Consider the following 72,089-nt stretch of genomic DNA (forward strand, 5'->3'; position numbering starts at 1 on the left):
GAATTTCATAAAGTCATTGTTTTTGATAGCTGAGTAGTATTCCATTGTATAGATGTACCACATTTTCTGTATCCATTCCTCTGTTGAAGGGTTCTTTCCAGCTTCTGGCTCTTATAAATAAGGCTGCTATGAACATATTGGAGTATGTGTCTTTGTTGTCTGTTGGAGCATCTTTTGGGTATAGGCCCAAGAAGAGTATAGCTAGGTCCTCGGGTAATGGAATGTCCAATTTTCTGAGGAACCTCCAGACTGATTTCCAGAGTGGTTGTACCAGGTTGCAATCCCATCAACAAGGGAGGAGTGTTCCTCTTTCTCCACATCCTCACCAGCATCTGCTGTTACCTGAGTTTTTATCTGAGCCATTCTGACTGGTCTGACTGATGTGAGGTGGAATCTCAGGGTTGTTTTGATTTGCATTTCCCTGAGGACTAAGGATGTTGAAAATTTCTTTAGGTGATTTTTGGTCATTTGAAAATCCTCAGCTGAGAATGTTTTGTTTAGCTCTGTACACCATTTTAAATAGGGTTATTTGGCTCTCTGGAGTCTAATTTCTTGAGTTCTTTGTATATTTTGGATATTATCAAAATGTCCTCTGTCAGATGTAGGATTGGTAAAGATATTTTCCCAATCTGTTGGTTGCCCTTTAGTCTTGATGACAGTGTCTTTTGCCTTACAGAAGCTTTGCAGTTATATGAGGTTCCATTTGTCCATTCTTGATCTTAGAGCATAAACCATTGGTGTTTTTTCAAGGAAATTTTCCCAAGTCCTATGTGTTCAAGGCTCTTCCCCATTTTTTCTTCTATTAGTTTGAGTGTATCTGGTTTGATGTGGAGGTCCTTTATCCACTTGGACTTAAGCTTTGTACACAGTGAAAAGAATGGATCGATTTGTATTCTTCTACATGCTGACCTCCAGTTGAACCAGCACCATTTGTTGAAAATGCTATCTTCCTTCCATTGGATGGTCGAATCTCAAGTGACCATAGGTGTGTGGGTTCATTTCTGGGTCTTCAATTCTGTTCCACTGATCTATCTGCCTATCTCTGTACTTGTAGCATACAGTTTTTATGATTATTGCTCTGTAATACTGCTTGAAGTTAGTAGGCAGCCAGTTTTGAGAAAGATTCTTCTAGGTGGAATGAATATCAACACACTTGAGGTAGGTTCAGAAGTGAAGACCAGCCAAGGCTGTAGATGAGAGTCCAGAAGGAAAGCATTGTATATGAAGAGGTGAATTGTTGGCTGATAGGTTCATTCTTGCAAAGGGTTAAGAGTACTGATGTCTTTATAGGCTTGAACCGTCTAGAGGTGAAATAATGCTGAAGCCATAATCCAAGTTCATGATGACTCCCCTGAGGCCACCTGATCAGGTGTCTCATACAACTGGATTTCTGCTGTTTCCTCTCCACATCTCTACAACTTTTCTAGAGTTCCTGATGTTTATACCTTCTCATCAACTGCATGATTCAATTGAATAAAGTGCTTTAAGAACTCATACATAGCAAAATGAACTTTTTGAAAAACAGAAAGATGAGATAAAAATACCTTTTAAGAGGGTGCCTTTGGCATTTATTTACATAATTAAAAAGGACCAATATAAAAGTGCCATTAAAATATCATGTTCTTGTCCAAGAAACACAATACATCTCTATGATTTTTGCATAGCTCTTAATCCTTAAATGAAATCATTCATGAACCAGAAAAAGAAACAGCAAAGAATAAGAATTTATTTTCACCAATCTGCTACTCTCTTTAGGTTTTACTTTTGTAAATTTTTTATGGCACATCAAGAGATTTAGGGAGCTAATTTTTAGAAAATTATTATAGGAAAGATTCAAAATGGGAATTTGATAATGGCTTATTAATGAACAGAGATTCAATGTTTGTGTTATAATAGTTATAGAAAAATGTTACCAGCTAACTAGGTTGATATTATGTGCTCATTTGAACTATTTTTATTGGAATGTATATGTAATGTTTCTGTTTCCTGATTTTCTCTATAATTATGAAGCTTTTCAAGACTATGTACCTAGCTCTGTTCGGTTTTTACATATATTTCTTAAAGGATAATTAGCCATTATCTTACATATTTGAGAGTCTATAATTTATTTTTATGCATCCAATTGAATACTGAATTCTTGTTTTGTTTTGAAGCTTTATTTTCTGATAATTTTTTACTATTACATTGTTTCAAGTTAGTAGTCATTCAAAAGTAAACTTTGAGTACTGGTAGGATTATTTTACCTTTGTCCAAAAATTTAAACCGTTATTTTTGTAACTTGTTTTACGGTGCATTAAAAAATTATCTATGCAGAATTTGATGTTTGCCTGTTCGAATAAGGTGTCACTAACTAATTACATCAAAATCTGCTGATTTCATTCATGCTGAGCTTATGACCAGAAAGTATGAAATTTGTTTTAGATAAGACTCAGTGGATTTAGTTCCTGTGAATGATGCCAGGTTGGCAACCTTTGAGTGGTGCCAGATGGAGAGGGGAGATGTTGGTTTTTATTTTAATGAACAGAATAGAGAAGCAGGTGCTCCACGAGTAGTGTCAGGTGTTGCAGGGATTTTTGACTTGCACTTCCTCTCCAGCGTTTAGTCCTGTTTTGAAATAAATAAGGGCTAGGAATGGAAGGAAAAGTAGGAAGCTTTTCCTCACTGAGAATTCCTGAGCTAAAACCATCACTGTGAGGCTCAGCAAAGTTAAAAATCAAGATTTCAATAGTCAGATGCTTTGTGTATTAGACCTACTAAAATATTTGCATAACTGTTAATGCTGAATTCACTTACCATCACCACATCTTGGAAATGAAAGATGTGACGACCTCCTAATGTAATATTCTTACAGGCAGAGAGAGTTATTACTGATCACATGGCTATTTAGGGCTATAACTTCAATCCAACTCATATCTCTGTCTATATATTTCATTTATTTTTGTTCTTTGTTGTCTGAGACAGGATCTTATTTAGCCCTGGGTGGCCTCCAACTCATTATATAGCTGAGGATGGTTTTGAACTTCTGATCTTCTTGCTTCTCCCTTTTGAGTTCTGTGAGCACAGGCCTGTGCAACCACACTGGTCATCATGGTACACCATCATGGTAGCCAAGCACTTCCCCTACTAGAGCACAGTTCGATTCCCAAATCTTACTCTCTATTCTTCACTTTGAATCTATCACTGTTAGCACTGGGTTGCTAAACAACTTAATTAAAAGGACAGTAAGACTATCCTGTTTTGGAACACTAGTTTTACTTAGTGAGTTGAAACAGGAATTTAGAAAATATATAAAACTGGGAGGGAAAAGTGGCGGGAAGTGATAGGAGAAGAATTAGAGGTGGGGGAAGTGGGGTGGATTGTTCAAAATGCACAAAAAGCTTTTAAGAATTTCTTGAACAACAACAAGAAAAAAAAAAAACATCTACTCGGATGGTGACGGTCACTTTTATTTCCCAACTTGATAAAATGTAACATTACCTGGGAAGAGAATCTGAATGAAAGATAATCTAGATCAGGATGGCCAGTGAATGTATATATGAGTTTTTTGTTTTTGTTTTTTAAACTTACATTAACTAATAATGGGATGATTTATCCCACCATGGGCAGCAATATTCCCTAGTCAGGGAAATTTCTGGACTGTATAATAGTAAAAAAATGAGCTGAGTACTATCCGTGCCTGCATTTAGTTCTCTTAACTCTTAACTGTAGATAGGATATGACTAGCTATTCCAAGTTCCTGTTGCTTTGACTATCCTAGAGTAATGGACTATATACCCTGAAATCATGAGCTGAAATAATCACTTTCTCTCCTAAAACAAACAAACAAACAAACAAACCCAAATACCTTGTTGACTGATTTCCTCCATAAAATGTATTTGTGAAGCAAACAAAGCAAGTTACTGCTGGTACTTTTTTTTCAAAGGCAATTTTAACATTTAAAAATGTATTATTATTATTATTGTTATTATTTATTACTACTATTATTACTGTTGTTGTGTGTATGTGTATGTGTGTATGTGTGTGTGTGTTTACATGTAGGGGCGTATTTGTCAGACATATATAAATATCAGAGGATAACTTTATAGGGTTGAGTCTTTCCTTCTATCAAGATTTCTGTAGATTCAAGTCAAGCCATCAATTGTTTTCTCATGGAGCCTTCTCTCTGTCCAGCAGTTCATACTTTTGAATTGAGACCGAACATTACAAGATCCTCTATTAGTATTTCCAGGTAGATTCCCCACCCCTTTTGGCAGCTAGTATATCAGAAATGAAAAAATATTTTCAGCCTAAATTAAATCTTTTAATTAACAGTCATTATTATTTTAATATAACCTGATTGCAGTACAAACTTTGAAGAGAACAATTAAATCATGCTGAGAAAGAGCTCATCACAATCACAACACATTAATCTCTTCTAGATTATTCCATATTTTTCTGTATTCAAAAAAAGCATTTTCTTAATATCTCTGTCCTGTAGTTGTAGGACTTATGGCTATGTTCATTTTAAATGAAAATAAAGTCTGTCATATAATATATCGGATTATAACTACAATCCTCCCTCATGACAGCATAGCAGAAAGATCAAGTTACAGGATGTAAAGTGAATAGAAACGAAGGCACATGCAGGTATGAAATGTATCTTGGTTTGTTTTGCTGAATAAACATAGTCATGTCATGGTCTTTAATGTCTCTCAGTGCTTTCCTGTGTTAAAGGGTTGGTCACTAATGTAGGACTTTTTATAGATGGAAAATTGAAGCTATTAGATCATGAGGTCTTCTGTCACAGTGCTTCATTATTGGGAGAGATAGAAATTAAGAAGCAGAAAAAATAAATGTGGGAAGAAAAATACTTTGCCTGACACATGAACTGAACAGAACTGAATATTGAACCTATGTCCTCTTGTCTCCAGGAAGTAAGTCTATGGATATGCCTTTCGGGATGTAACCTGTCACATGCATAGCTCTGTCCTCTCTTCTTCCGTTCTGCAGCAGGGTGCACAAATTTGCACTGTCATGTGCTCCTTGACATGATGTTCTGTCTCACACAGTCCCAGAAAATACAGAACACGACAGCGTGGAAGCCAATCTCTGAAGTTGTGAGTCGTGATAATTATTCCTTCTTCAAGATGTTTGTTTGGTTCAGCAATTTTTTCATATCTCTGGAAAGTTGATTGATATAAGTAGTCAAGGTGATTTTTGCATGGCTTTTTCCACCTTCCTTCTTTCTCTAGCTCATTATTTGTATCAGGTGTCCCTCATTCTCAGTTTGCTATTTAACTTGCTTTGTTATCAATTATGCATTGCTGGAACCTTGTCAATCTCTGGACAGGTTAAGTCTAGTTTGACTACATCTGTCCTTCCTTTCCATCTTTCTATCCATCATCCAGGCACAGTGAGGTTCCAATAAGATCAGCCATAGCCAAAAAGGCCACAAAAAAAAAAAAAAAAAAAAAAAAAAAGCAAAGCAAAGCAAAACAACAACAAAACAAAAAAAAATCGGAGAAAGACTTCATCTCTTCTCTAGCTCAGTACATGGGGGACTGTGTCAACTTACACCTTTTGGTCATGCCTATCTATTTCTGGACCTCTCTTCTGGTGAAGATAAGTTCTACAAAGCAGGATAAGCAATAGAGGGTAAGAATTTTTGGAAAGAGGACGATTTAGGTTTAAAATTCAGCTTCAATTCTTATTTTCTATTTGACACTAGGCAAAACACTATTTTTTCCTCTAAGGATTCTATTTCTGAGAGTCATGGGGATGCCTAGGTAGATCATTCATGCAAAGACTCTGGCAGAGAGCAAGCTCTAGTACATGCTGTAGATTACATTGGGAGGCCGAGGTATACGGGAGCAAGAGGTTGGGTTTTCGAGGCAGGAAGATAGATATTTGGATCCTGGTAAAAATCATCACTAGCAAGCTATTTTCCTTCAGAGATTTAATTTTCTCATCTGTAATAGCACCTGTTCTACAGAGGTCTTAGTAAAATAGTAGATCAGCTGTCACTCTAGGTCATAATCTAGGGAAAGAATCAATATTCTTCCTTCTGTTTCTTTGGTGCTGTTTGCTTTCCTCTAGAAGACTTTGCAAGCTTTTCATGAACCTCCCAGGAACTGAGTACATTATCCAGGGATCTGGAAGGAATCTACACTCATTCATTCACCCACTTACTTATTCATGCGTGCCACAAATATCTATTAATAGCTGTGTGTGTCCTTTCTTTGGCCTCCGTGTATTGGACTTCCTCTCAGAATGGACAGGCAGGGCTGCCTCTGCAGAATCCTGTTCAACAACTTCCACTGACCCTTGTCCTGCTGTGGTTACTGGTTTGTCTTTCTCAGTTATACATAATCCATTCTAACTTCAACCTAGCACAGTTTGTTTTTACTCTGACAGTCCCCTAAAGGTTTATTTTATTTTTTCAGGTCTAGGTTCTTCTGCTGTTCAACATAAAAAAAAGCAAACTACTTTGGGAAACTATTCTGCAAAGAATAGACTATAGAAAAATAGAATAGAATAGAAGAATATAGAAGAATAGAATATAGAATATGAAAAGTTAGAGGATATTATTCATACTTCCTGTATCTTACAAGGACTTATTAGGTGCTGGGCATTGCAGTGGGCTTCCTGGATGTCATTAGTGAATCAGTATAAGCAATCTATGTCTACGTAAAACTTAATGTCTAGCATGGAGGAGAGTAAAATAAATGGACAATTAAAATGTTATGTGGTAATAATTTTTCTTTTACAGAGGAAAAATGGGCTTGATCCACACCTGACCAACTCAGGAACAATGTCTTAACTAAGAGAGAGAGGCCTCAACGAAAAATCAAAATCTCTGTCCAAAGAGGTGCAAGCAGTGGCAAGAGGGCATAATTTGATCATGGCGGCAGGCAACATGGTGTGTAGTTGGAGAGGAAACATCCAGTGAGAATATATCAGATGTTAGGGTGCATAGCGCCCTGGCTACAAGTGGATTTGTAAGCTACAACGGGGAAGTGATTTTATTCAAAGACTATTAGGTAGCCGCTACAGGGTTTTAAACAGGGCAGAGACATTGTCAAGTTTGGTTTTATAAGGCTGACTTTGGCAGGAGCCCATACAATGATGAGGAAGGAAGGCAATACTGGACACAGCTCATCCAGTTAGAAGGATTTTACAGTGATTTGGGCAAACAAGGAGACATCTCTAGCCAGAATCATGGAGAAAATTGGCAATGACTTGCACGGATCACTTTATGAATTTGGGCAATAAATACATATTGATGCTGTGCCAGGCACTGTACTAGGTGTTGGAGCTTAACTTATAATCAGAAAAGGACTTTTCTCACTCCCGATGGGAGTCTGACTGTTTGAAGGTAATGTTCAGAATGTACTAAGGTGTCTCAGGATAGGAATTTGGTGATAACATGGAGAGTTCAACTGAAAGGCAAGTGAAATACGTGAAAGTCAAATTCAGCATTTACTTGTGCCCCAAACTTTTCACAGTGTGGAAGAAGGGGCAACGGAAAAAGAGAAAAGTGCTTGAGTCACAGTGCTTCCTTTCATTCAATGGAAAGTGCCCTTCCACATCTCGACTACCAGCTGTGAACATGGGGCTAGGATCAGAGGTGGTAACAGAAAGATGCAATGGAGTAGTAGCCAGGCAACTTGGGGAGATCAGCAAGCTTGGGAAGAACTGATGAACTCAGATGTATAAAGGTTGGACAAGTTATCCTCAAAGATGTCTAGCAAGAATTCCTCAGTGAATAGTTCTGCATTGACCATACTCCTATACTCTGACTGGAGATTGCCTAGGTTGAAAGACTGGAATGTTGATCAAACCTGGAAAGAGCAGGCTGTGTCAGTCGATGTCCAGGATCTGTGGGACCATGTAGAGCTAGGACCACGCAGGGAGCATCAGAGTGGTTTGTAAGGCTGGACTGTATAGGGCTAGCGCCCTTGGAGCCGTCTAGGAAGCAGATTTCAAGGGAATCCCTGGAGCTAGTGAATTGTTGGAACACTCTGAAGTTTATCTGAAATCTTCTGGAACAGATAGGCTAGGGACAGCAGGTAACGGTAAGGAGATCGTGGGGGAAGCTTTTATCTTGGGTCTACATTTGAAACTTAAGGCCCATGGTCTAGGTGAGGGGAGTCCCAAGATCAAGGAAAGGCAGAGAGAAACAGGAAAAGTGGGAGAAATCCCAGCATCAGGAGTAGACAGGTGGGAAAAATTTAGTCCATTGGACCTGTGATAGGTGGATTCAAGTTGATTTTCTGAAACTTATAAGACTTGTGTAAGTTTACAAAAGAGATACAAGTTTTAGATATGTTAGTGTTATCATCCTTTGTGATCTGTACTGAAATTCATATTGTAGAAAGGGCAGTAGATTTATGTTTTTGAATGATAGTAAAATTTGGGGACCTAAGCAATAGCATAGAGAGAAGGAAACAAATCTGAAACAACTTTTTGTATACCTTAAATCACTTTTTTCAGCATTAAAGTTCTAATATGGCAAACTCATAATTTAACTATTTCTCCCAATGGTGACCACTATGGTAGAGCAGAAATTTCAGCCTCATTAAGAGGAGATAAAATACATTTGGGAAGACTTTGGCGGCCCTCCCAGCGTTTAGGTGTAAATGATCATCCACTCTTTGTATGTTGAGCCATAGCTGACTCTTGACTCTTGCAAGCTGTCTCCTTCATTGCAACGGTGCTGTCTGGTGGGCTGGACTGTGCACTGAGAATGCTATGCTGTAATACAGATATGGGATTGTGAGCTTTAAGTACATTATTAAATCCTGCCATCCTTCTGTTCTTATAACCATAAATAAAATAATGTCACCAAAAGAATGAAATCCAGGTACATTACTGATAATGAGCTGCTTCAGTCACTAGCTTCTTAAAAATAACAACATGATAACATTCACAGTCTTTCCACATCAAAAATGTAACATCACAGCATGCGTGATTTTAGGACATATGGATATGTGTCCATGTGTGTTTAACCTCTGTTAAGTTCCTTTCCATAAACTGAGGACTTGCTGTGCAAGGTAGATTCCTTATATGCATTTAAAATCTCCAACATGTCTTTCAAGCCATTGGGCACCACTTACGAAAGCAGAATGTATTTTGATCATGAGCTCATCTTTCTTTAGTATAGTTAAAAGAACTAGCTATAAATAGAAGTGACAATTTCACCTTGATAGTTCTAGATAAAAATGCTAATTGAAACTCTGTTGTTTCACATATTTGTATCTATAAGCACTTAGAATGCTGAGGTAGGAGGATTGTGAGTTCAAGGCCAGTCTGAATTGTAGTTAGATCCTGAGAAAAAGAAAGGCAAGACAAGAACGTTTTAACTGAAATGTACGTCAGTCTATTATGAGTATTTTGGAAACCTTTGCTTTAATATTAAAAGTGAGGCAGATCAAGACTAGGTGACATTTGCTGGTTCACCTAAGGTTAGCAGCATCAGAATTAAAATACTATGATGCATAAAAAGACATCTTTTTAAAGTATGTTACTATAATCTATTTAAAAGTGAAAACATAAAATACGAACATGTGCTAGATATTATGATGCCTATTAGCAGACTAAATTCGTCCTGAAGTTTCCTCTAAGCAAACTGAAGTGACTTATATCCGTTGGTAATGTCTGAGGATTGGAGGAGTCTTTCAGAATGGCCCAAAAGCTTTCTTGCTTCCTTGACGTTTCACTCTAACCAATGACTTTGCAGTTCTTTTATTTTTCCTGAAACAATGTGATGTGCTATAATAAGAATTCAATCTGCTCTGATATTACTGCGTAGGAATATTCATTAGATGCATAAGCTTAGACACGATTAGGTCTATTCTCTTCAGAGCCTTTCACGGTGCTCTTTCCTATGAACTCGTCCCTGGTATGGCTTTGTCCCCTAGAACAGTCTTTTTAGTTCTATAGACTTAAAACAGCTGCTACTTTATTCATCTATTCATTTTATCCACAGGCACCATGCTCTCTGTTTTATTGTCTCTCCCATTACTTTGAGTGATATGAGACCTTGTTATTTAGCTCCTGGGGCACTGGGGAGTAGATAACTATGGTTTGTGGCCATAATCTCTCCTTTGGAGGTACCTATGATCTGGGAATCTAGTTAAATTCCTTACAAGAACATAGCATAGCCAACTGAGGTGGACAAGACTGTAATCCCATCAATCAGGAGGCTAAAGCAGGAGGATTGCTTCAAATTCAAGACCACCATGAACTATTCAGTGGTTATCAGAATAGCTGCGGTTGACTAGCAAGACCCAATTGAAAGAGTTAGTTTTGAAAATATGATTTTATGGTGTGTCCCTTATAAGTAAGAGGTCCCTTATAAGTAACGAGGTACCAAGCAGATTCAAGTCTCTGATGAGAAGGAAAGTGAAAGAGTAAGCTGCATTTTCTTTGGACTCTTTTGGAAATTAATGATTGGATCTGAACTCTAAAACTGAATGTCCACTAAAAATTCAAGGGCACCAATAGAAGTTCAAAGTGAAAACAATATAAATTTTGGCAAAATAGGAGCATCTTGGAAACAAAGTTGTTGTACAAGTGCTTGTATTTGCCAAGGCCATTCAAAATAATCTACCTCCTGATCCAAAAGAAAAGTCTAGTATTTTCGATATGCTTAGCATGAGCCAGATGGAGCTGGGCTAAACAGCCTTTAGCCACTTTATGAAAAGATGGTGAGTAAATTGTAGGATGAAGATCAAAGGCTAAGCGCAGAAAACAAACAAGAGTCTGCACATGGCTTCTGCTTTACTTCACCGCCATGTCAGTTGTGGTTCGTTGTGTTTCAAACATTAACCTAGGCATTAGCTAGGAGCAGCTCTATGAGATCTCTTCCAGTCTTTCTAGTCCCATAATGTGATGCCATGAAACAGAGTCCAGAAACTTGCCCAACCATCTACTCCAGTTGTATATCTGTCCCTCTCTCTTGCTTGTCCAACACTGCTTCTGTCCACGGAAGGGGGGAGGTGGTTCAGGATAGATATTTTTAAATGACAAAGGAAACTCATGCTGGACTTCAGTTTTAGGCACCTTTCCTTGTGATTTAAAAACCTTTGTCAACTACGCCAATAACAATTCAGTTGCTCCCTACTCGTAGAGAACGTGCCAACTCATGCAGCTTTGACCTGGGAATATGCTGCAGCAGCTTGACTGTCACGAGCACATCTGGGGAGCCGTCCGGGAGAACCTCTGAACTGAATCACTACAGAAGCCTATGCCCTCATCCTTCCTGTCAGAAACTGTTTACCTCAACCTATGAGTGAGTGCTCTCATCCCTCTAGATATGTCTGTCATCTGGGAAGTGAAGTTTCATGGTCCACTTGATCTACTCAAGTTAAGATGCCAAAATGCTTTTTTTTCTTTCTCCTTTTTTAAGGATGGAACATCTGCTTTCTTCTTGATTTAGGAAGCAACCATTTTCAAGTATGAGTCTATGGGATGATTTTCTTGTAAATTTTTTGATTACTAAAATATAAAATTGTTGGTAAGAATCTTACTAATAGCAATGCTTTTTAAATAACAAAGTTCCTCTTTGGAATTGATATATTCAGCTTCCGGATTAGTAAATTATGTAACAATGCATTTCCATGTTCATCAAAAAGCTCTACATGACTCAGATATTGTGTTTTATCTGCTATCATTTGTGCTGAACGAAATGAAATATTACTATCACATATATGTTGGCTTTACTTAAGTTTTGTATGAATACATAGAAAGAGATTTATATTAAACAATTTCCTTGGGGCTGGAGAAATTGTTAAGAGGATGTACTGCTCTTACAGAGGACCTCCGTACAGTCTTCAGTACACACATGAGATAGCTCAAAACCACTAGGAATTCCTGCACCAGAGGATCTCTCTGGCCTCTGCTGATATACACGTCTATATGCACATACTCACCCACAGACAGGTATACACACACACACACACACACACACACACACACACACACACACACACACAAAGAGAGGGGAGAGAGAGAGAGAGAGAGAGAGAGAGAGAGAGAGAGAGAGAGAGAGAGAGAGAGAGAACAGAGACAGAAACAGAAGGGCAGAGAAAAAGGGAGACAGAGAGACAGATAGGTATACAGACATACACACACATAAACACAGAGACACACACACATATACAAACATATGTACAGATAGGCAGATACCCACATACACACACACAAACTTACAAAAAGATTTAAAAAATTATGGTCTTTCTCTCAGGAACAAACCATAGCTAAGTTCAGCTTGTTGAATAAGATATTTCAATATTAATATATTAATAAAATTTTAAAAATCAATAGGTTGTTCTTGATGCTTAAAATTATTTAAGTCTCAAGAGATCCCTTGACTGACTGGCTTTGTGCAAAAATAAGTTTGAGCTGTAATATTAGGATTACACCTTCAAAATCTAAATTTTCCATTTTTAAAAATAATTTTGATGTTTACAAATCCCACTGCCCAGTTTTATTACCAATAAAACCTACTTATTTTTTCTGTGAAACTCAGTTTAAGAGTTATCATGCCTACTCAACTGACACTCCAATTGTCTCCATTAATTAGATGTATAATAACTAAATCCATGACCCACTTTTATTTCTTTTTAAAAAATATTATATTTTCCATATTTGAAAACAGTTTTCAATTTCCAACATATTTTAATTATACTCTCCCCACCCCCAAGTCCCTCTACATCCTCTTTCTTACCCACTCAACTTTAATTCTTTCTCAAAAATTAAACTCAGTACAAAAAAACCCTCAAAATCAAGAAAACAAAATAAGTCACATCCATAAAAGAAAACAACAACAGCAATAACAACAAATTCCCATCCAACTGTAACCCAATAAAAACACGTGTGCACACATGCACGTGCGTGTGCACACACACAGACATGCACACACACAGACATACACACACAGTGTGGAGTCTATTACATATTCTTCGACTACTCCTGAACATGAGGCCTGCCTTGAAGTGATTGATTTTTCTTCTTTTAGCAGGTATAAGTGACAATTCAGTTAACATTTACCCTGGTGGCAAGGTTTTCATTCATTCATTCATTCATTCATTCACTCATTCATGTTTTAAAAATATAACAAATAAATTATAAAAATATAAACAAAAACTATCACATTCAGGTTGGGCAAGACAAAGTAACAGAAGAAAAAGAGCCCAAGGGAAGGCACAAAAATCGGAGACCCAGTCATTAGCTGCTCAGGAATCTCATAAACACACTGAACTGGAAGGCACAGTATCCACACAGCGGGTGGGCGCAGACTCCTGCAGGCCCTGTGCTGCCTCAGTCTCTTTGAGTTTGTATGAGCTTTGATCATGTTGATTTAGCACGCCTTACTTTTTTGGTGCCTTCCATCCACTCTGGCTCTCATCTTTTTTGCCTCCTCTTCTGTGGAGTCCTTGAGACCTGAGGGAGACTGTCATTTAGGACTGACTATTGCAAGGTTTCTTACTCTCTGTGTACTATCTGGCCATGGTAGGCCTGATTTCATATGTTAGTCATTGTGGAAAATACAGTGACACATAGGCATCGCTTGCTTGTACTTAGTCTTGTTCTCAAACTCTAATAAATGACAGTGTAAATTTACAAAAACGGTGAGTATAGTTTAACTGGTTTCAAACATTTGAACCCATGATGAGGTACTGATTAAAATATAATGTATGATATAGGTCCTTATGGTAGTTTCAGTTCTTTTTTTTTTTTTTTTTTTTTTCGGAGCTGGGGACCAACCCAGGGCCTTGCGCTTCCTGGGCAAGCGCTCTAACCACTGAGCTAAATCCCCAACCCGATATAGGTCCTTATGGAAGCATAAGGAGCTATCCTTGATTGGTATAACGTGCCCATGTATGAATGTTGTCCCATGTAAATATACTAAAGGAAAATATACTGAAATAATGTTGTTCAGATGACTATATGAAAATTGTGGTTATTATAAATCATCACAAAACCTTTCTGACCATCTTGTTCCTTTGTCAAGACCACAAGGAAGAAAACCAGGTGTGAATTGTTCAAGCTTCACCACCTTTCGACTTTCAGCTGAAGACTGGGAAGATAACTCAGGCGATGGAGAGTCTGCAGTGAAGGCCTGTGGACTTGAGGTGAATTCTGAGCACCCTTGGTAAAGGCCGGGTGTGGCAGCATGCCCCTGTAGGCCAGTGCTGGCCTGGAGGTAGACAGAGGAGAATCCCAATGACTCATTGCTCAACCAGTTTAGCTTCAATATGGCAAACTCAGATCCAGTGCTAGACTCTGTCTCAAAAGTATGTTGGAAAGAGATACAGCAAGACGCCTAAATTTTTTCTTTGGCTTTCATGTTAGCCCATCCAGATAAGCAGACCTGCACACATATGTTTACACATATTCATAACACACACACACACACACACACACACACACACACACACACACACCCCCTATTTTGCAGATAATATTTGTGTCCCCATCTCAATTTTGATAAAAACCAAAGTGAGTGCTAATTTTTCAGAGCCAAAGAGTTGACTGATTCGGGGGTGGGGGGAGCATAGGATGAGTTTGCAGAGGCCTCAAGTTCCGTAGAGTAGAGTAGAATCTACGTTCAGCAGCTCACAAACATCTGTAAATACAGCTCCATGTGGTCTTGTGCTAATTTCTAGCCATGATGGACAACTGTACTCACCTATACAAATCTAGCGCATGTGCGCACAAACACACACACACACACACACACACACACACACACACACACACTACAAAAGAAAATGTGCATTTAAGAGAATAATAGGTAGACATAATTTCTAAAATACATATTTGCTTTTCTGTCCTAATACATAAACAATATTTCTGTTTGCTAATTTACTTATTGCCTAGTAGGAAACTAGATTTTTGTGGGATAGTTCTTAAGCTCAAGGTAAGGTGAACGAGCTTACAATTTTTCTCAATTTTCCTCTTCTAGAAACAAATTTAAATTTCACTTCTGTGGAAATCTGAATGAGTTGAAGAAGATCATCAGGTTATGTAAGATGACATACAGCCCCGTTGTTCGGAAAACTGAGAAATGTTATGTGGGTCAAAATGATGACAGCTAAACTCAGGGTGGGCCTGTGGACTGAGCTGGAGATCTCTGTGGGGAAGTATATGGCTGTATGCTACAGGAAGGAAGGAGCATGGTACAAAATGGGAAAATAATAAAGGAGCAAAGAATTTGAATAGATGAGAAGGCACCTATCTCACAAAAGCTTTTAGGAATGGATTTGATCCCATGCACAGACAGAAATAGAAGAAGATCCTTTTAAACAGTAGTCAGATTCTAAACTGTTTACAAAATTGTTTCAAACTTCCCTGCTAGTGAATACTTTTATTATTTTCATGACATTAGATACCACCACTGGAACAACCCTGCCATTTTACTTCTCATTTTTGGTGTCTTTTTCTTGGCTTAATTTTTAATAATAACAGTGGATATTTCTTATTTTCTGCCATGGATACGTATCTAAAACACCAAATTGAATATCTAATTTGCCTTATAATAAACCCTTTATAGTTGTTCATTGTTATTGATGGAAATGCAATTTTTGTTGGTTCTAAGTAGAATAATTCTTGGTTGAATACTTGAGAATGTATTTGTAAATATAATTTAAGCTGAACTTTTAAGGTTTTTGTACTTGTGGTGGTGATGGTTTTGTGTGAGGGGGAGCATATATGTGCACGTGTGTGTGTGTGTGTGTGTGTGTGTGATATTTTGCACATGCATATGCAGGTGACACAAGAGGGTATCAGTGATTTATCACTCTCCACTGCAGTCCTTTGATACAATGTCTCTTACTGAGCCTAGAGTGAGCCTGGAACTTTGAAAGCTCCAGTGATCAATCCCGTGTTTCCCTCTAACATTGCTAGGATTGCAGGCCCCTGTGCAGCTATGTCCAACTGCTGAGTGGTTGCTGGGATCTGATCTCAGGTCCCTATGACTGCACAGTCAGCAGCCTTATGAGCGAAGCCACCTCTCCAGTTTCCTCAGCTGGTAACACAGAGAAAAATTTCCTCAGCAAGACTCGATAAATAAAAGACGTCTCATTTTTTTTTGAACTTTCTGAAAATGACAGATTTTCATGCTCACAACAGAAATACAAAGCACTCAAATTCACCCAGTGCAGAAAACGCTCCAGACCTCCCAGGCATAACTAACAGCAGCACCAAGGAGAAGAACACAGCTTCTTTCTGCATCGAGAACTTGAATCGTGTCATGTCTGTAGGCATTGATGCAATCATTGTGAAGTTTCCAATGTACTCAAGTGTATGTTCCATGTAAAAATAGGAACATTGATTCTCTCGAATTATGACTCCTTGGCTGCATGAACATTTTCTCATTCAATCTCCCAAATTCATATCACTACCATGAAACAGCTGAAAACCCTTTCTACTTTATCTGCTTAAAAGTCAAAAACTCATAAGACTCAGCTACATAAAACTGCATTTATAATAATTAAATCATTTTGTTGCGCCAACTAAGAAGTGTAAGTTTAAAAATTCACCAACATTTCTAGGCATTTGGTCCAATCCTTGAAGCTGCTAACACCTTTGCACTTGGTTGCATCCAAAAGGCAAGGTCTTCACACAAATTGAACACAGCAAGCAAGGATTAAGAAAACAAAAACAAAAAAACAAAAAACCGAACAGGTCTATCTCTGTTCATTTTTACAAAACCGAAGACTAAAACCCAGCCAGAACCAGATTTAATGAAAGGATTTATTAAGCACTTGGTACAACTTTCAGTACACAGTAGGTGCTAATGAAGTATCTGTTCAAAGGTGGGTGGTTCTGAAATCACAAACTGTGGAAGTATTAAAATATCTTCCTAGATCTTATGCCTCATGTATTGGAATAGAAATTGAAACAGGTTTGGCTCCCTGTAAAAGAAATCCATGAATTATTTATAATTGAGGGCAGACCATAAAAAGGAATAACAGGGCACAAATATCCATAATTTGGTCATTTGCAATGGAAGCAGAGCATCGGGTCTGTCTGATTAAAATTAAAAGTGCTGTTATGAACTTAGCACATGAATAAGGCAAAGCCTAGTGAGTGGTTTAGTGTGCTATATATAGATATTAGCCAGTGTTGATATCAATAAGCTGGGATCGGCTTGGGCCTTCAGCTGCTTAGATAAGGGACCTAGTTAGTTAAAATATGGCACAAGAGAAGTGGCTCTCAGTGGACCTCTGCCAGTTGTGCGAAGCTCTGCTGGACAGGAATAACCATGACATTAATGTCCTGGAAACATCCGTGACCCAGATAGATCAACTATAGATTTTTCCAAGCCAGAGGAATTTCATTAGACAGTGAGAGAACTAAGAGGTCCAGAGAATTGATCATAGCTTATAGCTGACCAGCAGACCAGCTCCTAATATTCCAATGCTTCGTCTGACCCTTCCATTCTTCTACTCTGGATGATGGAATAATGGCAATGTTTCTAAGGCCACAGAGGTCACTGTATGAGAGCAAGGAGAAAACAGCACCTCTCACTTCAGAAGACGGCCTGGCCTTGACAATTACTGCCCAAGAGATCAAATCGAAAGAATGAAGAACAGCTGTTGTGGGGACAGAGAAAATGGCCAATCAACATATTAACGCAGGCAGACAATTGGCTGGCTGTGAGAGCTACTGTCCCTATGTCAGTATATGAAACTGTGTGATAGTTACCTGGCTGCATGAATACCATAGAAACAGTACTTACAAGGTAATTCTACTGTACTCTCTACGAATTATCCCCTTAATAAATATAGGTCTAAACGTTGGCCTGGAAGCACTAGAAGATTTGAGGGCAGGAAAATAAATATCCCTAGTTGGCACAGGGACTAGTAATGGTGAGACCTTTAAGAGAGACTGGATAACCTGAATGGAAAGATTTTATATAGCCTACAACAATCCACTATGTTAACATCTTCCCCTTTGAGAATGTGACAAAACTTACAGAGTACAGAAAAAGAGTCAGATCTAGGTAAAACTGTCCACCTGGTGTGAGCTGTGTAACCCACTTTTAAAATCTGAGCACTGTCCTTATGGAAAAAAAAATACCCTAATAGATTCTCCTTTCTGCTACAGCAGGATCTTACATGAAAGCAGAGACTGGTTTTTAGTAACCCAGTACTCTTGTTTCTTTCAGAGCCTCTGTGGGAAAGGAAAGCAGGCAAGCAAGGTGGAGCTGAGCTCCAAAGGCCCTGGAGCGCTCTCTCTCTCTCTCTCTCTCTCTCTCTCTCTCTCTCTCTCTCTCTCTCTCTCTCTCTGTGTGCTCCTTCTGTTCCCTGTAGTTTCTAACTTCAACCGTGATTTTCTTAACATAAACAGCAGCAGCCGTAGAAACTACAGTCACAGCCACCATTGATGAACATCCAGTTCCTGGTTATTGCATGAATGAATGTTTAGCTCGGCTGAATGAGGTACTTAACAGGTACCCTTGTCTTTACTGACTTGTGCAGGTTCCTTAACTCTCTGCTGTAGCCTCTAAATTTCCAAAGCATAAATAAATATTAATAACCTCTACTTTTGATAGTCAAATGAGTCAATACCAGAAACATGTTTAGGATATTCTTGGGCATATTCTAGAGTAACAAATTGCTGTTATTTCATATAATTTTCAAGGCATAGTTTTAAACCTAGTAGCTGCTCTTTTCCTCCCCAATTTACAGATAAGCATATTGGAACTCAAAAAAAAATTAATAACTAGTGAGCGACAGAATACGGGCTCCAACCTTTAAAAGTTTTGCTGTTCAGTTACTCCTCCATGCTGGCTCTTCCTCGGCTCCAGTTAAATCACATAAAACTCCTTGATTAGTTTTCTGTTGAACACATCAGGGGTTTTCCCCATGTCTTCTTCACTTGCCCATCCTGTGGCTCCTCAATCTGAACAGCTCTATTAACTTTGTCAAGCCAATGAAATTAAGATTACCCTGCGGAAGCCGTTCAGTTGCCACTCTTCCCTCACCTCCCTTCTCCCACCTTCACAGAGTTAATTGCTTGTCTGTGTCGCTTTAACACTTATCTCACCTGTCTCCCTCACAGCACTTAGCACATTGTCTCAGATTCAGTGTGGGATGATGAGGCTCCTTTGCAGCATGAAGTAAAGTTTATTTAAAATGTTAGCCTCAGCCAGGGCCTCACAGGGACGCTCTTGCTGAATCTTCTCAATGGTTCCAGAATTCATAAACTACTGTATTCCCATTTCTATCGATAAGTCAGAAAGGCAAAGTCACTTGACAAAGAGTCCATCTAAAATAGGGGCCATAACGAATGATTATCACATTAAAGTTATGTTTCTGTAAACAAATGCTTAGCAAAAACGGTAGGAAATTCATTTTCGTGGGGGGGAAAAAACCGACATTAAGTTCAACAGTTTTTGATGAAAGACAAAAGAACAAATTCTGCTTCAATTATTAATTTTTTTTCATTTCCCTACGTCGATAAAAGGAAGCAACTGATTAGCTTTGTGTACTTCACGCTCAGTTCTCATTCCAACTGTAACACTTTTTAGTATTACAATCCCTTGCCTGTGGCATAACAGATACCTTGCTTCTACAGCCTGTGATCAATAGTGGGTACCCACATAAGTTAAATGATTCAGTACCTTACTATCTATCAAAGCCTCATAAAACTTGCCCTGAATTACAATATCAGCATTGCTATTTGTGTCAAGAATTTATTATCTTCTACACTGAGAGGGTAATGTGTCCTGAGGCATCGAAAGTAGGTGGGGCCTCGCTCAAGAGGTCAGGTGTGAATCTCCAACTGACCTGTGGCTTCCTGCAGGGTCTGTTTGTACAGCTTCTTCTAGGGAAACACATTCTCCTGGGTTTCCTCTCTGAGCTTTAGAGGATCTGGTGCTTTATCAACTTCCTGACTTGGGGAGAGGAAACTGACTTTAAAAGCTTTATTAACTCAAAGGGTTTAGCAGCTAATGGACAACATCCTATTGGCAAAAGGAGATGAAGCAAAAGTTCCTTACTTTGTTTAAAAACAAGGCTTTATTTATGTAACTTATTTTTAAGTTAAAGGCTTTTGTCTTTACTTTTCTTTTTTGGAATCAGTTACATTGCATCATAAGGCAAAAGTTTTGTCAATCTGTTTACCCCAAATCTCCTTGTGTTGCACCTTTTTAAAAATAAAGACTATTCTTAATTTACTTGACTATTTTGACTTGTGGCAAAATTAAACTGGCCGTTTACAAATGGCTCCCTTAATTTTAAGCACTGTGAGGGCTTTGGAGTCATTGCTCAGCTTTGAGCAACTCTATCATTTTAATATGAGATAAGTAAAAGTTTTGAAGGTATAAGAAAGTCACAGAATCAATGGCATGTCCATAATTGGAAAGGACAAATTTTTCCTTAATGAACAGATAATAGAACTTGTAATTTCCATTCAAAATATTCATAAGAGTCTATTGTCAAATACAAACATAATATATTTGTTTTTTTAATCATGGAAAAACAAACTCACAAGACTTCAAAACTATAATAGACTTACACATTTTGATTTTAGTGTTGTCAGCTGGTGTTTGAAAGCATGAGTTATTATTTTAGCTCTTTTTTTTCCTTTTCAGTATGAAATTGATACAAGGTGAAATGTGTGTGTAAACAAGTTATTGTCTGGGCTACTCATGGAATAAGACAGAATAAAAACCCAAATTTGCCTAATGGTGAATACAGAAAAGTGAAGAGTTTGGGCTCAATCTACCACTTCCCAGCAGTCACCACAGATGCAGCCCAGTTAAGTAGTTGAATGACTTACGTGGAAGGTGCATGTCCCCCTAAGCACACATGCATTTCATTGTGCTTGCAATGAGAATAACTGCTGGAGTCCAAAGCAACTTTCTAGCTATAGGGCACTCGGGAGTTATATTTTCACCTCCAATAAAGAACAGTAATCTAAACAGGGGTAGAATGTTTGAATAACAAAAATATACCTCATTTCACATATTTCTGTCTTTGGTTTGCACTGGGGAAAAGCCCCCTGATGCTAATCACTAAGATGCACAGGGATAAGTTTTGTCCCTTGAGACATTGTCACGGTGACTTTAGCAGAAAAGACTCATCTCCAAGTCTCCTGAAGGAATGGAACTATGTCCTTTGGAAGTAAACAGCTAGGGCACAGTGGGGTGGGGAGCGACTTCACATTTATGTTTCTCTGTGACTCTACACAAGCCGTGAATAACATGGGAGCTATTTCCAAAACACAGCGTCAGTGATCCACTTAAGCTTGAGTGGCAGGGTCCTGACACTTTCCTTAGTCAGTAGCAAACGATTTCCCAGAGTTGAGGAAGTATGACACATAAAAGATTCCAAGGCAAACCAGGAGATAAGGCATTAGAGAGAAGGTGGAAACACTGAATTTGTGCTCGTCAATTCTGATGCTACTCTAGGAGGATTTATTATTTTAGCACCCACAACTCACTGTTACTCCATGTCTGTTGATTCTTTCTCAAAGAGAGCTTGTTCTGGCTGTCATGTTTTTCACAGTAGTCACAGCATGAAGCCCAGAGCCTCGGACAGATTTACTGAACAAATGAGTAAACGAGGAAGCTACTCAGATAAGCATCCGTAAATATGTAGATGACTGGAAATATGGCTATCTCCAAGTATTAACAATTGATCAATTCCATAGAGAACGATGATGTGGAAATTGAGTTAGGTAGCATGTAAAGAAAGACAGTCAATTGACGTTTCTATTTACAGTGAATGTTTTTCAATTACAATCAATTTTTGTTATTTAATTCAAGCCTATGTAGAAAACCAGACAAGTTACTCACCTCCATCTGCCTTAGTTAATATCTGCATGGGATTCCACAGCCACGAACATAAAAATCTACTGTGTACAAAGTGAACCAGATGGCAGAGCACAGGCATATCCACTGAAAAACATTACCACTCTGATGGAAAAGCAATGTGAAGACCGTTAAGCTCTGTAGTGTAATTAGTCTAAGAAGAACCCATTATTTATTGATGAGGAGTCTCTCTCAATGGGAAGTTGGACTCCCCAATGAGAATGTATTTTTGTGGATTGAAGATTAGTAACCTTTTCAAGTTGAATTAATTGCCAGCTATTTCTATTGACTATCGAAATGGTTGCCAAAATAGCTAACGTGTTTTTGTCATAAAGACACTGGGGAAGACTTATTTTTTTTATGATTACTACGATTATTTACTGACTTAAAAACTTGTAGCTGAGGCTGTGTCTGATCCACTGATTCAGGCTTTACCTGAAAACTCTAAATTGTTCAAGAGAGACAGTCACTAGAGTTAGCTGTGTTCACTAATGCCCCCACCCCCAACAGTCACTTATACAAATTGAGTTGTAGTCCAAGTAGAGAGGTGGAGTCAGGCAAAATTGCTTCCCTTTCTCTTTTGTCCTATCCCCAAACCCCTCGATCCACATCTGTTCTCTTCTCTAAATAATGGAATTATGGATTGGTGAAGCCCATGTTTCCTGGCCTCAAGATCATAGCTGAAATTTCTGATTGATAGTCGAAACTTTAAGCAAAGTTCTTCATGAAAATAATCAATGTCATATGTGTTTCCTGCAAATTTTGAGATGGAAACATGTTAGCAGACCATGTTTTGGTAATATTGTTTTTATTGTGTTTTTGGTAATGATTTTAGTACCAACAATGAGCTTTTATTGCTAGATCCACCTCACTGCTGTGAATTAAATTTTGTCCCAGATCAAATCAGCTTTGGTGTAGAAATGAGGTTAGACTGCTCACTAATAATGGCTTGAGCAAAAACTTCATAGTTGCATAGACATTGAAATTTTCAGTTGTTTGTTTTTCCTACTCATTAAAATTCTGTTTGTAGAAGTATTGCATCAATGAGAAATCCTGTTTTGCTAGGTTCTTTTCCTTATTTTTCATATACAAAAGCAAAGCAAACAAATGTCCCTTCAGAAACAAACAAAACTATGGGAAGCCAACAGAAGTAATAGCAACTTTCTCTGGCTTTGCAATACTGATCCTACAAACCTTCCTTACAAGTCATAGATTTAGAACTCAAAATTTCTACTGTACAGTAAAATGCAATAATTATATTAAAATACCAAACCATTAGACATGTATTCACTTGTAAATACTACTGGCATATAATAATAAATAAAGGGATGGATTTGTAGAGCTACTCAATAATGCTTTTAAATATTGTCAGCTTTATGCTGTTATTCACATATTTCCAGCTTCAGAATATAGTAACTACAAAAGTAAAATAATTATAAAGCAAGTTTTTCTAGTTTGTGCTTATCTGCTAGATTAAAGAAAATTATATGCCAAAAGTGTAAAATTTACTCCACGAAAATTAACAGGCTACACAGATAAATTTTGGCAAATGCAATTTTATATTGAAGTTCACACATCTGTATCTTAAAGAATGAGACTCACAGAATCTAATGTATTTCTAAAATACCAGAAATCATATTATAAGCTTTCACAAGTTAGAACTGAAATAATCGAAAGGACCAATACACTGAATGTGCAGAAAGTATAAAGAAGACTGCGCCTTCCATACAATAAATGCTTCACAAGTTGTGCCAGATGTCACACTAAGGCTGTGGGCTCCCCTGACAGCTGACTTACAATATAAACACATATCAACTGTCTGCTTCTTAGAACACACTAGAATGGGTAGCACACCTCAGAAGAAAATCTCATTATCCTAATGGTGTGTCCCCGAACTTCCAAACCACGTGAGGGAAGAGGGGAAAGCATTGAATGCTCTTCCATGAACTCCCGAGGAACAGCCATGGCCAGTTACTGATTCAATGCCTCTTGACTACTTGCTCCATTGCTAAAGAAGATGAAGGATACTAGATAACCCTTTAAGGCAACACGTGTTTATTCTGCATTTTTAGAACTGCTCATCTGTGGTCAGTTGATTCCATTCATGTTGCCTCCCGGACAGATATCTAGCATTTGTCAAATAGAAACAAACTGGAAACTTTTTTTTTTTTTTTTTTTTTTTTTTTATTAAATAAAAAAAAAACAAAAAATACAGTTCAATGCTAGCAATTTCACTGGTAGGGAAGGAAAGTGGAATTTAGAAATAGCAATATATTAATACAAAAAAGGTAAACTCTAATTGGAACCAATATACTGCTTTGGAATGCTTCCCCCAAACTCACAAGGCGTGTTTAAAGTATTGTACCCCAATAATTCATGGCACATCTTTTTAAGAATTACAGTACTGTTAAGTCCCCCAGTAGTGTAGTCTTTGCAAAACAAAAATAGTATGAAATGTTTTAAAGTCTTCAAACTTCTAAAATTAGCTTTTATCAACACATTTACCTCATGTCAACTTAATTTATTAAAATGTCCAATGCTAATTGTTTTTTTAAGTTTTTTTCTCATATGTGATGATATACACAGCATTTAGCACTGATACTTAGCACCTGCTACGTTCATTATCTAGTGTTCACCCACAGAAAGAAACTTAGGGCAGTGGTTCTGTCCTTTCTTAATTACAAACCTTCGCCAGCAGTCAGCAGGATCACTCTGAGATTTAAAACAGGATTATAGGTGAACTATTGCAAAGACTGCAGAACGTTGACCAAATCCTTACAACTGCTGATTCCATCCTTGTTTTCTTTTTCTTTTTTTTCTTCTTCTCAAGACATGGCTACAGGCCACAATTGCTTAGCAGAGAGGGTTAGTATCTCACAAGGCTAAAGATTTACAGATGCTCCCTCATATAACACAGTAAGGTTCCCTTGGTAACCTGGATTTTCTGCAGTAAAGAAGGGTTGTGCTGAAACAGCGCCTCAGCTCCCTGTTGGAGAAAATGCAGACAAAGGGATTGATTCCTGCTTGGGCGAAACTCATCCAGACAGCGGCTGTTAGAAATCCCCCTGGTACTACAGGCCCTCTTGCAAAAACTCTCCAATAGCAGGCCACCAGGTAGGGACCCCACAAGGTTAGGAAGAGGAAAGTCATTATATAGAACATTCTGCTGATTCTTTTCTCCATTTTGAACTCATCCAAAACCAAGAGCCGTCTTCTGCCTGTGGTATTCGCATTTTGCCTGATGCCCAGCAAGGTGGTGGTGTGGGACCCCTTCCAAATCCTGCTAGCCAATTGGCAGCTGCCTGGCCACTAGCTCCAGGGCCATGAAAGGTCCAGTTCTGACTCACTGCTGCTACAAACTGGACTGGCTTCATTTTCCTTCGGTCGTGGACAAAAAATATCAGCTTGAGGTAGACAAGCTGTGTGGCTAGGAGGATGAGAGCAAGGAGCAGCATAAATCCTAGGGAATCGTTAGCCCTGAAGGAGCGGTGTTGGAAGGTACACTGATCCTCCTCCCTAATGAATGAGTAAGTGCCTACATCTAAAACTGGGGGAAATGCCATGGCCACAGACAGAGTCCACACCATGCAGATCACAGCCAAACACGTCCAAAAGGTCAGCCTCTTTGTATAGAAGCGGTGATGGGCGATGGCTAAGTATCTGGTGACGCTGATGCAGAAGAGCATGAAGGCAGTGTGGAAACAGGACAAAACCCCCAGAAAGGCAATCACTTTGCAAGTCAGAGTCCCGTAAGTCCAGGTAGAGCCATTTTTGACAGAGTTGAATACAAATGGAAAACAAATTGCAGATCTGAGGATGTCTGAGCAGCACAGATCCAGCAGGAAGTAGTAAGGAGCTCTATGCAAGGTCTTATCTTTCACTAGCAAAATGGAGATCAGAAGGTTGCCCACCACACTGACTCCTATTATGAAACCCAAGGAAGTCAGTTTCAGAAAGGCTGTTAGAGGCGAGAGATTTTGCAAAATGTTGTCAGCTGCATGGCTATAGTTCGCCATAGATGGATGGAGGATAAGGAAACAGCCTCAGTCAAGTCTCATGATCTAGATATAAGAACAAGGAAAAGATAGATCCATACATTTTACTGAAAATGTAATCCACAAAGAGTTCAGATCCAATCTGTGGTCATGCTTCCTCTTGCCTTCCATTTGAATTGCCATCAGAATATCTGAAGAAGAAGAGGAAAAAAAAGAGAGAACTATCAGTTCTTCAGCTGATAAGTAATGATGTCAGTGCTACCTTAAAGCTGTTCCTTTCTGAGGAAGCAAATAAAGTTTCCATTGCAAACAGCACTGTTTGCTTCAGCAGCATTTGAGATGTCAGAGTACTTACTGGCTGTTTCAGGATTCTAAGCTAGGTGAACTTAACAATGCCCTTACTCCACACACCATATAGTTAGATTTGGACATCTTCAGGAGGGAAGGGAATAAATTGTTCCACAGTTGTAAAATACGCCAGCCTGAAGAATTAATCACTAGCTTTGCAATGGAATCTGCAAGATTGCTGAGAGGAGGCAGATAGGAGGCTACCCACAATTATTTGAGCTCCTTTAATACCGTCAGTATTTTAAAGGAAGCATCTCAGCTCACATGCACGCAGAGAGCCTCTGCAAATCTATGTCTTTTAAGTCAAATGCCACTGTTCATGCTGCGTAAAAATATTTGTTGATTAATCTTGAAGCATAATTTTAACACCAGACTTCAAAATGAATAGAAACCTGTCGATGGGAGATTCGATGTGATTTAATCTTTTGTCTTTCTCTCCCTACTACCCCACCCCACCCCACCTCCCTTTTGGGCAAATCCTGTCTCTTTTAAAGCTACATGATTATTAAAAATGGTAAACGTAAATATTGGCCAGGGAAACACACCCAGAGGGATAATGCACTTCTATTTGTAAACCTTGGCTGCCCAGATTCAAATGAATAGAACATGAAACAGTATTTCTTGGGCAATTAAGCCTTTCTCATTTACACTGATAATCTCTGTTGCAAATCACAAGTGGCTTTATTTTCAAACAAAATGCACATTGTCTCCTAGGTGCCTGTGAGCCACACCAGGGAAATCAGTTTCCTCTGTTATTCCCACGAAGCGTGTTTCCTTTGCCACTTCTCACTTGCCTGGAATATGCTGATGGAAGCCCAGGCAGAACTGCATCCGATGATGTTAATTTCCCAACCGGTACATCCCCGGGTAAATACCGATCGCATCATGCAACATTACGAAAACTGAAATCCACCACCCCTGGATTTATAACGGGGAGGGGGGGATGGGGGGAGGGGGGGGGGGAGGGAGGGAGGGAGGCAGAGAGAGAGAGAGAGAGAGAGAGAGAGAGAGAGAGAGAGAGAGAGAGAGAGAGAGATGCATTACATACTCGAAGATGGGAAGAGATTGCTTCTGTGCTGCAAGGGAAGGGTTCTCCTTGATTCGCAGCCTCATAGTCCTCAGTTTGCAAACGTTTCCAGAAACCGAATTCTCAATAAGCTTTACAGAAGATGCATTGTCTGAATGTACTTCCATTATGCAGTTTATTGTCAAAAAAAAAAAAAAAACCCTCAGGGAGGGCTGTATCCTGATGAACCTGCAGTTTCATTAGCACGGTGCAACCCCCTCCCCCAAACTTAACCGAGAGTATATCCTCCTACCTGTTGGTGTTGGATATCCCGACAGACTATAGCTTCTTCTTTCTATAAATTGCTGATTTTTTTTTTCCTGAGTGCCTTGACTGAGCATCCAGGCAGGGCTCGGCGGCGCCTGCGCGTTGGAGCCTCCTTCAGCTCCAGCCGCGTCCTCCCCTGTCGCAGCGGCACCGTCTCCCCCAGTAACGCAGGGGCCGCGGCGGCGGCGGCGCGGTGGCGAGGGCGGCGGCGAGGGTTGCTCCGGCCTCCGCCGAGCCAGCAGGAGCCCCCTGCCTGTCTCCGGAGCAGGCTGGCTTGCTTCAATGTCCAGTCCAGTTCAGACAGCTCCAAATCAGGCTTTTGTTCCCTCGAGGCAGCTTCGGAACTTTTCCCTCCCCGCATTGGCAGTGGGGGGCTCGGGAAGGCTCTTCCCGGACCTCAGGCCCATCCTCTCCCCCTAGGGCAGCGCACGAAGCCACGGTGCCGCGGACCGCCGCCTCCACCCCAGCTGCCCCGAACCCTTGCCTTCCCGAAACATCGTCTTCCTTTCTCTGTCAGGGTGGTCCTGCTAAGCATTGGATGCGCCTTGTAGATTTCTTCTCAAATGATTTTTTCCCTGCTGATCTTTGATTTGGCACGTTAGCTGGGGAAAGAAAAAGAAAGAATGTAAAAGAAAAAAAAAAGGAAAGGAAAAAATAATTAACACAGTCAAAAAAAAATCCTTGCCAGTGGGGGAAGAAGGGAAGCGGGTTAGGGTTAGCCCTGTCTTTGTCACTGGTCATCTGTTCTCCAGGGCACGCAGATCTGCATTTAAGGAAGGAGAGGCTAAGTTCAGGCGACAAGTGCAAAACCGATCTCCACTCATTCTACCTTCTCGAACGTGACTAGCGGATCAGGAGTACAGGGATTTTACATGGCTGTTCCTCACGTCCCACCCCAAAGCAACAAGACTCTCCTTTCTCTTCCAAGCTGGGATGACCAATAGGTTGCTGATGTCAAAGCGGTGATGTGTATGATGAGTTCCCCCTTTCCTTCCTTTGTTATTAGACATAAAAAAAAATACCAGGAATATGATGAATACAGGAAACTTACACCAGTCCACAAACACCACATAGTCTGACACCTGGTGATTAGGAACGCCTCAAGAATCATCCTCGTCTCGATTCTCCCATTTCCAAAGAGTTTTTGCGAGGGTGGGGTAAGATTTTAAACAACTACCCACTCTTCACCCTTTAAAAGCTAGCAGGCATGCTTTCATTAAATCTCAAGGTAAAACGTCTGCTTGTCTTCCTGCAAGCTTATTGCTTTATAATAATCTGTTAATGAAATAGAAAAAAAAATCTCTCTACAGTAATAATTTGATCTCGAGACAGCAGTAAAATACCTCATCGCTGGGTGGTGAGATTGTGACATTCAGGGGAAGTCAAGCCAATCAGCATACAGATAATATAGGTTAATTTACATATTGTATTTCTATTGGATACATAGAGGTAAAATGTTTAAAGCTTAAAAATGAATACCTCACTGTCATGGTGTCACAGTCGTTACACAAAGACCAACGTTAGTAATGCTGAAACAATGTGAAATTGCCCTGATTTGATTGGAGATTTTTTTTGAGCCAATTAAAAAATGATTAGCTGTGGGGTGTGTGTGTGTGTGTGTGTGTGTGTGTGTGTGTGTGTGTGTGTGTGTGTGTTGTGTGTTCTTTGATATCCATAAGACACTTGTTTTAGGCATCTTTACTTTGGAGAGTCAATCCTGTAACAATACTGGAAGTAACTTGAAAATATTTCCACCAAGTAAGACATCCTGGTTTTAGTAAAACATGATTCAAAAGAACTCAAAACCACATGATGGGAACAATTTTTAAGTAAAATCTCAAATTTGTTTTTCGGAGACTACAGATTAATTTTCTACTTCTTAGGTTATATCTCAATACATTTTGCAAAGAATGATTATTTGCTGTACTTTTAAGATAAAAAAAAACTACATAGAAAGAGTGATTCAAGTAAGTTTACTAAATATCTACCATTGACCAGATGTTAGGTTTTCCAGATTATGAAAATACTTAAAAGTAAATGTAAGGTGAAAATATATTGTCAGATCACAAAGGAATAATTCATTCTAGCAAAAAGTACAGGGCTAAGATCCAAGGGTTAACTAATTTTATACTTTAAGAAGCATATATTGATTCCTTAAAGATAATAGAAAGTGATACGGATATGAAGAAGTCTTTTATACCAACTTCCGGGTATATTCGAGCTATTTTCCTTTACAATTGGGTACAGTTACACTTAACTTCAGTCATGCACCCCCTCCCCCAGTTATTAGATGAAAATGTCATTTTCTTGCCTTGCAAGGGGCTCAAAAATTAGTAAGATAATTTTTAAATTTAGTTCATTAATGCTACAGGAGAAAAGGCCAGATTTTGCATCTTTCAACAACAGGGATCTTAAAGATATATATTAAGTAAGTGGACAAAGTTTCACATTATCAACAAGTTCTCAAAATTATATCAAATACATCACTGCAGATTTATCCTCACATTGTAGGGTTTCTGATCTCAGCTAATTTCCCTTTTGATTCCATGCATCACCAAATCTAAAAAAATTGTTTTTTGGAGTTAAGGATAAAGGTACAAAGCAAATGCAGCAAAGCACTTTACAACTCAACCTTTGGTCTTACAAAAGTTTTAAAGTTTTGCAGCTAATTTGTGATTAGGATGACTGGGGTAGTTTGATCAGTCTGGTCTTTGTAATCAATAGACATAATTTTATTTTAAAAAGAAACTACCTTCTCTATTAGTTAATCTAGTTCAGATTTTTGTCCAATGATGCTCTGGTTCATTATGGACCAAGTGGTTTTATTCTATGGGGTTCTCATGTGCAGATCGATCAGCATTTACATTCATAGAACAATAAGCTGCAATAAAATATTCTAAAAATCACATCTAGTTGTTCAGTTCAACTATCACTTTTCCTACTTATAGGATTATAGTCATTAAGGCTTTAAAAACATGTAAATTTGGAGTTCTATACTAATGGCTTCTGACAGCTTTATGGATTGAAAGTTTTCACTGGGACTCTTTGCATAGAAACATTTTCTGATAGACTGTTGAGAAGTAAGAGCTAATCTGGCATAAGTAATTAATAGATAGAGAGATGATACATTTATATTTTAATAATGTCTTCCAAAATCCAGGGGCTACAAATAAGCAAGCTTTTCCCAGTGATGTAGGTAGTTAAAGGTTTCAAGGGCATTGCACTTAAATATCTGATGACGAGAATGCTGGACTCTATACCTAAAATATGACCTTCTAAATTTAAAATTCTGCCTCAGGTATGTGGAGTAGCCACAACTATGACCATCTCAAACAATGAATGAAATTTCTTCAGAATTTTAATGAGGTTTTAAAAAGATTAAGAATATGGCATATTTCTTTCCAAATCACTAAGAGGTTCGTTTGTCAGATTTTTTTTTCTTTCTGTTCTGCTACACAACAGGGTCCAAAGTGCTATTATAATTCACTTTTAATTTTAGAGTTATCATCTTCCTTCTTGGTTAAGATACACACTTTTGAAAGCTCAGCAATTTACTTTGTGTGACCTTTATGTAGAAATTTCTCTTCTCTGAAAACTTTAAAACTTTGTCCCCTTATTTAATTCATCTAAGGAACATTCGTTGGGCTGATTCCCTGTGAAACACAGGGTAGATCTGGAAGAAAATGAATGCTCGGGTGATGGGACTAATTTACAGGTACTGACACTACTCTAAGGAAAAGCAGAAGAGGCAGAGTGAACAGAAGCGAAGGGGTCGGAAGGCCGATCTGAGGAACCAGTGCCATACTGGATAACCGTGAGGTAGAAGAACTGTTAATGGAAGGTGGCAAAAGTAAAAATGGAAAGAAGGAACTGTTTCAATAATGAAATAATTTGTTATTTTAAATATATGGAATGTGATGTGCTGGGGTCAGGGGTTAATTTTAAATGCTGCTGTCTTTCATGCAGCCAAAAGTAAAGACCTAATTCAGGAAGTACCAAGGAATGACGGTAGGGCAATCTCAACCGATGGGTGGCATTGCTAGCTGTGAAGATGTCAAGAGTGTCTCTTATTCCCATTCCACTTAGTTAAAAAGGCACAGGGACTTTTTTAAATTTGTGGGAGAAGTGGAAAGACATGGGAATCTTTAATGTCATGGGTGCCCGGGATAAAAGACTTTGGATGAGGCGTGGTTATCATCCACACAAACTATGACTCAAACCTTAGACTCATGGTGAATGAGAAGATACCCTTGGGTCTGGTGGCAAAGTTAGCAACTTCTGAGAGATAAATCTGTGTGGATCGAGAAGCAAGGACACAAGCTTATATGGATAGACTAAAACAACTGCACTGTGAATGACAGCACTGGTTCAGTAGTAGAGCTTTAAATGAGTTGGTATTATATGAGCCAAATGACACTATTTAAATGATCACAGCATGCTGTCTTCTTCAGGAGGTCTGGAAAATCTTTACATTGTACATTATCGAAGTATGTCCTGTGACAAAGAGAGCACTTGTTCCCTGTTGATGCCTGGTATAATTTCAAAGCTTAAGGAAAACCCTTGCTCCATTATGATATTGAAAGTTGTCTCATTTTTCCATCCCACTTTTTGGAGGCAGTTACTCTTAGCTAGGAAAAACGAGAGAGAGAGAGAGAGAGAGAGAGAGAGAGAGAGAGAGAGAGAGAGAGAGAGAGAGAGAGAGACAGAGACAGAGACAGAGACAGAGACAGAGACAGAGAGAGACAGAGACAGAGACAGAGAGAGAAGAATTGCAAGACAGGGCATGTGTCTAGAGGAATGATTAGAAGGGAAACCTACAAAGGAATTTGAAGCTAATTTAATAGTCAGGTTAATGGAGAGACATACATGCCTTACATGGATTATAAATTCTCAAGGAATAAAAAAAATGCAAAGTAGTTTTAAGATCTCTAGAAGTATAAAGACTTTCTCATTTGATTATTCAGAGGTTACTTCAATCTTGCAGATCATTAAGGATGTTATTATGAGTACCAGCGCTGTGATAATGTAAGCAGATTATGATTACCTAAGCTTCTGTGGTGTTTAGTTTTTTTGACAAATGGCATAATTAAAACGTGCTGAAACTAAAGAACAGAACTTTCAGATCTCAGAATGCCATACTAACTACTTGGATTTTGTGATTAGTCTTTCTTTTACATTTCTCTTAACTTTCTAAACTTTATATTTCCTCTTTACAGAGTTATAACTTATTTGTTTGTTTGTTTATGTATGTATGTATTTACTTATTTATTTTTACACTCCAGATTTTACTCCCCTCCCCGTCCACCTTCTGAGGGTTCTACATCCCATACATCCTTTCACCCCCATGCCCCCCGAAATTAACCCCCCACCCGTCTCCACAACTCCACAAGGATGTCCCCACTCCACCCACCCCACCAGAATGTCTCTTGAGGGATAGGTGCATCTTCTCTGACTGAACCCAGACCAGGCAGTGCTCTGCTGTGTATGTGTTGGAGGCCTCATCTCAGCTGGAGTGTGGTGCCTGATTGGTGAGACAGTTTTGTCTTGGGTTGGAAATGTATGAGTACCATTCATAAATATTATAAATAGCGAATCTATTTAGTTGTATTAACATTTGTTAAAGGGGGAAATATGCCCTTATCTACTTCATTTTGCATCAAAAGTGACTTTTATTGAGAGTAAGTCTCTGGGGCTCACAATTTCATTCACTGGCCAAGGCTTCACTACATATAAACTTAGATGTATTCGCAGTTTCTTCTCTGATGCCCCAAAATAACATGGCCCGTTGGGTGGTACACACTTGTTGAGTGGATCTTATGACTTAGTACACAGCAGGTGCTCTTCGGGCACCGTAGGGCATGAAAAGGACAGCAAGAGCTGCTCCAAAGAGCCACGTGTTTTCTTAATTGAGTAAAACTGAGATGTTTATTTTGGACAGAAAGTTATTTTGGCCAAGGGTTCACTCTGAATTTAGAGTTCAGTTTGCTTTTTAACATTATTACATAAGCACCTATATGATTTCTTGTTTATTAGTACTTTTCATACTGTTTTCTAATGTCTCTCCTGTGGATTGTAAGACAAGATTGGATATTTTGTTTCTATGTCACTAAACTGGTGTTCAAATACAAGAAAAAAATATTTACAGTCATCCTCTGCCTTTCTGTATATGATCATTAATCTTATAATGACAAACAGTGAAATTTTAAAAAGCAATGGAACAAAGAGAAACACATTTAACAAATTCCAATTTAATAAATTGTCACAGAAGTGAAAAGCTCAATAATATAAAACATTAAAATGATCATCACTATTTAAGAAAATAGTGGCCTGATTTTGTTCCTCCTTCTAAGTAGGACTGAAGCATCCACACTTTGGTCTTCCTTCTTCTTGAGCTTCATATGGTCTGTGAGTTGTATCTTGGGTATTCTGAGATTTTTCCTAATATCCACATATCAGTGAGTGCATACCATGTGTGTTCTTTTGTGACTGGGTTACCTCACTCAGGGTGATATTTTCTAGTTCCAAACATTTGCCTGTAAATTTCGTGAAGTCATTGTTTTTGATAGCGGAGTAGTACTCCATTGTGTAGATGTACCACATTTTCTGTATCCATTCCTCAGTTGAGGGACATGTGGGTTCTTTCCAGCTTCTGGTTATTATAAATAAGGCTGCTATGAACATAGTGGGTCAGAGAGAGGGAAGGATAAAGGGGGGGCAGGATCAGGTGTGAGGGGAGATGAAGGAGAAGTTCAGAGGGTCAGGAAATTGAACAGAGGTGTGTAGCAGTGGGGGGGTTGGGGAACTAGGAATAGCCACTAGAAAGTCCCAGATGCCAGAGAAGGAAGAGGTTACTAGGACCCAGTGGGGATGACATTAACAGAAATAACCTAATACGGGAAAGATAAAACCTATAGAAATCACCTCCAGTGGATAGGCACAGCCCCTGGTTGAGGGATGGGACCACCCACGCAACTCTAAAATTTTAACCTAGAATTGCTCCTTTCTAAAGGAAATGCACGGACAAAGAGTGGAGTAGAGTCTGAAGGAAAGGCCATCCAGAGACTGACCCACCTAGGGATCCATCCCATGTGCTAACATAAACCCAGACGCTATTGCTGATCCAAGGAGTATTTGATGACAGGAGCCTGGTATAGTGCTTCCCAAGAGGTCCGTCAGAACCTGACCAATACAGAGGCGGATGCTCACAGCTAACCATTAGACAAAGCATTGGGGCCCCAATGGAGAAGTCAGAGGAAGGACTGAAGGAGCGGAAGGGGGTTGCAACCTCATAGGAAGAAAACAGCATTAACTGAGATTCATAGTCAGTCACGGGCTTCCAACTGCTCAGACCACACTCAAACACGTAAATGCCCCACTCTACCATGCAATGCCTGAGCCATAGCCGATCAAATCTTGGCTCGGGATACTTTTGTCTGTCTGTAAATGAATACACATAGCCTACCTAGTGGAGATTGCGCTGAGACCCGCAGAGCGTCTGAGTTCTGCCCAGTTCCCGGTTTGCGTTTGCTCTGTGCAGACGAATTTTGCTAACTTAACTTGGTAATGGCTTGCCTTTAAAAAATAACCTCTGTTCTGATTTTGCTTCTGATTTTCTCATAATTCATCACAGGACAAGAAGGGAAAGAGGTTGAAACAGTAATTACTTATTTAGCTGCTTGGATACAGACTTTGATAGGATTGTATGGCTCTTAGATAAATGGCAGGATGATGTTTTCTTGTGTTTTGCGTTCCTTTTTGGAAAGCATTCAACTTTCTTTACTAGGGATACATTTGAGCCAAACATAAAGCTCTTATATAAAACAGTGCTGATTCATTTTATTAATTAAATATAGTATTAAAAAGCTGCCAGCCAAACCACTCTTTAAGTCGTCTTAGTTTGAACGAAGGCTAGAACCAAGGATAGAGCTTATAATCTTTGTAACAAGGGAGTACAGAATAGTGTTCCCATCTGAAAACAGGGTAACCCGCCACTTTGAAAAGGCCCAATAACTAAAAGTGGGTGTATAAATTTCACTGCATAATATTGTTTAGCATTGCCTTTTTCTTTTTTTTCCAGTTTTTTTATATAAATTTATTTATTTTATTCTTTAATCGTTTTTTAGAGTCCAGACTTCATTCCCCTCCCGGTCTGCCCCCAGACCTCTCCCCATCACATTCCCCCCATTCTCCAAGAGGATGTCTCCCATCCCCACTCCACCAGGCCTCCGGACTCCCTGGGGCCCCGAGTCTCTTGAGGGTCAGGTGTGCTTTCCCTCACTGAGGCTAGACCCAGCAGTCGTCTGCTGTATATGTGTTGGAGCCTCATATCAGCTGGTATATGCTGCCTGGTTGTCAGTCCAGTGCTTGAGAGATCTCAGGGGTCCAGATCAGTTGAGACTGAGGGTCTTCCCACGGGGTCGCCCTCCTCCTCAGCTTCCTCCAGCTTTTCCCCAATTAAACTACAGGGATCCCTGGCTTCCATCCATTGGCCATGTGCTAGTATCTACCTCTGACTTTTTCAGCTGCTTGTTGGGCCTCTCAGAGAGCAGCCATGCTAGCATATGCAAGCACACCACAGTCTTGGTAACAATGTCGGGCCCAGGGCCTCCCTTTGAGCTAGATCCAAATTTGGGCCTGTCGCTGGACCTCCTTTTCCTCAGGCTCTTCTCCGTTTCCATCCCTACAGTTTCCCCAAACAGGAACAATTCTGGGTCAGAGTTTTGACTGTGGGATAGCAACCCCATGCCTCACTTGGTGCCCTGTCTTTCTGCTGGAGGTGGGCTCTACAAGTTCCCCCTCCCCACTGTAGAATCCTTCATCCAAGGTGCCTCCCTTTCAATTCTGAGAGTCTCTCACCACCTAGGTCTCTGGTACATTCTGGTACACCCCCACCCCCTCCTCCCCTGAGGTTGCCTGTTTCCATTCTTTTTGCTCACCCTCAGGGCTTCAGCCCTATTCCCTTCCCCCCCAATGCCTGATCATGTTTTTTTCCCTTCCCTTCCCCTCCCTGTTCCCTCTCCCACCCAGTTCCCCCCTACCCCCACCCCAACCCCGTGGTGACTGCTTTCTTCTTCCTCCCAAGGGGGAATTCAGGCTTCCTCACTTGGGTCCTTCTGCTTGTTTCCCTTCTTGAGTCTTCTGGGTTGTGTTCTGGGTATTCTGTACTTTTTTGGCTAATATAGGATTGCCTTTTTTTCTTTACTTAATCTAGAATGATAACGTCCTCTATTGGCAGTGGGTATATGATTTACAATGGCTATTTTCTGGCATAGCTAAAGGGTAGTTAGTCATTCTTATCAGGTTTAAGGAATTTCGTTATATACATGAAAACTGTGAGAAAATGTGCCTTGTATGTAGAGTTGAAATACAAAATGTGTTTTGTCCATGAACTCTAGAATCTGTGCTTCTATAAGTTAGTCATTGTCTTTTTGAGGTCTGTGCTGAAGAGGGGTTTCTCACGACACTAGGCTTATAGAGAGAGGTGGGTGATCATCTGTATGGATGTATATGTAATAGCTACAGTTTAGTGTTTTTAGGAGACTTTTCAGTGTGAGAACAAGTGCATCTCTCATTCTAGTTCCTTCTCTTGGGATCTTTTCCCTCTATGTGTTCACCTTGTTCAATTTCAATGTTTTTTTGTTTTATTTTATTACATTTTACTTTGTTATATTTTGTTATCTCTTAGAACCCTGTTCTTTTAAATGAGGGACAGGAAGGGGGTTAATCTGGATGGGAGGGGAGGGATCAGTAGAGGGAGGGGAAACTAAAAACAATATAATATGCAAGGAAAGAATCTATTTTCTTTTTTTTTTTTTAAATTTTTTTTTTTCAGAGCTGGGGACCGAACCCAGGGCCTGCGCTTGCTAGGCAAGCGCTCTACCACTGAGCTAAATCCCCAACCCCAAGAATCTATTTTCAATAAAGGGGGAAAATAAAAGAAGACGGACGTTTGGAATGGTCCATATGTATATATGTGTATATATGCATATGTATGTAAATATATATGTATGTATATGTACATGTTCATGCATATGTGCATACACATGGGCATGCATGTGTGTATGCATATGTATATGTGTTTTTTGATTATGGATTTCATATACTTCAGTGTCAATGAAGACAGTAGCACAGAGCACTCCTTGTTTCAATTTCCAAACTATCTAATAGTTTGATGTCTGAACAGTTATCTAGGGCAAGCAAAGCACTAGATCCAGGTAAACAGTTTGTACTCCTGTGAGAATTCTGAATGTAGACATTCTGGCTGGTTTAGTTGGTGTGGTATTTTTCTCCAGTGTAGTAAAGATCTAGAACTGCTGTCATTTAATCTGGTATATGGCCACGCGTCTTTGTAAGCACCAAGTTGCTCTTAGCAAATTACTTTTGAGGGGACATTGAGCTCTTGCATTTTATGTATAGGAGGTAATAGATCCCAGGTTATGAGATCACCTCTCAACTAGGAATTTACTAGTTCCGGTAAGCACTGTATCAGGTGTGGATGTGTGCATTACTTAGCATTACATGAGGCCCTTCTACATGCACCATCTTCTTATGCACCTAAAATATTGGCTAGTTGTTGTTTTAGGAACTAAATGAGTTCACCTATCGACTTAGCTCAGGAAGCATTTGTCTGTTGACCCTTTATAATGTTTAGTTGCCTTTAAACCAAGCCATCAATTAGCCCAGTCTACTCCATGCTTGCAATTTAAACAATTCAAATTTTTTTACTTTAAATCGCTCTTTTGAAAAGTATCTGTAAAACGAATACAAAAGTCTTGGAGCACAAGACTTCACTTTCCAGTTAAGGAGGTTTGTTATCTTTCATGCACTGTTAATTCCTGTAAATTCTAATGGGAATTAAGAACATAAATTCTTGGCACTTGCTTGAGAGACCAGGAATCCTGCAGAGACAGCACTTTTGTGTGTAGCCTGATTATAATCCACTCTATAAATGGTTTGGTTTCCGTGCCATCTGGCACCACATAGGTGAGAGGTGCTTGCTGGGATTTCATGAAGAGTCTTAATTCTGTACTGCAGAAGAACGTGCATAAATTGACATTTGATGAATACATGGACTGCATATTTTATTACTAAGATATATTCAAAATATTTTATGACAAATCAACCTGAAAGAATGTATCCCAGGATCAACCTCACGTGTATGCATGTATACAGATGTTGGGCATTTAAATGGCTTTCGGAAATTCTGTGATACCATCCATGTAGTTCTCAAGAAACATTTTTTTCAAATTCTGTAAAATTAAGAATTAAATGACTCTTTTTCCAGCCATTTCTTCCCATCTTCAACCACTTTAAAACCAACTTTTAAATAAAAAACAGTGGCCCGGTTTTACTCAGTACTTGTATCAGATATTATGGCTAAAATCTATTCGTATAGTATGTCCAAATACTTCTAAAGTATAGTGTGAAGTACTGTAAGTTAACATTAGAACTATGCAGTGTCCAGCTTGTTGAGAACCCAAGCTAAATACTTAGTGAGTGAACAGACATAGTTTGAGGCTGAAGTTGGCATTAACATGAGTTATGTTGTCATTTTTCTAAACCTTCACTTGGAGCATAGTCTACAAAGGGAGAAAAGGAAACATGCATCAACAGCCATACCTACACATGTTCAGGATTAAGAGGTGGGGAAAATGAGCACATGATTATTCTGGCAGGAGTAGAACATTGTTAATGACATTTGCTAATATTTGCCTAATTTTGTGACTTAAAAATTAATTTAAAATTCATTATTTCATAATATCCCAACTTTATCTTGTAATCATCATTCTCCATTCACTGTAATAAAAGCCAGGTTGAGAGAGATGAGTAGTTAGTTCATAAGAGTTTCCGATTTGTGATGTTTGACTTGAAAATCTTTTGTCAATGTTGTGGAAGTACTGTGTGTTGTCTAGAAATCACGTTTTGAATTGTGGTCTTTTCCTGGGAGTCTATCCCTTGACTTGCTGGGCAGCTCCAGTGAGATGTAGCTCAAGGCTGTTACTGGAGCATGAGAGCAAAGAATCAGCATTCAACATTGGTTGAGTTGCCATTACTGGGCTGTATGCACTTTTGTTCTTCCAATCTTTTCAAATAACAGTAGGTATATTAGTGTTGAGGAACATCTGCAATTATACATTGCTTATAAAGTAACAGGCTTTGTTCTGTTCATTTATTAAGTTATTTGATTTTCACAAATCTTGTAAGGCTAATTCCATGATTCCATTTTCTTATGAGGAAATCTATTTTACCTATACACACACACAAGTTGCCAAGGCCAATACAAAGTTTCCGTTCTACTAAACTACTTACTAACGAACTGGTAAGAGCCAGTTGAAACTGGATTCGAGATTTTTCCCCCACTAAATCTTACATGCTCTAAGTATGCTATAAGGAATGTAAAGTAAACCAGTATGTCCATAAACATGAAGCTTGTGTATAATTTATACTTTTCTAAAGGCAAATGAAAAAAAGTCAGAAGAAATAGCTAAAAACCAATTTTAGACATAAACTTTATTTGCATGAATATATACAAAATGTTATGTCAATATACAATTAAAACCAAAGAACAAGAGATTTTTTTCATTCAGTCTTCAAAATTTAGCATGGATTTCTAGAACATTTACAATTCACCTTTATTCTAATTGAAATGATGACAGTGTGTCATCCTGTTCTGATTCCATTTCATTTTGCCTACACAGTTCTTGGCCTTCTGTCCCTCTCCCAGGAATGTCCATGTTTACCTTAGCAACACATTGGAGATTTCCAGGACCTTGACTATGATCCAGATTTATTAACCAAAATAATTAACAAAAGCTAAAATAAGTAGGAAATACATAAGTAAAAAATAATTGCCAGGTTATATCTAAAATAATTGCTATATAGTACCAGGAAAGAACATTTCAAGGTTATTCTGATCTCATCTAACTTTGACATAAATTGTAGCCCTTGTGATTCTTGCCTTTAAAGCTCCATACCTCTGATCTTGGATACCGAGACTTTTAAGAAAACTTAAAAACTCTTCATTGTCTTTATCCACTTTGTCAGTACCAACCCACAAGGATCATATCAATAGTCCCAATGTTGAAGGCAGTTCTATATCATCTAGTACATGTTTGAGAATAAGGAGGCTTCAAGAAGCAAATTTCTATATCTTTGGAGTTAATTTAGATGTATCAAAGAAAAGCAGGTGAACAGAGTTAAAGAAAAAAAATCAGTTGCTAAGACTTGAGCCATAGGTGAGGGGTTTCAGTCAGCCTGCTGGCCCGGAGACTGTCTTCCTACATCACTCAGCAGTAAACGTATAGGCCTTCGTAACCACAGCTCATCCTGGTGTCATCCACATTTTGCACCATGAAGTCCACACTGGCTGCTTTCACACTCCATGGAAATGCACGTTAAACACTACTTAGTTCTTTACTTTTGAAAAGTTGGATAAAACACAAAACAAAAATATCAAATCTCATGGGATACATAGACTAGAAACTCCCACTCTTCATACATTCTCTATTAAATGTAGGAGGGATGTAGAAAGCTAATATATGGCTTTGGTTTGGGGAAAAGGCCAAAGTCCTATATTTTCAAGAAGTAATGTTTTAGAGAAAAGAAATTTGACTTCTTTACAGATGTCCTGGACTCTTCCAGATTTCTGTTACCTTCTGGGAAGCTAAATTAACTCTTGTGTTGTTATGTCAAATTCATAACAAAACTCCAGGATCCACCAAAGACATATATAAGTAGAAGCCTAAGCTAGCAAATGACTCTAGTACTACTTCCATAATTATATGAGTCCACGGGGTTTGAGCTTTAGAAAGAAGGACCTGGCAGACGTCACTCTCATGTCTTTGAGATTTTTAGGTGGTGGCACATTTGTCATTTACACCAATTACACTGAAATCCAATATAAAATGAGGGAGAGCAGAGCAGCTGTGAGGGAAATGGGATTGGAGCTGGGGGCCACACCCATCTCTGTTGGTCTTCTTTTGTTTGATCTGGCAGCTCAAAAGGCATCCTGTAGGGCTGAGGTGTAGACTAACACAGCCAAGATGCAGTGATAGTATTCACACACACACACACACACACACACACACACACACACACACACACACCACCACCACCACCACCACCACCACCCTGGCTGGATGAAAGCCAGAGATTTTTGTAATTTTAAAATGTTTGTGCTTGTGAACAGTTGTCAGGCCCGACCATTACTACAGTGATAGAACAACGAATGGGAAAAACTACTGAGAGAAAGGGCCAGTGTAGGTCAGAATCATAGCCTGGATATGAGATTAGAATATGTTCGAGGTTGGTTAGCTAGGAGATGGATAGTGGTACACACCCACATGAGGAAATCAGACAAGACATTCAGTGTTGACAGATGAGTTTAATTTTAGCAACTGAGCATGAATTAACAATCGTGCGCTCTCATGGGATCATCTATAAGTAGTGGCTAGTGTTAAAATTTAAATTTGGAGAATCAGAGCTGCTACACGTTATCTGTTCATAGTGTAACCTTAGGGGCATTCTATCAATATTGAGAAATTCTATAAGGGAGACAATGTAAGAAGAGGAGATTAGGGTGCTTGTGTGTGACCGACCATCTTTCAGTAGACCACATAACTCAGATCTTTCCTTCCTTTAGACATCTGCTCATGTATTCCCTGAGCAGATACTCTCCCTGGTCTTTCTCTATAAAGCACCATCACTGCTCACCAATCCCTTTCTGTTTAGTTACAATGTTGTTTTTAAAGATTTATTTATTTATTTATTTATTTATTTATTTATTTATTTATTTATTTATTTTATATGAGCACACTGTTGCTCTATTCAAACACACTGGAAGACATCCTAAGATGCCATTATAGATTGTTGTGAACCACCGTGCAGTTGATGGGAATTGAACTCAGAACCTCTGGAAGAGCAGTCAGTTCTCTCAACCACTGAGCCGTCTCTCCAATCCACTGGCTTACAATGTTTGATTAACATCACTAGCATCAATTAATATTTGTTTACTAAATAATATCAGCCGCCCAAGTGTACGGTTATCTGGATCTGCATAGTTTCTTAGTAGATATGTGTTATATAAATAAACAAATAAATAAGTAAATGCAGTTCTCAAAAGACAAAAAAGGAGATAATGTTCCAAGAAGGTAATCAGCAGAGTAAATTATGTAAGAAAGCACATACAGAAATTAATTAGGGAAAGGCAATCTGCATGACATTTAGGCTACTTGTTCCTTGTGGTAGAGAAAGAAAATGTTTGATTTTTATTCAGTGTTAGCCACTTGCTAGTCAGTACGTACACAGATATGCTCAAGTACATTATATGGCAAAAAATGTCTCATACTAGGTATGGTTGTCATTGCCGGTCTCCAGATCATAAGTACCTAGAAAGCTTGGGTTTCAATGTTTTTCTATTCATAGTCTCTCTACCATTAGTTCTATAACAGCTAAATTAATAAACAGCAGAATGAACAGATCTCAGGAGAGAGGGCTGAACAGTGGGTGTGTAAACCGTGGATCTGGACCAGACCAAGGAAAGAGTTAAAATAAAAAAAAAAAAAAAAAAAGCTCCAATGGATGGTGAAGGCAACTCGGATTTCCTCCCTCTCTCTAGGCTGAATACTGTGAGAAGGATTCATGGGATATGGAAACAGTCTGGCTTTGACTCTCTACTGTTTACTAGCTATGATATTGGGACAATTAGATCCTTTTTTTGAGTTTCATATATGGGCATTATGGCAGTAAAATAGTAAGTAACCGATGAATTTGTATTGAAATTGCAAGAGATAATTATATTTATAAAACATTCAATACAATATTGGAGATGATAAGTACTCAATAAATGTAAGGCATGGTCATTGGCACATGAATAGGAAAAGCTATGCATGTGTATATGTGGATGTATATGTACTGGTATGTATGGTACAGTCAGGGCAGCTGGATGGATGACACTTCTCAATGATATGAGACAGGGATGTATTACTCTGTTTAAGTCGCTATAACAGGATATTATAGACTGAGTCGCTTAAACAATCGATATTTATTTCTTACAGTTCTCTAGCCTAGAAATTGGTCAAGATGCCAACCCATTTGGTATCTCTTGAGGACTCCTTTCCTGGTTTGGAGAGGCCTTCTTGTGTATACTCTTACATGACATAGAGAAGTGGGGGTAGGGTAGGTGAAGGAGAGAAAAGAAGGGAAGAAATAAAGAGCAACTGGAGAACAGTGAATGCCACACTATATGTCCTTACTTCATAATTTAATTTATGAGGTCTATACCCTCATGACCTAGTCTCCTCCCACAACATATCAATTTGGGAGAAAACTGTCCAGAGCAAACATCAAAGCTATGAAAAGGGCTCAGATTGCTGTGGAAGGACCACAAGGATTCTGTGCAAGATGTTTAGATGATGAGCCCCTTTACAGATTGTCTAATGTAGGTATGTCATCCTTGAAATCATGTATACAATGGATTTAGCATATTATGTATATTAATGCACATACAAACACATACATATGTATATGTAATAATAATCAAAGGAAGAAAGGGGGAGTACAGGGGTTTGAGGGAAAGTGGTTGGGAAGGCCTGAAAGGAAGAAAGGGAGAGGGAAAGATATATAATTCTATTTTAGTGAAAAAATATTAAAAATAAAATAAAAATATTAAGTGGAATTTCAAAAATGATTGACTAAACAAATTTCCCATATCAAATAATCAATAAGTACTTCTAATGTGGGCAGCACGGAGAATAAAGTTTTCTTATGCAGTTATTCTCTGCATAGAAGAAGTTGACAGAGATCTGCCTTCAAAGCTGTTGCTAACTCGAGGTGGAGGCCGAGCATCAGAGTTCAAAGCTAGGCTCGTAAGTTAGATTCCAGACTGGCTTTCTTGAGTATGTCCACAAACCAATAGTCAGACATCCTTGTTACTGCTTCCAGGCAGACACAATCAACCTAATAAAATAGAAGCTTAACTCTCATTTAAGCAGAGCCAACCCTAAACTACATAGTAAAGTATGTGCTTTTAGTAAAACACCCACACAAGACTCCTGGATCTCCATTATTATGCTTCCTCCTCCTTCTCCTCGTCCTCCTCCTCGTCCTCCTCCTTGTCATCGTCCTCCTCCTCGTCTTCGTCCTCCTCCTCGTCCTCGTCCTCCTCGTCCTTGTCCTCCTCCTTGTCCTCCTCGTTCTCGTCCTCTTCTCGCCTCCTCATCCTCATCCTCGCCCTCCTCCTCCCTCATCCTCGTCCCTCGTTCCTCCTCCTCATCCTCGTCCTCGCATCCTCCCTCGCCCTCGCGTCCTCGGCTCCCTCGTCCTCCTCCTCCCCCTCCTCCGTCCTCGCCTCGTCACCTCGTCTCGTCCTCGTCCTCGTCCTCCCCTCCTCCTCCTCCTCCTCCTCCTCCTCCTCCCTCCTCCTCCTCCTCCTCCTCCTCCTCCTCAGTTGTCCTAACTTTAGGAACATAATCTTAATTGGGAGTTCCCCTTGATATGCCAGTCCCTGAAGGAGCACAGTGAATGGTGGAAATGTGGAAACTGCAAACACACTAACGGGTATATAGCATGTGGACACCAGACTTGTGGGTGATTTCTATTCGTTTTCTTTAAGTCATGTGATCTCTCAAGTTATTATTTCTATGGAATTTCCCTTCCTGTTTATTTCTAAGTGAGCTATCTGCTGAAGCCTTCTTCACTCTGCACTTGCTCTTTTAAAGAGTGTTCTGGGCCTGACAGAAGAACACTCTCATTGGTTAGGACACTTCTATTTGTTTATAGTTTCCTGTAAGAAAGTGAGGTTTATGGTAACTTGTGGGTTGCCCATTGGCGCGCATCCTATTTGCAGTATAGTCAAAAGTAAATACCAACATAAAGATATGGACACACATGTTGAATTTTTTTTTTGATTGACTACTTGACTCCTCTACTAGTGCTCTTTTCAATGAAGCCTTTCTTAACCATAGGCTCCTGTCCCTTAACTGCAACTGGGAAAGAAACTCCTCACTGTGTGGCACGGGGCATATTACTGTAACAATGATCACATTCATGGTATTTCCTGGCAGCTGCCACTACTCTTGACCTCCCACAATAACAAAATTAGGGATCACTGGACGACTAATGCTTATTTCAATTATGGAAACAATGGGATCAATCTCCAAAGTGACAACTTAAGAGCATGTGACGATTCTTGCTTTTGTATTGAGTGTCTCCTTGACCCTCCTACAAACTGCCTATTACAAAAGCACACAGTGATTCTGGTCTTTCTACGGTCTCTTCTAATCAGAGAGCTGTTATCTTCTTCCTCTGAATAAAAATCTCTTTCTACATCCAGAATCCAGACTGCTCTTTTATAAATCCAGACTGGTAGCATTTCAGATTCAGTGGTGTGTAGTCCCCTCAGTTATCTTCCCATTTTGGAGAAAATCAGTTGGACAGATAGTTTAGACATATGCTTATGTACATTTTCATGGATTATAACATAAAGAGTAATGTTTAAGGGTCAATTTCCAGGCTAGAAGCAAAGGCTCAAAGTAGGTATGTGTCTGTCTTTCTTTCTTTTTTTTTCATTTAGTGAGAATGCTTTTTATTATAGTGTTATCAATAATGGCAAGATGATAGAAAACACTAGCACTGTTAAGGAAATAGCTTTTGAAGAAGTAATGGGTCATGGAAATGTATGGACTGGAAGAATGCTTGAGTTAAACTATCCATGATTCATGTAAAAAAAAAAAGTAGAAAAACTAATGTGGTTTAGTTAACTTATACATATGAAATGTGGCGTGCACAATAGTCTTTTCTCGGCACTGCCAGAAGATGCACGTTTCTTTTGCTTGTATTTTCACCGCCATGACTTGGAACTTACTTTGCAACCTGGTAGGCAGCCTGGCTTTGGATTTGTCATTCTCCTGCCTCAGTCTCTTACGTTCTGAAATAGCACATATGCTTCTCCATGTCTCAGTCATTTTGTTATACTATATCATTATTTAGTGCTAGCATAATTTTATTAGTTGCAGAAGAATACATTATATAATGCAGTGTTATGGCTAATCTTCATTGTTTATCAGAATCTAAGAGATACATCAATAGGCGTGTTTGTGAGGAATGTTTGATGTTTAATTGTAGCGGGAAGAAAACACTCTCAGGGTGTTTACTGTCATCTCATGGTATGGCATCGTGGGCTGAATGAAAAGTGAGAACTGTGAAAGCAAGCTGGCCATCAGCATTCATCTTTCTGCTTCTTGACTACAGCCTAATAGTGAAGACCCACCTCGAACTCCCACCATGTCTCCCTAGTCATCACTGTATCCTCAAAACCAGGCCCTTCCTCCCTTAAGTTGCTGTTGTCAAGGTGTTTTGTCACAGCAACGAGAAACAAAACAAATGTATGTTTCAATCAGCGAGCATGGTTTACAATTAAGAGAAAAACACTGATGGCCTTACCGTGATGTCATTCACCTTAACCGTTTTGTGTAAGTGTGCTGCTCTACATAGCTAACTGTCTCCAATTCTTAGTGTCTGTATCTGTAGATACGGAGTGTGTGTGTGTGTGTGTGTGTGTGTGTGTGCGCGCGCGCGCGCGCTCTTACTCAATTGGCAAATAACTCACCCAGTGTTGTTGCCTTGGTTTCTGTTCACCTGTCTCACAGGACTCAGCTTTGAATTATTTTCAGCTCGTTGTAAAAGCTAAATGCTTTAAGAAACCTTCCCTTCATTCGAGGTGACTCGAATATATATAGAATATATATAAATACTAAACACGGCTTGAGTTTTTCATCAATGAAATTCCTACTTCTATAAGAGGACTGTTACAGAGTGCCCCAACTATGTGCATGAACAAGATGATATATTTTTTAAAGATATATTTATTTATTTTATGTATATGAGTACACTGTAAATTAAGACACACCAGAAGAGGGCATCAGATCCCATTACATATGGTTGTGAGCCACCATGTGGTTGCTGGGGATTGAACTCAGGACCTCTGGAAGAGCAGTCAGTGCTCTTAACCGTTAAGCCATCTCTCCAGCCCACAAGATGATATTTTAAAGGCTACTTTTGATGGTTTTCTTTTTGTGTGTATTAATTATGCCAAGATATTGTTTCAGAAATCATAGTACCTGAGTGAAAGCCCAGCACTACAACAGGATGGACCAAGCAAGGAGTTCTTTGGGACTCCATTCATTGTAACTGAAGGTGAGCAGTGGAATACTATTTATGTTTATTCGAGACATCTTTGGAAATAAAGGATTTTGACCCTTGGTGCTTCTTTTCCCTTTTGATGGACACAGACTTCTTATTTGCATGAAATATGAAATTTGGCCTCTCCTGTGGTAGTGTCATCTAAATACTACTGCATGTTGTCAATTTTCTTGTGAATATATCACAGAGAAAGAGAAGATTCTAATTTGATCTCAGGAAAAGAGAGGTCACACAGTTTTCTATAAATGGATAATTCCCAATGCGTAATGTTATTGAAGAGTAATAATACCAGTTTTAATCTGATACTCTGTCAACATTAAGACTCGTTTACCAAGGCAGCTGTATTTCTTTAAGATTTTTTTGAGGAACTAAACTAAACGCAGAAGTAAATAGAAACTGAAATTTCTTATAGGGAAGATTAGGTTTGTAAGTGCCTGCAATGATAAAAAAAGACAGACTGCATTTCAAGAAGGTTAGAATGTAAGTGATAGATTGATGGCAGATTACAAGGAATGGAAGCATAAAAATATATATTAATAAAAAACTGTAAAAATCAAGGTGTAATGTAACACACACAATATATAGGAAAAACAATGCATTATGGGTTCCTACAGATGGCTATCACTAATCCCCTTTAGTGAAAGCTTTTGGAGGGAAACAGATTTTGCAAGGTATATTACTAGCATTGAATTTGGAGGCCCAGAATAGCATTTGACTTTCGTATTCCTGGCAAATTGCCTCTGGTGGTGAACGATATGAATAGGGAAAAAGGCACAGTGCAGAAGAGATTGTCCTTACCATTTAAAATGGCTTCCATTTCTCAATTGCAAGGTACACGGAGTTTTGAGTCATTCAGAAAATGCAACTAAATGTGAACAAATAACAGTTAGTCAAATTCAGTAGACTGTCTTTAAAAAATTGTTAAAATTGTGTTCTCCAACATAAATGGCAAAGAATGTGGTAAAACTAAGTGAGCTTTAGACTGTTCTAGGCAAGGTCTCAGTGGTTGGCAGAGCTACGCGGAGACTGTGACAGCATAGGTGAGCAAGGAGACATGGAATCACACATTAGCTTTATGCTGGCAAACCCTGAACATTTGAGACATAGTTCTTTCTCCCGCAGTTTATCTATTCTGGAATGGGGTGAGGGTGTTTGAAATGAAGATATACAGACATCGATTCCAGCTCAGTATGATCTGTGCCTGGTAGATATCAAAGAAGCCCTGTGAACAATAAGCAAGATGGGGTAAATGTCCTAAGTACATGCTGTTCAAGCCTACATCTACGGAAGTAAGCCAGCCACACTGGGGTAAACCACCCTAGGGGGTTCAAGAGGCCAAGTGAGCATGTGTGTGCAAGTGTGAGACAGGGAGGGAAGGGTCAAGAAAGCACATTGCTGTTCCTAGGAAGTGAGGTTGGCGGTGGTGTAGGTGAGACTGGAAAAATAAAGGGCAATGAAGAGGTGCTTTCCTCCAAGATTTAGCATTCTAAGGAATTCATCAAAACAGGAGGCCTCCCAAAGGAGTTGGGGCTGGCATGTTTAACAATAGGATCGGATTTGTGTTGGTGGTTGTTCAACTATAGCCAAGGGTAGAGTGTTCCTATAGACACTAGGCTCAAAAGGCATAGTAGGAAGAAGATTGCAGCCCAAGAGTTCAAGGCTACTTTGGGCAGCGGAGTAAGATTCTCTCTTTCTTTTCCTGCTTGAAAATTCTACATAATGGGCTTTCTGAGGAATTTATATATTCATATATCTGGTGACCTCAGTTTCTTCATAAACACAGAACCGTTCATGGACTGTGTTTTTGTGGCCGCCTTGGTCTAGCGGATAGGAGTGAGTTTGCTTTAGATTATTCATTACAACTGACTATTGTTATTTGTTTTTATATGTTTTGCCATGTGGGCTTGTCTTCTGCATGCAGCTTGTCCTTGTGATTGTACACTTTGCTCATGTGACACTTAACTCTCAGAGTATAAATTGCCTGATGCTCTGAATAAAGTTAGCTATTTTATGAGAATTTTTAAGCTCCCTTCTCCTAGGTTCCCAAAGCCAACTAAAGGGGTAAACACTCTCCCCACCCCCTCATTATTCTCTCTTCTCTTCATTTCCAATGATCCTTTTCCTCTTTCCAAACCAGACTCCATGTCTTTTTCTTTATAATTTTTATTGGTTCTTTGTGAGTTTCACATCACATCTTCCAGTCCCCTCATATTCATCCTCCACCATTGCAAGCTGCAAGCTCCCTCCTGAAAGAAAAAAAATCATACACACACACCCACACACACACACACACACACACACACACACAAAACAACAACAAACAAAACAAAACAAAGCATAGAACACATCTTGTCATGGAAGCTGTAGAGTGTCCGTGTGTCCCACAGCACGAGCATACCTCTGTCCATCCATCTTCACTTGCCAATGGTCATTGCAATGGAGACTCTATTTCTTAAAAGTTCATTACAGTTGAGCTTAGAAAACGTTGCAGAGGAGTAAGATGAGAGGTCAGAAGTCCAGCTAGGAGGTGCTGTTGATCTTATCCACATCATCATAATGCACTTAAAGTGAACTGGATAGAACCAAGGGATTGGAAATGGACAGATACTAGGGAAACTTTGAAGGTGAATGCATAGGATTTAGTGATAGACAGTGTTTAGATTGGGGGAGCAAAATGCGTGATTCATCCCATCAACTGTCTGCCTTAGCCACTGGGAAGATGTGTTAGCCAAGTTTGCCACATCACAATGGCAGGTTAGCCCTTTGGTAGATTTTTGGGTTCAGTTCAGTAGTGTGGGGGCAGCTCATTTTCTGATCTGAATAAACTTGATTAGGAATTATCTCAAGAAGCAAGAAAGAAAACAAGCCATTGCCCAGCCACTCCCAATCAAAGCCAACAGCCCACAAGGTGACTGACTAATACAGGGCTAGCAACATTCAGGAATAAGGAGGCTTTCAGTGTTTATCACTCTATTTGGTGGTGGGAGAATGGAGCCTAAACTGCCATTGTTAGTGAGGAGTTGAGAGTTGGAATCAAATCTTCATTGCTTCTGACTGAAAGGGGGTCATTGCAATACTGTCAGCACATTAGTAATCTTTACTATTTTTATGAATAAACAACACGAAGCAACAAGATCCTACCACAAGAGAACCTTGGAGAGACTTCTGACCTAATTTAGGCAAACAACCAAGCAAACCAAACCAATCAGAAAACTAAAGACTTCATTTTTTGAGCCTTGAGAGGTGCTATCTGAGAAAGCATTACACAAAGAAGTGGAAGCTAGCACATAACATACCAAGACTCGTAAAATTGTTTTACACTGGTGTCAAATGCTCTGAAGTGAAAGTTATTCTTACAAATTGGGTGAAATAAAATATGATATAGTTTCCATTCTTGGTGAATGTGCTTTCTAAGTTCTTTTGCTAAGTGATTTATGCACATTTAACTAGAACATAATTATCTTGACTAACATTGTGAAAAGGAGTATTTATAATCCCAGTGTTTTACAAAGTACTTCGTGATTAGCCCTTTAGAAATACTTAACCTTCTTGTCTATAACATTTTACAACATTGTTTCAGATTGTGAAGAAACAACTAATATTTTCAATCATTCATAAATAATATCCAGCAGAAATGAACACTGGAGCTTATATTTTGCCAGTCAGAAATTAAATGGCATTTGAAGCACATTTTTATAGCAATTATACTTTTTGGCAGGAAATATTTAGATAAATGAAGTTGTTAAAAATTAGAAAAGTTATATGTACTATCCTGCCAATATTTATAGGTTTGTTTTCTTTTTCATTTTAAACTTTTTTTTTACATTTTTTATGGGTTATTTTATTTATTTACATTTCGAATATTAGCCCCCTTCCCAGTTTCCCCTCTGCAAACTCCCTATCCCATCCCTCTGCCCCGTGTTTCTGAGGGTGCTCTCCCACCCACTCACACACTCCTGCCTCACCACCCTAGCATTCCCTTCCACTGGGGCATCAAGCCCTCACAGGATCAAGGGCCTCCCCTCTCACTGATGCCAGATAAGGCCATCCTCTGCTACATATGAAGTTGGAGTCGTGGGTCCCTCATGTGTACTTTTTGGTTGGTAGTTTAGTCCCTGGGAATTCTGGAGGTGTGTAAATCATGTTAAGGCTAGTCAATCAAACTTGGAGTTTCTTTTATACTCATTATCATGGGGAACATACATTTACTTTTAATTTATTTAATATTTATTTGAAAGCTTTTATCTTATACATTCAACATGTTTTGCCTGTACAAATGTCTATGCACCTCCTGCATAATATCTTAGAGGCTGGATGAAGACAATGGATTCCCTAGGACTGGAGTGAAAAATACAACTGTAGAATTAGTGAATCTGGTGCTAGAGCACTAGATTTTACACAATCTGAATAACAGAAAAAAAAGGCTAATAAATTGCTAAGTCCACAATAAACCATCTACATTTGGGTCACTGGAGTCCTAACATAGAAGCAGAAATGGCCAAGCTGCGAAAGTATTTGAAGAAATAATGGAAAATTTTTTCCCTAAATTTTAGGGAAAATGTAAACTTCCAAATTTAAGAACTCAGAAAATCCCATCTAGGATAAACTAAAGATCCCCAGGTCAAGACATGTTACGTTCCACCTTCTGAAGAGTAAAATTCAAGTCCTGAAAGCTGTGAGGCAGACATCAAAAATACTGACACAGGCCTTAAATTCTTCATTGCTTCTGGTTTTTAAAATTAAACTCGGCTCCTCTAACTAGCAGAACACTTATCAAACATCAGACACTGTGCCAGGCACCCGAGGGACGCCTGTCAATTCTACAGGTGTTCTCCCTACGAGCAACGTAATCAACTGTGCAATTGGAAAGAATTTGAACTTGAGAACAAATGAACAAGCAAACCAGAAAATTGGAATTGTCGATTCCTAGATGGGCTTTAGCGCTGCACATTTTGAGAAACTAATCAGAAAATGCGAGCGTGTACAGATATTAAGTTAGGGGAAAAACAAAACAAGAGCATTTATCAGATTCTCCAAGGAGCCGATGATTAAGAGTTACTATACGGCTTTGTGTGTGTGTGTATAGTATATATGAGTGTGCACACATGGAGGACAGAACACTGGGCCTTTTGTGTCTGTGTGTATGGTAGATATGAGTGTGCACACATGGAGGACAGAACACTGGGCCGTTTCCTCAGTCAGCCTTATTTGGGGGGCGGGCCTCTCCCAGAATCTGGAACTCAATGCAGTGGCTAGTGGCTGAGCAGGAAGCCCCAGGGACACACCTGTCTCTACCCCTGAGGTAGAGATTTTACCCATGTATGTTAGGGCTTCATGCTCGTAAAGGAAGCATTGTTATCAATGGAGCCATCTCCACAGCCCAGGTTTCTGTGTTTAAGCAAAAATATCACAGTCTCAGTAAGAAATGAAGCTCCCACCACCCCCTGTCTTTTAATTATATCAAGCACTAATTACCTAGTGGGTATGTCAGAGGTTGGGAACAGTTATGGCGGTCAGGGTGTTGTCAGTTGTGGGAGGTGTTTTTTCTCCCATGACGTGGTTGCTGGTCATGAGGAGCCAGCTCAGGCAGGTCATGGGGGGGGATGGAAGCACCTTTATCCACTCAGTCATTGCCTTGGCCCAGCAAAGCTATTTTTAGAAAGCACATCCCTCTACCTCTGCTTTTAAGGATAAAATAGGAAACGACAGGTTTTGCAAACATTCTTTGGCGTACTTGTGGAAACATGCTGTCAGTGAAAGACTGTTTCCCTGTAGCATTATTTTGAATATTCTAAAATTAGTACCTGGAGGTGACTGTGACTTACAATGTGCTTTACATTAGATTTTTCCCATCCCAGAGGAGAAGTTGAGACTTGCAAGGGAAGTCAGCCTCTCTAAATCCGCTCCAAAGAGCTGGTGCACAAAAGTTGACAGCTGTCCTGCCACCTGTATGGTTCCTTTTTTCCCCTAGCACGTGCAAACGATTTTTATTAAGTGCCAATTTACCCAAACAGAGACTGTTAGTGTCTTCTCTGGTGAAAAGATAAAACACCTTCAAAACCCAGTAAAACCCACTTGGTTTCCATTTCTTTATAATGCAAGCATTCGTCACTGCTTTTTACTGCTAACCAGAACTCACAGGCAAACCATATCAGCTCACTTGGGGAAAGGGTCTACATACTGAATTTTATTGGCCACAGCCTGCTTCCTGACAAAAGTCAAGGCTTTTAAGTTTACCTGGAGAGTGAGAGGTTGGACAGTGCATTCTGGGGAACAACTTGATTATCTACTTCCACTGAAAACATAGATCGACTTACTGAGATTATTTCATGCTGGCCAAATCTCCAGAATCAAATAAAGGTGTGAAGATCCTTGCAAGCACGGATCTTCAGGTCCCACTTTCTCTACTCCTCTGCAATACGGACAGCAACTTAAGGGCCTGAAGTAATTCTTGTGTACTAACAATTTGAGTACTTTTTCTTCAAACTATAACGTTCAAAATACAAATTCTAACGAAAATATTTGTCCAAGGCCCAACAATGTGAACTAAAACCCTCTGTAATCTACTGGTTTGGGAACTCTTTGAATTACTAGGGCAAGGAGGGTATACAACAAACGCTGGTATATAAATCAAAGAAGGACAATACATTTCCTTTCATATTTGTGGATTTTCTATCAGCAGTCTCTTCTATCTCATAGATGCCCATTTCGTACCCATTGTGATCCTTGAAGGTAACATAACCAGTCCCTCTTCACTCAGATTAGAAATAATTAGCTAGCATCTGGATACAAGCAGGCCAAAACAATAGGTGAACTGACAGTACAATGGTTATGTATTTGATACAATACATCCCACAAAGGAGAAGGCACTCAATTAATGTATAGTTATTTTTTTAACAAATATTTTCACCATTTTAGTATTAGTTATGTTTAATACATTTTTATTAAACTTTTCCTCAGAGTTAAAAGTTTCAATTTTTGGCTATTAAGAGCTAAGTACAACTAGGTTAAAAACAGAAGCATTAAAAAGAAAACAGTAACAACAAAAAAACAAATCCAAAACCCAACCCAACCCCCCAAATGAAGGAGAGAACCCCCAGAATGCAAGAGGCAGTGATTATAATAACGATGTAGATTTACGAGATTCTGAACAAACACTTTCAAAGTATGAGATAATACTTTTGCAAACTTAAGCCCTCTCGCTTTGGCCACCTCCCAAGCAGCAAATACAAATTATGGGCCACATTATTACTGCACTCTTTGTTGTTAAGAGCCTCCCTCCACCCCATCTGCTCCCATCAGAGGAGAAACAAGTATGAACAGGAAAGCATCCTCTTAACTGAGGGTGTTAACGCTCGGCTAACTGTAACCCTCTTTCTGAGGACAGGAGAGAGCAAATCTTGGGTTCGGCCTCAACAGCACAAGGGTTTTCAGCACAATGGTCAGGGTGAAGTCTAATTCAGAAGAGTCCTTCAAAGTCATATCTGTCCATTTCGCCTTCTTGCATATATGCCCAAGCAAGCACAGATGCCTGTAACACTGAGAACCACACCTAATAAGAGTGCAATCGCATCTCCAGCTTCGACTGCTTCAACGCCAGGCAGGATCAAAAGCAGCAAAGTGAGGACTAAGATCAGTTGTGTTGGAACTGAATCCATGATGTTAGGATCTGGAGGGCTGAACCTGCCTAGAAATTAAAAACGGAACAAAAGAAACTGTTAAAAAAAAAAAAAAAGCCTGACTTTTTTGAATGACAATATAAATATACAACAGTCTTTTAGACTGGAGTTTGTGAATCATTTCAGATGTCAGTTCAAGATGACAAAACTAAAAACAGTCATTTTAGGTTAATCTCACAACAACACCCTCAAACCGGCAATTCCGATAGGCAATATATGCATCTACCAAACTGGAACTGGACAACTGTACAGCATTAGAAAAGAGAGGGAAAAATTCACAAGATACTTGCAAACTTAAATTATCCTAACAAGTAAAAGTCACATTTTCTTAGCATGCCTCCTATCTAGAAAATCCAGCTAAATCTGGCAAAAGTCAAGCAACACAACACGTGACTCTGTGAAGTTGAAAGGAATTAATAAGACTTACCAAAACAATGGTATATGTAAAATTCTATCCAACGTGAAATATTCTCTTTGGAACTTCCGGATGCTGAGGCTAAGACGTTACTCGTAACACAGCCTATTTTAAAGAGGAAGCTAGAGTCAATATGGAAAGAAATGCAAGGACGGAAATTGGTAACAAGTACAAAAAACACTCCCTAACAGTTCGTTCAAAAAGAGACTACTAGATTTAAAGTTACTTATCACACACAGATAGCTAAACGAAACCAAGCCGAGAAGCAAACTCATCCCGAGATCTGACATAAAGATCGGGAGTTCCTTCGCCCTGGGAGGGTGCAAATTTGTTGCGTTCTGCAACTGCACTCTGGAGAATCAGTCCTGGAATCCCCGGGAGCGGAGTTTGTGCCTTACCTGACTGAAAGCAGCCATTACAGGAATGGAGAGCAGGGCGGTGTCGCCAGACTACATTTCCCAGAAGCTCCGCCGCCTACTCCCGTCATGCACAGCGCGTTCTCGGATCCTTGGCTGAGGGGCAGCTAGGCTGCTAGTTATTTCCCAACTTTGCCTTCTGGTTTTACTGTTAAAGAGTGGCTGAGTGTCCAAAAAAAGGTTTAGTGAGTTCGTGGTAAGACTAATGAAACAACAACACGTGTTTTCTGCCCTGTTAAGGATCTCTGGACGCATAAATATGTCTCGTTAGTACTCTGAAATGAGGAAATAGCTGCAGGAGAGGGTAACTAAGTGGAGCCATCTGTTTGGGATGGTTTCAAACCTGGGGCCTTCCAACATTTCTGCAGCAGAAAAATCATATTCCAAGTGTGCCTAATGACATTTGCTAATTTTTTAAAACCAATGGGGAAAATAAGCACATTTAGTCAGAAAGTTTGGAAAATATTGAATCATTTGTGGTGCAAAGCAGGTTTAGAAAATATGGTTTCAGTCCTATAACCAGATCTTTTCTGATTCAAATTCCTGTCTTTCTCAGAATGTTCATTCTCCACAGCCTCCCAATATTTTAAGATGTCAAATTAGTACTCTAAACCATTATAAAAAGTATTCACTTGCATCTGTAAGCATTAACTATGAAACGTTCTTAAATCTGGGATATCCATTTAGATATCTGGATATCTAAATCTTACTTCTGGCCTGATCATTTTCATACTTACTGACAATTTGTCATCTTTTCATTGTGAGTTACTCATGGTGATGAGTGAGAGGTGACTGAACTTGTACAGATAAAAATCATGCGGATAGTGGGGGCACTTTCAGTTCAGTGCAGATCACCAGCATGTATTCTTGTGTTGTTGGTTCTCCTTTAAACACAATTGTATCTCTCTGACAGCGAAGATTTATACTTCTGGTTCCCAAAGTACATTTGGCAGTAACTCCAGCTAATAATAACAATAATTTGATGAAATAAATGTGCCAAGATTTTACAGGAGATCCAGATGTGGCAAACACATTAAAGCAAGGTGTGTCTGATAGATTGACAGTGTTGTTTTTCTAAAGTTGATTATTATAACGAATTCATTCTAATTACATTTGTCTTATGTTGCTTTTGGCTTTGTATCTTTCCTATCAATTAGCTTTGGAATAGGACCTATTGCTATTAAAGGCTTCCAATTCCTCCTAAATTCCAATGTTTTCATTTGGGAGACTTTATTTTTTTTCTTATGTATTTATTTCACTAGTGGAAGTCTGCAGACTAAAGTTGGGCTTGTACACACTTGTTGTGTACCTGAGTCTGTAAAGTTTCTTAATTAAGTTTTATAATTTGCAGAGTCTATGCATGGTAAACATGCTCATCTTTTAAAAAAAATAATAGTTAGAAATTAAGTAATGACTTGGTCTACCTGTAAAAGCATGGTGCAAATTTGTGTAGGGATATTTTGGGCTCAAATATAGTTTTAAACTAAAGTTGCTTTTATTTTGCTAATTAGGTCCTATCCCTATTGGAAAATTAAGGCAAAGTTTTTGATACCTTATTTCAGGTTAGAGGCCATTATAATTTTGTTTTTGCTTCTTTGCATTCCACCTAGTCTGTTTTTCTTTTAGTGGTAATTCACTCTTTCCTTAAAACTCCAGTTTCATATAGAGAAATGTTCATCATATTAGAGAAATGTTCAAATTACTTGTCAAGACATAAATCTCAGAACTACCCTATTTGCCTCTGATTCAATTCCACCACTCACAGACTCTTTCCACTCCACTCACATTTAATGCTCCACTGTTTTATAAAATGACTAATTTATTCTCCGCTACTGACAGTCCTTGCTGTTTACTCTGCCTGTAATACATTCCAACAGATTTGTCATAGTTATTCTTTTTTTTTTTTTCCAGAGCTGAGGACTGAACCCAGGGCCTTGTGCTTGCTAGGCAAGCGCTCTACCACTGAGCTAAATCCCCAACCCATCATAATTATTCTTAACATCATCCTGGGATCAGAACTTTGTTCAAGCTTCCCTTTCCATCTCTGTTTATCTCATTTAAAACAAAACACAAAATCAATCAAACTCTCCAATTATATTATGAAGATAAACAAATACATTCAAGTGAAAATTCCATGATAGAAATATTTTCATCTTGCTCATGATTAAGTTTTCAGCTGGTAGACTAGTACCCTATGTGCTAGATACCCAGTAGGTATGTTGTGAATGAACAGATAAGTATAGTACAATGCAGGATGCTATTCCAGGTCACTTTTTCTGTAAATATCTTACAAGTAAGATGTTTGTTTTAAGACTAATTTATGAAGATTCTTAGTATGATGTTACTTTGAATCTTCATTAAAAGTTGATTACTATATATCTTTCCTATATAGCCTTATTAATAACAAGACTTCTGTGAGAATATAAGATGCAATCAAATCTAAAACCCTAAATATAAAGTTCTATATGTACTGTCTCTCCCCAGATTTCTAAAATATATTCATTGAGGTCACTTAGATGACTACATCAGATATTTAGAGTGACAGAATCAAGAATTTAGTCTTTCAATTCAGAAATATAAGTTAATACCATTTCCATTAAAATAAAGGTCACTGTTAGCTAGGGATGGGGACAAAATACCGTGGAAGCCACTTACCTCAGCAGCTGAAAGTTAATTTCACAATCTGCCATTACTAAGAAACAATATTAAAGAAGAAAGAAGAAGTGGGTTATGCTCATTTTATAACCATCAGAAATGAGTCACCGATAGGCCCTGAAGGGAAGTCACCTCTGGGATCCATGAGAGGAGGCAGAATGTGCCTACATGAGAATTTTGCAGTGAATCGTGGGTGTCAAGGAATTCATAAAATCCGGACTTCCTCATTAGCAGTTGAACTAAACCAAGTGAGTGGAAACATGTTAATTAAATTTTATAATTAAAAAGGACCAACCCATGGCTGGAGAGATGGCTCAGTCGTTAAGAGTACTGACTGCTCTTCCAGAGGTCCTGAGTTCAATTCCCAGCAACCACATGGTAGCTCACAACCATCTGTAATGGGATCTGATGTATTATTCTGGTGTATCTGAAGACAACTACAGTGTACTCATATAAATAAAAATAAATAAATAATATTTTTTTTAAAAAAGGACCAACCCAGAACTAGTCAGTATTTCTCATCAATAATGGATATTTGTCCGTGAGAGCATTGTGTTAGGAGTAACCAGATAGGATGTTACATTTTCTAAAGCTATGCAGTTGGTTAAAACAAAACAAAATGTAATGAACAAACTCCAGTACCTGTTGACTCTAAATTCCTCTTACAGTATTATTTTATAGAGGATATGAAAGTTAAGTAGTCATTGATGTTGAATCTCAGTCCCTTCTGGGGCAAGTCTGCCTGGATGCTGTCCTCTTCCTTCCTTGATGGTAATGGACTGAACTTCTGAACCTGTAAGCCAGCCCAATTAAATATTCTTATAAAAGTTCCCTCTTTTCATGGTGTCTGTTCACAGCAGTAAAAACCTAACTATGAAAGTCATTTTGTATGTATATCCAGATATCATCTAGACTCATGCAGGATGTGGTCCTATCTCATCAATGAACTATAGTAAGGTGGGAATCATGTTGGCAACATGATGCAATCAACATTCACCTGGCGAGGGATTCTCTGTGAGATGGTGTCTACATTAGATTTTCTGTGGGCATGACTCTAAAAGATATTCTTAACTGGCCCTGATTGTGTGCCCCACTATTTCATGGTATGGGCTCTGGAGTGAATAATAAGGAGAAAGCAAGTTTAGTACTGGTAGGTGTCCATTCATTCACATTCTCTCTGCTCTTGAATTTGATTAGCTACTTCAAGTTCCGACTAGCATGATTTCCCTGCAACAATGAACTGTAACCTGGAATTGTGAGCTGAAATAAACCCATTTTGTCCTAAGCTGCCTTTGAGTATGTTATGAGTATCTTCTCATAGCAACAGGAACTGAAGCCAGGATACAGGTACATTTCTAACCTTATATTGTTAAGGAGGAGGTGGCAGCTCTCCCAACAATAGTGGCAGACTTAAATTTTATTTAAATTCATGGCCTCTTGATTCAGAATGCCTATGTGACAGAAACTGATAGTTTCTTGAAGCAAGAGATTATATAACATTTTATCTATAATAATGAACTGATAGATTTGTAGACTATCATTATTTGTCATAAAATTTACCTCTGTCACTTATCTAGAAATATAAATTATCTAGCTTCTTATTATGATTTACATTTTTTATTGATGCATATTTATATATACATAATGAGGGTATACTATATATACATGTGTGTATATATAGTACTAACTAAATAATTATAGTTAATTTTCTCTTTTGGACATTGATCTGCATCTTGAGAACTTTTAGATTATTCTCACCAAGATATTTTGCGGTTTTCAGTAAAAAAATTTTGTAGACTCCAGCTGCTCTACTGTTGAGCACAATATTGGAACACATTCCTGGTATATATCTGTGCATTGCTCTTCACTATCCAGTATTTCTTTATCTTCCTCCTTTTCCCCCTTTGTAGCTTTTCATGAACAGTATTCCATTTCTACTTCAATGGTTTCAACTCTTCTAGCTTCCATAACTGAACAAAAGCATGTAGCATTTGTTTTGAATGTGCTATATGTGTTTTGATGTCTTCTAGTTTATCTATGCTATCACATAGGATAGTAGGCCTTTTTGTGGCAGGGTAGTATTTCATAATGCATAAATGATTTATTTTCTTTGTTCTTTATCAATGGACAACTTAGATTATCCAGTATCTTCAATGTTGTGGGTAGAGCTGCAATAAACATTAGAGTGTATATGTGTATGTATGTATGTCTGTGTAGTGTGTAGTGTGCATATGTGTGTGTGCGCATGATATATATATATATATATGGCTTTCATTTTTCTTTTTTGACCATGAACTCATTAGTAGGATTGTTGAGTTTCATGGTAGTTCTGTTTTCAAATTTTGAAGAACTTCCATATTGTTTCTATAATGGCTATACTAATTCACCTCATTAACAGATTATAGGAGCTCCCCTTTTGACTTCCTCACAAGCATTTTCATTTTGCGGCCCTCTTGATAACTATTTTAATAGCAGTGATACAAAACTAACTGCTTCAAGATTGAACTTTCTAATTGATAATGAGGATATAACCAATCTTTATGGCAATGTCAATGCAGCTTAAATGAATAAAATATAAAATGCCTAAATATAGTCAGTTTTAAAGTATTATTATTAACAACAACAATAATGTTAAAGGTTTTCCTAATAGAATACTTACATACTCTATAGTATATCGACTTTTAGTTGCTATAATGAAATACTTAAGGCAGCTAACTTGATAAAGAGAAAGGCTTGTTTTAGTCACAGTTTTGTAGGTTTAATCCTACAACTTATAGCCTTAAACATTAAGGACACAGAGCTAGAATCTGCTCAGTTCTGATGAGGGCCCTCTATCTGGGTGGTCTCACATGATGGCAACAGAGAACTGTGGCTGAGCTTGCACTGTTCAATGGAAAGTCAGAGAAAGAGACTGGAGTCCCTTGTCATGCTGGATAAATTTATGTCAGCTTGACACAAGCTAAAGTCATCAAAGAGGAGAGCCTCGATAGAGAAGATGCCTGCCGAAGACCTAGGTGTAGGCAAGCCTGCAGGGTATTTTATTGATCACTAATTGATGTGGGAGGACCTAGCCCATTGTAGAAGGTGCCATCTCTGGGCTGGTAGTCCTGAGCAAGTCATGGGGAGGAAGCCATCAATGAGCACTCCTTCTTGGCTTCTGCATCTCAAAAGTTCTGGCACCACAAGAACACAATCTAGACACAGCTCTTTATTTACAATAGTTTCTCCATAGGCGTAAACTGTATTTGAACTGCAGCATGATGTAAGATTGTTTGCCATTTATTGTTAAGAAACTTTAAAAATAGTGACTAATATATACCACTATGATGGGACCTAAGCTTTTCTTTACAGGAATCTTTTCATTTCACACTACCTCCGGCTACTCTCTGGCCCCAACAGTGAACTCGCCACCTCCATGACTAGCCCCATCAGTGGCCATCTATCTCATGGCTTTCTGCTGTGGACTCTGCTCACATTCTTAGCATCTGTCCCCTGTGGTTATAGTCACAACACCCAGTGGCCTGTTAAAATCAAAACTCAATAAGCTCGTAATTTATCAATCAAATTTATATCAGTAAATTCTCACTCCACAAAGTGTACACACAATCGTCTCAGAGCTAATTACTATTGATATAAACTGCCCACCTAGATAAGACAAATTGTCCTATAATTATCCGTCCCTTATAAGATTTTCATAGCTACCTGTGGCTATTTAAAGCCATGTTGGGGTACGTCATCCTTCTCTTCCTCCATCTTCATTTCTTCTTTTCTTTCTCTCCCTCTCTCCTGCCTTTCAAAAACTTTGTCCTTGCCTTTCTTTTTCACTGCCCAATCACAGGTTTTACCTTATCTTGTGCCTGCCCTCACCTACATATAGATACCAATCCACAAAAAGTCCCTATAGTCTATAGTAATCTCAACAATGTTAAAAGTCCAAAGTTCAAAGTCTTCTCTGAGATTCATTCAATCACATAACTGTAACCACTATAAAGTCAAAATCAAAAATAGATCACATACCTTAAACATCACAGGATATATGCTGCCATTCCAAAATGTCGTAGTGTGTAAATACTGGAACAGACAAGACTAAAAATCCAACTAGGTAAACTCTAAACTCTGCATCTCCATGTCTGTTAGCAAAGCATTCTTCAGATCTCCAATTCCTTTCATCTTTGTTAACTACAGTACAATTCTCTTTGGCTCGTTCCACTCCATGTTAGCAGCTTTCCTTAGCAGATATCCCATGGCTCTGGGATCTCAAACATTTTGGCATCTCCAAGGCAGCTTCAACATTATAGCTTCTTGTTCAAATGTCTGGGATCCACACATGGTATTGCAATTGGCTTGGAAGAAAAAATGACCAGATGTACAATTGTTCACTGACACATGGATTGTAGCCAATGGATTGGCCGGATGGTCAGAGAATTGGAAAGATCACAATTGGAAAATTGGTGAGAAAGGCATCTGGGGAAGAAATATGTAGCTGGATCTCTCCAAATGTGCAAAGGATATAAAGATGCTTGTGTCCCATGTAAATGCTCATCAAAAGGCAACTGCAGCTTATGAGGAGTTCAATAATCATATGGATTAAATGACCCATTTAGTGGACAATCAGCCTCTTTCCTCAGCCATCCCTATCATTGCCCAATGGGCACATGAACAAACTGTCCATAGGGGGCAAGATGAGGGTTATGCCTGGGCTCAAAACATGAACTTTTACTCACCAAGACTGACCTGGCTATAGCTGCTGCTGAATGCTAGATCTACCAACAGCAGAGACTAACACTGAGCCCCAGATATGACAACATTCCTCAATGTGACCCACCAGCAGGTTGGTGGCAGGCTGACTACATTGGAGTATTTCCTCCTTGGGTAGGACTGTGTTTTGCTCTTATAGGAGTAGATGCTTATTCTGGTTATGGATTTGACTTTCCTGCATGTATGCTTCTGCCAAAACCATCACACAGTTAACAATAGACATTTTTGATATCTAGGATTATTAGCAACTGCTTGTCCAATTGCATAGTCATTAGGGTCAATATCAGCAGCAGAATCAATTAGAGTTCATTCATCCATGGGTGCTGATTAAACTTTTAAAGGTCTAAGAAATTTTATACTCTGTATTTGTCTTTTGAAAGCTAAAGTCTCATATCTGATATTGCCCTGTTTATAGCTGACAATAATGTATCTAAGACATTAGTAAATGTCTCTCCGGGGCTTTTCATAATTTTTGTGAATGACAGATCTTTTTCTTTATCCCATGTTCTTTAAGATACTAAAGTACACTGTATAATAATACAGTCATCAAATTGCACCTGCTGTCTTAAATCAGCCAATTGACCTTTACCTAACAACTGGTCTTTCATGGAATTAACACCGTTAGACCCATTACAAGTTTCCATAATTGCAATTTCTCACCACCATGTCAGCCATTGTAATTGAGAACTAGCTTCCACTATAACTGCTGATAAATCTTTCCAGGTTTGTCATATAATCCTGTTTTGGATAGCCCCGGTACTTAACATCTATCTTACAAAGGGTAAGTGCATTCCATAAGTTACTAATGAATTTTTAAAAAGTATTTAAGATCTCGTTTTTTTTTAACATAATTCCAGATTAATTGTTCATTTTGTGAGTTTTCATTATTTTCTGGCATTTGTTCTTGGGTAATTGAGATAGCTAGTGGGGGTGGCCTCCTTTTCTCAATCTCATTAAGAGGTATCGCCGTAGGTCCATGGGCTAGCTATCTTGTTCCTTAATTTCATTGGGTACTACAGGTTCACAATTAGGCAGTTTCTTTTCTCTATTTCCTTTGTCTCTTGTCTCTCAAGCCTTTGTATTACCATAGCTAATTTTTCTTATTGTACAGTTATATTTTTCAACCGTTTTGAGAGAAAATAAATAAAGATTGTGATTGAAAGTAGGGAGGGATTTACTCCTGTTGTCACAGTTGCAATAAGAACTGCCATTTTTTTCAAGTAATGTGTCTATCTCCTCAACTCATACCATTGGTCTTAAGGGATCCGAAATGGAGTTTTCCATTTTATAATGTGGGAAAATCCTGTGTATATCATTAAAGTTCTTTCGGGGGGCTTACTGTCTCAGAGGCTGCTAAGTCAGTCCTTGCTCTGGGCTCCAGGCTCCCTGTGCTCTGCAGTTTCCTGAGTCTCTCTGCGTGTCCAGCCTAACTCAAGGAACTGACGCTTCTTCTTGACACAATCCTAGGCAGATTTCTCCCTTGCAGCTCTCTGTCAGATGCTTCCTGTCCTCTGAGATGTTTCTGACAGACGTCCTCTGCTTTCTCCCATGTTGGTATGCCTTTTTCTTCTTCAGTAACATTGGGAACCACATGTAATAGTAATTTTTATTTGTCTGATTTCATTGTCATCTCAGAGGCTTGCTGATGACTAAGGTCATCTTTTCTAGTTCTTTCTGAACTCTAGCTGGCTGGTTCAATTCAGCTCTTCCGGTTCAAACTACTCTCCAAGTTGACTGATTCAATCTGGCTCCTCTAGCTTTTCACTGAATTGTTTTGCTTGTCCTAACTCTTGCAGTTCATTCTAATCACCAGGCTCCTTCTTATGCTCTGGTTTTAACCGCCTCTGTTGAGTGCACTGAACTGCAAGAACTCACAAAGGAACTCAACTCTACTTCACTGAGCTCACTGCTTTGACTCCCAACTGACTCTTTCTCCCTCTGCTGCTCTTAAATAGCATCTCTTTCCTGTGTTGTTCTCGTGAGAGTTGGGCATATCTTATCTCTGACTCTTTCAGTCAGTTTTCCTCTGATGTTGCTGGATTAAAATTCCTCTCTCTCTCTCTCTCTCTCTCTCTCTCTCTATATATATATATATATATATATATATATATATATATATATATGTGTGTGTGTGTGTGTGTATGTATATACATATATGCACATATATCTGTTAAATAAATAAATTAATTATATAAATAAAATCCCTTTACATAATTACACACACACACACACATCTTTTAAAAGAAATGTCTATTGTAGTAGGTTTCCATATAACAGCTCAAGTAGCCCTTAGTTTTAGTGCCCTTCTCATGTTCTCTTCTTTTTTTTTTTTATTAACTTGAATATTTCTTATATACATTTCAGTGTTATTCCCTTTCCCGGTTTCGGGCAAACATCCTTCCCTACCCCTTCCTTATGGGTGTTCCCTCCCCACCTCCCCCCCATTGCAGCCCTCCACCCGACAGTCTAGTTCACTGTGGGTTCAGTCTTAGCAGGACCCAGGGCTTCCCCTTCCACTGGTGCTCTTACTAGGATATTCATTGCTACCTATGAGGTCAGAGTCCAGGGTCAGTCCATGGTATGTCTTTAGGTAGTGGCTTAGTCCCTGGAAGCTCTGGTTGCTTGGCATTGTTGTACATATGGGGTCTCAGCCCCTTCAAGCTCTTCCAGTTCTTTCTCTGATTCCTTCAACGGGGTCCTATTCTCAGTTCAGTGGTTTGCTGCTGGCATTCGCCTCTGTATTTGCTGTATTCTGGCTGTGTCTCTCAGGAGCTATCTACACTTCTGCACTTCTTTGTTTCATCCATCTTGTCTAATTGGGTGGCTGTATATATATGGGCCACATGTGGGGCAGGCTCTGAATGGGTGTCCCTTCAGTCTCTGTTTTAATCTTTTGCCTCTCTCTTCCCTGCCAAGGGTATTCTTGTTCCCCTTTTAAAGAAGGAGTGAAGCATTCACATTTTGATCATCCGCCTTGAGTTTCATGTGTTCTGTGCATCTAGGGTAATTCAAGCATTTGGGCTAATAGCCACTTATCAATGAGTGCATACCATGTATGTCTTTCTGTGATTAGGTTACCTCCTCAGGATGATATTTTCCAGTTCCAACCATTTGCCTCTGAATTTCATAAAGTCGTTGTTTTTTGATAGCTGAGTAATATTCCATTGTGTAGATGTACCACATTTTCTGTATCCATTCCTCTGTTGAAGGGCATCTGGTTCTTTCCAGCTTCTGGCTATTATAAATAAGGCTCTTAGATGAACATAGTGGAGCACGTGTCTTTTTATATGTTGGGGCATCTTTTGGGTATATGCCCAAGAGAGGTATAGCTGGATCCTCAGGCAGTTCAATGTCCAATTTTCTGAGGAACCTCCAGACTGATTTCCAGAATGGTTGTACCAGTCTGCAACCCCACCAACAATGGAGGAGTGTTCCTCTTTCTCCGATCCTCGCCAGCATTTGCTGTCACCTGAGTTTTTGATCTTAGCCATTCTCACTGGTGTGAGGTGAAATCTCAGGTTGTTTGGATTTGCATTTTCCTTATGACTAAAGATGTTGAACATTTCTTTTAGGTGTTTCTCAGCCATTCGCATTCCTCAGCTGTGAATTCTTTGTTTAGCTCTGAACCCCATTTTTTTTTTTTTTTTCTTTTTTTCGGAGCTGGGGACCGAACCCAGGGCCTTGCGCATGCTAGGCAAGCGCCCTACCACTGAGCTAAATCCCCAACCCCCTTGAACCCCATTTTTTTAATAGGGTTATTTGTCTCCCTGCAGTCTAAGTTTTTGAGTTCTTTGTATATTTTGGGTATAAGGCCTCTATCTGTTGTAGGATTGGTAAAGATCTTTTCCCAATCTGTTGGTTGCCGTTGTGTCCTAACCACAGTGTCCTTTGCCTTACAGAAGCTTTGCAGTTTTATGAGATCCCATTTGTCGATTCTTGATCTTAGAGCATAAGCCATTGGTGTTTTGTTCAGGAAATTTTTTCCAGTGCCCATGTGTTCCAGATGCTTCCCTAGTTTTTCTTCTATTAGTTTGAGTGTGTCTGGTTTGATGTGGAGGTCCTTGATCCACTTGGACTTAAGCTTTGTACAGGGTGATAAGCATGGATCGATCTGCATTCTTCTACATGTTGACCTCCAGTTGAACCAGCACCATTTGCTGAAAATGCTATCTCTTTTCCATTGTATGGATTTGGCTCCTTTGTCAAAAATCAAGTGACCATGGTGTGTGGGTTCATTTCTGGGTCTTCAATTCTGTTCCATTGGTCTATCTGTCTGTCTCTGTACCAATACCATGCAGTTTTTATCACTATTGCTCTGTAATACTGCTTGAGTTCAGGGATAGTGATTCCCCCTGAAGTCCTTTTTTTTTTTATTGTTGAGGATAGTTTTAGCTATCCTGGGTTTTTTTATTATTCAGATGAATTTGCAAATTGTTCTGTCTAACTCTTTTTGAAGAATTGGATTGGTATTTTGATGGGGATTGCATTGAATCTGTAGATCGCTTTTTTGGTAAATGGCCATTTTACTATATTAATCCTGCAATCCATGAGCATGGGAGATCTTTCCACCTTCTGAGGTCTTCTTCAATTTCTTTCTTCAGTGTCTTGAAGTTCTTATTGTACAGATCTTTTACTTGCTTGGTTAAAGTCACACCGAGGTACTTTATATTATTTGGGTCTATTATGAAGGTGTCGTTTCCCTAATTTCTTTCTCGGCTTGTTTCTCTTTGTGTAGAGGAAGGCTACTGATTTATTTGAGTTAATTTTATACCCAGCCACTTTGCTGAAGTTGTTTATCAGCTTTACTAGTTCTCTGCTGGGACTTTTGGGATCACTTAAATATACTATCATATCACCTGCAAATAGTGATATTTTGACTTCTTCTTTTCCGATCTGTATCCCCTTGACCTCCTTTTGTTGTCTGATTGCTCTGGCTAGAACTTCAAGAACTATATTGAATAAGTAGGGAGAGAGTGGGCAGCCTTGTCTAGTCCCTGATTTTAGTGGGATTGCTTCAAGTTTCTCTTCATTTAGTTTAATGTTAGTCACTGGTTTGCTGTATATGGCTTTTACTATGTTTAGGTATGGGCCTTGAATTCCTATTCTTTCCAGGACTTTTATCATGAAGGGGTGTTGAATTTTGTCAAATGCTTTCTCAGCATCTAATGAAATGATCATGTGGTTTTGTTCTTTCAGTTTGTTTATATAATGGATCACGTTGATGGTTTTCCGTATATTAAACCATCCCTGCATGCCTGGGATGAAGCCTACTTGATCATGGTGGATGATTGTTTTGATGTGCTCTTGGATTCGGTTTGCCAGAATTTTGTTGAGTATTTTTAAATCGATGTTCATAAGGAAAATTGGTCTGAAGTTCTCTTTCTTTGTTGGGTCTTTGTGTGTTTTAGGTATAAGAGTAATTGTGGCTTCATAGAAGGAATTCGGTAGTGCTCCATCTGTTTCTATTTTGTGGAATAGTTTGGCTAATATTGGTATGAGGTCTTCTATGAAGGTCTGATAGAATTCTGCACTAAACCGTCTGGACCTGGGCTCTTTTTGGTTGGGGAGACCTTTAATGACTGCTTCTATTTCCTTAGGAGTTATGGGGTTGTTTAACTGGTTTATCTGTTCCTGATTTAACTTCATACCTGGTATCTGTCTAGAAATTGTCCATTTCCTGTAGATTTTCAAGTTTTGTTGAATATAGGCTTTTATAGTAAGATCTGATGATTTTGGAATTTCCTCTGAATCTGTAGTTATGTCTCCTTTTCATTTCTGATTTTGTTAATTTGGACACACTCTCTGTGTCCTCTCGTTAGTCTGGCTAAGGGTTTATCTATCTTGTTGATTTTCTCAAAGAACCAACTTTTGGTTCTGTTGATTCTTTCTATGGTCCTTTTGTTTCTACTTGGTTGATTTCAGCTCTGAGTTTGATTATTTCCTGCCTTCTACCTCCTGGGTGTATTTGCTTCTTTTTGTTCTAGAGCTTTTAGGTGTGCTGTCAAGCTGCTGACATATGCTCTTTCCTGTTTCTTTCTGCAGGCACTCAAGCGCTATGAGTTTTCCTCTTAGCACAGCTTTCATTGTGTCCCATAAGTTTGGGTATGTTGTACCTTCATTTTCATTAAATTCTAAAAAGTTTTTAATTTCTTTCTTTATGTCTTCCTTGACCAGGTTATCATTGAGTAGAGCATTGTTCAATTTCCACGTATATGTGAGCATTCTTCCCTTATTGTTATTGAAGACCAGCTTTAGGCCGTGGTGGTCCGATAGCACGCATGGGATTATTTCTATCTTTCTGTACCTGTTGAGGCCCGTTTTTTGACCAATTATATGGTCAGTTTTGGAGAAAGTACCATGAGGAGCTGAGAAGAAGGTATATCCTTTTGCTTTAGGGTAGAACGTTCTATAAATATCCGTTAAGTCCATTTGGCTCATGACTTCTCTTAGTCTGTCTACGTCTCTGTTTAATTTCTGTTTCCATGATCTGTCCATTGATGAGAGTGGGGTGTTGAAATCTCCTACTATTATTGTGTGAGGAGCAATGTGTGTTTTCAGCTTTAGTAAGGTTTCTTTTACGTATGTAGGTGCCCTTGTATTTGGGGCATAGATATTTAGGATTGAGAGTTCATCTTGGTGGATTTTTCCTTTGATGAATATAAAGTGTCCTTCCTTATCTTTTTTGATGACTTTTAGTTGACAATTGATTTTATTTGATATTAGAATGGCTACTCCAGCTTGCTTCTTCTGACCATTTGCTTGGAAAGTTGTTTCCCAGCCTTTCACTCTGAGGTAGTGTCTGTCTTTGTCTCTGAGGTGTGTTTCCTGTAGGCAGCAGAATGCAGGGTCCTCATTACGTATCCAGTTTGTTAATCTATGTTTTTTATTGGGGAGTTGAGGCCATTGATGTTGAGAGATATTAAGGAATAGTGATTATTGCTTCCTGTTATATTCATATTTGGATGTGAGGTTATGTTTGTGTGCTTTTCTTCTCTTTGTTTTGTTGCCAAGACGATTAGTTTCTTGCCTCTTCTTGGGTATAGCTTGCCTCCTTATGTTGGGCTTTACCATTTATTATCCTTTGTAGTGCTGGATTTGTAGAAAGATATTGTGTAAATTTGGTTTTGTCATGGAATATCTTGGTTTCTCCATCTATGTTAATTGAGAGTTTTGCAGGATACAGTAACCTGGGCTGGCATTTGTGTTCTCTTAGGGTCTGTATGACATCAGTTCAGGATCTTCTGGCCTTCATAGTTTCTGGCGAAAAGTCTGTTGTGATTCTGATAGGTCTGCCTTTATATGTTACTTGACCTTTTTCCCTTACTGCTTTTAATATTCTTTCTTTATTTTGTGCGTTTGGTGTTTTGACTATTATGTGACGGGAGGTGTTTCTTTTCTGGTCCAATCTATTTGGAGTTCTGTAGGCTTCTTGTATGCCTATGGGTATCTCTTTTTTTAGGTTAGAGAAGTTTTTTTCTATGATTTTGTTGAAGATATTTACTGGTCCTTTGAGCTGGGAGTCTTCACTCTCTTCTATACCTATTATCCTTAGGTTTGATCTTCTCATTGAGTCCTGGATTTCCTGTATGTTTTGGACCAGTAGCTTTTTCTGCTTTACATTATCTTTGACAGTTGAGTCAATGATTTCTATGGAATCTTCTGCTCCTGAGATTCTCTCTTCCATCTCTTGTATTCTGTTGGTGAAGCTTCTATCTACAGCTCCTTGTCTCTTCTTTTGGTTTTCTATATCCAGGGTTGTTTCCATGTGTTCTTTCTTGATTGCTTCTATTTCCATTTTTAATTCCTTCAACTGTTTGATTGTGTTTTCCTGGAATTCTTTCAAGGATTTTTGTGTCTCCTCTCTATGGGCTTCTACTTGTTTATTTATGATTTCCTGATATTCTTTCAGGGATTTTTGTGTCTCCTCTCTATGGGCTTCTACTTGTTTATTTATGTTTTCCTGGAATTCTTTCAGGCATTTTTGCGATTCCTCTCTGTAGGCTTCTACTTGTTTATTAATGTTTTCCTGTGTTTCTCTAAGGGAGTTCTTCACGTCTTTCTTGAAGTCCTCCAGCATCATGATCAAATATGATTTTGAAACTAGATCTTGCTTTTCTGGTGTATTTGGATATTCCATGTTTGTTTTGGTGGGAGAATTGTGCTCCGATGATGTCATGTAGTCTTGGTTTCTGTTGCTTGGGTTCCTACGCTTGCCTCTCGCCATCAGATTATCTCTAGTGTTACTTTGTTCTCCTATTTCTGACAGTGGCTAGACTGTCCTATAAGCCTGTGTGTCAGGAGTGCTGTAGACCTGTTTTACTGTTTTCTTTCAGCCACTTATGGGGACAGAGTGTTCTGCTTTCGTGCGTGTAGTTTTTCCCCTCTACAGGTCTTCAGCTGTTCCTGTGGGCCTGTGTCTTGAGTTCACCAGACAGGTCACTTGCAGCAGAAAAGTTGGTCTTACCTGTGGTCCCGAGGCTCAA

General features: G+C 38.9%; 2 protein-coding genes across 2 annotated transcripts; both read right to left on the reverse strand.

Annotated features, from left to right (window-relative positions):
* Window positions 1-22,599: 22,599 nt before the first annotated feature.
* Gpr85 (G protein-coupled receptor 85) lies at window positions 22,600-28,842 on the reverse strand. Its single transcript, XM_032906933.1, is given in 5 exon segments — window positions 22,600-25,062; window positions 25,065-25,994; window positions 26,946-27,069; window positions 27,471-28,086; window positions 28,536-28,842. Coding segments are annotated over 2 exon segments (1,110 nt in total). The 5' UTR covers window positions 25,825-25,994; window positions 26,946-27,069; window positions 27,471-28,086; window positions 28,536-28,842; the 3' UTR covers window positions 22,600-24,712.
* A 25,703-nt stretch (window positions 28,843-54,545) lies between these two features.
* Smim30 (small integral membrane protein 30) lies at window positions 54,546-55,919 on the reverse strand. The gene is made up of 2 exons (XM_032906935.1): window positions 55,790-55,919; window positions 54,546-55,370 (listed from the first exon to the last, which is right to left on the reverse strand). The coding sequence occupies exon 2, from the start codon at window positions 55,339-55,341 to the stop codon at window positions 55,162-55,164; it is 180 nt and encodes a 59-aa protein (XP_032762826.1). The 5' UTR covers window positions 55,342-55,370; window positions 55,790-55,919; the 3' UTR covers window positions 54,546-55,161.
* Window positions 55,920-72,089: the final 16,170 nt, after the last annotated feature.

This window comes from Rattus rattus, chromosome 6, assembly GCF_011064425.1.
Source record: "Rattus rattus isolate New Zealand chromosome 6, Rrattus_CSIRO_v1, whole genome shotgun sequence".
Lineage (NCBI taxonomy): Eukaryota > Metazoa > Chordata > Mammalia > Rodentia > Muridae > Rattus > Rattus rattus.

Bases quoted from the DNA above. Each gene is read 5' to 3' on its own strand.
- Smim30 (XM_032906935.1), bottom strand. From the start codon at position 55,341: ATGGATTCAGTTCCAACACAACTGATCTTAGTCCTCACTTTGCTGCTT.